This window comes from Vipera ursinii, assembly GCF_947247035.1.
Source record: "Vipera ursinii genome assembly, chromosome: Z".
NCBI lineage: Eukaryota > Metazoa > Chordata > Lepidosauria > Squamata > Viperidae > Vipera > Vipera ursinii.
Window position 1 is genome coordinate 16,183,691 of NC_139517.1, and position 60,168 is coordinate 16,243,858.

A 60,168-nucleotide genomic window follows, 5' to 3' on the forward strand; every position below is an offset into this window, starting at 1 on the left:
ATCTATGGGGCTAGGGAATTATGAAAGTCTAGCAAACCCCTAAGTAGCCTGATACCAAGGGTGAAATGTGCTGAAGGCTTTTTCTGCTCTGGCAATTATTAACAGGGATTGAATATAAAGTAGCTGGTAACTGAGGAACAATGGTGGAGGCAAGCAGAAATCAGCAAGAGGGACAAAATAGTGTTACTGGGAAGGCATTATCTCACCTATTACAACACTGGTAAAGTACAGGAGGTTCTCGACTTACGACCACAACTGAGTCCAAAATTTCCATTGCTAAGCAGGACAGCTGAGTGAGTTTTGACCCATTTTATGATCTTTCCTGCCACAGTTGTTAAGTGAATCACTGCAGGTGTTAAGTTAGTAACACGGTTGTTAAGAGAATCAGGCTTTCCCCACTGACTTTGCTTGTCAGAAGGTCACAAAAGGGGATCACATGGCCCCGGGACATGGCAACCGTCATAAACACACGCCAGTTACCAAACATCTGAATTTTGATCATGTGACCAGAGGGATGCTGCAGCAGTCGTGTGAAAAATGGTCATCAGTCACTTTTTTCAGTGCTGTTGTAACTTTGAATGGTCACTAAATGAATGATTGTAAATCGAGTATTACCTGTAGTTTTATCCTTACCTGCCCGTTGATGTCTTATGCCTTTTCTTCAAAGCTCAACCTATCTGAGAAGTGAAACTGGTCCAACATACAGAACAGTTTTCAAAGCTTTCTGTTTGGGTATTTTAATTTTGGAAATCCTCCTTAAGATGGAAAACGTATAGTCGTATGAGAGGAAAAAAATCAATCCAAAAGCAAATTAGCTTGAGAACTAAGTTTTCTTGCATTTCCAATGAATTTTATTTTAGAATCCCAAGGCCAAGCTGGGCATCTCTTTCACTTTTTTTAGTGTTCCCAAACCGAATATCTAGTTCTCTGTGGTCCTACATGGGTCTTTGTAGTGTTTGGCCACCAACTTGCTCCAAAATCTTTCACAATCATTTAATGACCCGTACTTTGCAGTGTTGGAGCACTCTTGCAAGATGGTTGATGGATTCACGTATCATGTTAAACCATTGTTTAATGAAAATTAAGTGCACCACAACTGGCTAGGTTCATACAATATGCTGCCACAAACGATAGTTTACAGAACCAGAATGGTTGGGTGTAACACATTAAAACAAATCACCTTCTGGATTGGCTGGTATGTTTACTCAATCTACTATTACAGAAATTTAAGTTCCAATTGCCCTCCCAGGTTTAAATATCATCCAGGACACTGGTGGGTTTCAGCCGGTTCTCACCACTTCGGCAGAACCGGTAGCTAAATTTTTGTTGCCCTGGCCCCGAATGGACTTCTGGAAGCACCATCCACACATAGAACCAGTTGTTCACATATTTGAATCCCACAACTGATCCAGGGGAAAATATGTGTTGACTTTTGAAAGAAGACTGATAGTTAAATTGGTTTTATTTTTATTTTTCTAGTCTATACTTCCCACTGAACTCTGCAAACTAAACCACAGTTCATGAGGATTTGTGTGTGTGTGTGTGTGTGCGCACGCACGCACGCACGCATGTGATGGAAATAAACTTTACCAATGCTTGTTTAAAACAATTCTAGCTCAGATCTGCATTATTTAACTATCACCCTTGTGTCTGGGTTTGCAATCCCAGATTGCACACATTTGAATGTCCCCCTTCTTCATTTGCTTGAGCAAAAGACAGTCAAACCTTTCTCTTCAGTGATTGTGAGCAGAAGGCACAACTGTTGTTCCTGTGCTTTTAACAGCCTTTTAATATCTAAGGAATTGTCATGGCTATATAAAGCAAAAAATCACCTGCCCTTGCACACAACCTTAATTGTGAAGAAGGTGACAATTCTTAATAAGATGCTAATGAGAAGTAACACCCATTTTCAAAAATCCCTGAGACTGCACTTTAAATATATCCTATATGGAAAGGAAGGGTGTGGGGTTAAGAAAGAAAATAGGTTTTGTTCATTAAGCATATCTTTTCTTGCATTTAATTTAGAAGAATCCAGCTGGAATATACCCAACTTTGAATGATTTTACTAAGCTAAGCTGGGTCAGACCTAATCGGGTCTGGCTGGGAAAATTTCATTACTGTAAATATTAGGACTAAAGGGCTGAAAAATACACAGGAAGAAGGTCAGTTCCATATTGGTGCCTAAATTGACTGTAAAATAACAAGCTCAAACAACAAAAATATGTTTTAATATACAAGAGGAAAGTTGCTTTACCATCCATGGCCACCAGATGGAGAACTATATTCTGAAACTGACAGTTTTATATTAATTTGCAAGAAAAAAATATCCCACACATTTATGTTCTGTACCTATTTGTTAGTTACTTCTGTCCTTTAGCCTATTTCTTTTTCTCAGAGATTCCATTACTGTGGAATCCAGTGGGCAGTAATGTATTCTGGAGTATTTCTTCATATTTTGCACCTTTATAAAGATTTTAAAACTTAAGTCACTTTGGGGATAAATAAACCAAGCAATGAAACATAATCCAAGTTATTATGTATAGTATATTCCAAACAGAGAAAATACAACTATTATTAAACTTTTGCTCAGTAATAATATTGATGGAGTGCTATTTTATACAGTTGTGAAACTAGCGAAGCTGAATGTGAGTTCCATTGCTTACTTTGTGTAGCCCCACAAATAAACAATAGAACCATATCAATTGGACTACCATTATATAGCACATTCAAATCTATACTAAGTAGTTGAAAGGTATTTTCTGTGATGGTGGAAAATGGCATTCACATATAGTATGATTTTATATATATAAAATCTGAATACATGATTAAGCTTGTACTTCCCTAAAATAAGACATGCTGGCTTAAATATTTCTGGATCTTTCTCAGATGCATTAAATCTCTGTAGAAAATCAATAATTATGTAATTATAACATGTAATTACACACACACACACACACATATACATGTAACTGTGATTATGGAAAACAGCTTGAGCATATCTGAAGACAAATGAACGCGTAGATTTCATACAGTGTTAGAAAGTTAAATGAGGCATAAATACCTGCATTTTAGAAATATTTGCATTTTAGAAATTAACCATTGGATGGACAGAGAGAGAGAAAACGTGTGAAAGTATGCATGTAGAAGTTTATAAGTACAGACTGGCAATATAATTCAGTGCTTAGAATGTGGCATTCAAGATATGAGAAAGCTGAGTAGATAAATGTCATAGCTGCCTTGAACCATTTATCTGTGAAGCCTCAGTTTTGTATCTGTAAAATAGCTTGAAAAAGGCTAAGGGTCTTCAGTAGATTTTTCAGAATAAATAATTAGATCCCCCTGGTAAGATCCTTTTATTCAAGGCAGTTTGCTTTGTGTCTTTGCATCCTGATGCAGGAAAAGTTTTTTTAAAAGTATCTAATATCTCAAGTCTTCAATACAAATATTGTTTTTATGTATTTATTATATATTTATTATTTTATTTCCACCTGAGTGAAAGAAAAGAAACAGATAATTAAACACATGTCCTTAATTTATCTTCTGGCAGAAGGGCTCACAATTATTTCTGCTCCTATGTCCAACTTAATGAAGGGTGGGATTGCTGGGGTTTTTATTATCATTTTATTGGGGGTTTTATTAATGTATTTATTGTTTTTATGGGCATGTATTTAATTACTTTTTAATTTTTGTAACTTATGTTTTATTCTTGCCCTGTACACCGCCCTGAGTCCTTCGGGAGAAGGGCGGTATAGAAATATTAATAAATTAAATTAAATTAAATTAAACTTGAGCTACAAAGCTGATAAGGCAAATCAGTGGAGGGTAGTCATATTTTAAACCAGGTATGTCCAACCTGCAGCCCATAAGCTACATCCGGCCGTGGACAGCTAGCAATGCAGCCTCCCAAGTTAATAAAAACATGCCAAAAAATAAAGGAAGTTTGTTATTTATATACATTCAGCATACTATATATTTTATATGCGGCCCAAGATAATTTCTCTTCACTCAGTGAGGCCCAGGCAAGCCAAAAGGTTGGACAACCGTGTTTTAAGCAATCCGGAAGCTTTTATAGTGTCACAGCTGATGCCAGGTGTGCCACTCCATCAATGCACCTTAAAAATATTTTGGGCTGACTGTGGCTCACTTAGGCTAACAGCCAAGTTAGGATTGGTCAGAGCAGAGCCAAGAAGGCTAGATGCTGAAGGAATAATCAACCTTACATTCTGCTTTAAGCCATGCTTTGTTCAATTCATGGTCTCTTGAATAAAAAACCCAGAGTTGGCTGGCCTCACTAAGCTCACTATGTGGCTGGGTTCATTTGGATACAGTAGTGGAAACCCAGCTCCTGTGTTCCTAATCCAGTACTTTGTGTTAAAAATTAGCAATTGTAGACCCCGGGGGAGAGATATGAAGGAACTCACCTTCTACGTGCTTGGAGCCTTCTGAGATCTGGCAAGAAAGAAGCAGGAGAAACAGCAGAGAGGCAAACCCAGACATGATACAAGATACAAGAAGCTTCTTGGGAATCCTCAGTGTGGGGGCAGGAGGTGGGGGGCTGCTTTCCGAGGGTGGGACACAGTGATCAGGTCAGTCCTGTGTAAGGAAGGGCTGACAGGAAAGGGGTGAAGACCCAAGATTCTCCGGTGCTCTAGGGGCTGATCCGAGATTCTCTTCTGAAGGGTGAGGAGCAGGAGTCAGCCTTACAGGTTGGGACAACTGTATAAGATCCAGCAGGGATTCTCCCGTGGGATTATATATATCCATTTCTTCAGCCCTGCGGCCAAAGTTATTCATTAATAAGGCCCAAAGAGCGCCCTGCCAAAGGGCAGGCTGGCTTCCACATTTGTCACCAGGAACTCTGAACTCAAAAACAGGGATCAGGAGATGGGGATGGATCCAGGAGTCCAACTTCTCCATTCATCAGATTCACCCCACCACCACCACCACCTGCCACATCATTCATCCAGGAAGAGGCCCGGGGAGCAAATTCAGAACTTCCTGACCCACAACACCCCATTTCCTTGCTCAGTCTGTCCTAATTCTGCTTCTTCTGCAACCCCATCTTCTTCTTCTTCTTCTCAACCACGTTGCTTTAGACCAGGGGTCTTCAAACTTGGCCCTTTGATGACTTCCCACAAGTCATCAGAGGGCCAAGTTTGAAGATTCCTGCTTTAGACCCACCTATTGACTTGTCTTACAACGTGCCTTGAAGAGATGGGCTTTGCTTTGGGTGGGTGGCTGGGTTAGGTAGGTGGGATCACTGAACAGGAGAAGGCTGGGAACCTGGATTCTCTAAGGAGATATGGTGCAATTAAAAAGGAATTTAGAAAGAGGGGTGTGTGTGTGTTGTGTGTGTTGTGTGTGTGTCCTGCTGGCTCCTTGGAGAAAGGCAACCGTTATGCTTTCTCTTTAAACTCTTAACTCCTCCTTCCCAGCCTCAGGCCCCCCCTTCCCCCCCCCCCCAAACCTCCCTGAGCAAGAGAGGCAGATCAGTCACAACCTGTTTCTCTCGCGCGCCTTCCTCTGCTGCTCCGTATCTTCCTCCGTTTTCTCCTCTCCCTTCTTCTCTTTTCCTTCCCTTTGCTCCGTTCCCCACTTCCTTGCTCTTCTATCCAAACTGCTCTCTTCCTCTCCCATCCCTCCCTCGGCATCGCTGGATTTTTCCCTCCATCCTTTCTGCTAGCCCCTTTCTTTGCAAACTCTCTTCTCTCTCTCTCTCTCTCGACCAAGCATCCCTTCATCTTCCGTCCGTCCTCTTTCCCTGCCCTTCATCGACCCCCATCTCCCGCTCCCATTTCCCTCCTCTCTTTCCCCGGCAGCCCTTCGTCTTTGTGGGTCAGGGCACCGGGGCTTCCCCCAGGGGGCAGCATGGCGCTCCTGAGCTCCCCCACCGAGACCGAGTGCTTAACCAAGCCGCTTTTCTGCCGCAAGGGGGCGCTCCGTCAGAAGGTCATCCACGAGGTGAAGAGCCACAAGTTTACCGCCCGCTTCTTCAAACAGCCCACTTTCTGCAGCCATTGCACAGACTTCATCTGGTGAGAGAAACCTCAGCCCCTAACTAACCCCTCCTTCCCCATTTGCCTTGACCCCCCCCCTCTGGACCCTTTCCTGCTACCCAGCTCAGATGTTACCACCCTGTGATGGTTTGGGGCGTTATTGCTTTGCCCCAAAGCTGTATTTTTAAAAATTCCGTCCAGGTGCTGGAAAAATGCAGAACTGAGCAATAGATGCAGAATTTAGTAGGCTGTTATTATTTATAGATTTATTTTTAGTGGCATAGATGTGCCTTCCTGTGCAGATCATCAGTTTCAGTTAAAAGCCTGAAGATGCAAGAAAATGCAGAATTTGGTCAGGTCACAGATTTTACTGCTCTTTGCTGGAGAATTTCTAAAATGTCAGCCCAGAAGGATTTTCTTTTCTGTCCATGTTGAATTAACCAGTGGTTTCTATGAGTGCTTCCAATTACACAGGTCCTAGCACTCTTAGCCAAAATATGTTGAATGGTGATACCACCTTGCCATCTTTACAAGATTTTCTGTAGGGATAATGGATAATATAGAAAAACATGAGAGACTGACACGAGGAAAAAAGCCTCCTTATCTGCGTTGTAAAATTCTATAAGTAAGGCAAGATGTTTACACTTAAGGTACACTTTGCTGATAAAGGAACTTTCTGTGTTAATGTGTTGCCTTTAATGATCTTGTCAAGCCCCAACGAATGGCTTCATGCATGTATGAACCCTTCCTTCCTTCCTTCCTTCCTTCCTCTATGTTTTTCTGTAGCTCCATAGATTTTTGAGGTGCAACCTGATAGTTTAAAATCTATAACTCTGCTGCTCTAATTCTACCACTTTGCCTCTTCAGGCTTCTGTTCTTCAAACATAATTCCGTATTTCTATTACAGTCCACATTTGTTCTTCAAACATAATTCCATATTTCCATTTCTGTCCCAATCCACAATTCTGCTTCATTGACTCAATAATCCTATTTAACTGTTCTTTATTCTGATAGTCCTCTAAACCTTGTGACACATTTGGCCCTCTTTCTCTCCTATAAGCAATCCGGCCTGGTCTGATGGGTTTGGGGTTGGGTTTTTAATATGGCTTTAACTATTGTATATATCGGGCATAAATTATTTAATTGTTTTTTAACTTTTGTACTTTGTTTTTTAATATTTATTGCCCTGTACACCGCCCTGAGTCCATCGGGAGAAGGGCGGTATAAAAAATTAATAAATATAATAAATATAAATATAATTTGTGGTCCTATGTAATTGTAGTTGATCCCATCCATAAATTCATCTTAAGGAATGAGTTAGGTATGTCCTCGGCTTCAGTCAGAGTTCTGCTTTCTGGAAATTCTGTAACAGACCTGGAAAGTATACCATGCTATGTTATCATAGACAAGTTAATTTGTTTAAGAGGCTTGGCTCTGGATACTTCATCTTATTGAAGTTCTAGATATTTCTGGTTATTTTTTTGTGCTCAGAATGCTATCTTCCATTTTATCCCTCCATTTTATCCCACGGTATGTGTGTGTGTGTGTGTGTGTGTGTGTGTGTGTGTGTACACACACACACACACACACACACACACACAGAGCATATTTCTAGAGCTAAAAAGAACACAAGTAAGGCCATGAGACTGATATGTTTCTAACTTGTCATCTGATGAGCTACAGATGCATTAACTGCTTTCATGGAGAAGATCAAACGGGATCTCAAGAGGCTTTTTGAGAGTGTGGGCACCTTACCATTGAAAAAAAAATCATGTACAATGAACCTCCTATGTTGTCAGGACCCACCCCAAACCACGTCTTAGGAAGCCAAATCTTAGTCCAAAAGGAATCTTTACTATGACATGCTTGGTTGTAGGAATACAAGACAGGACTTAATATTGTTCTACAAACTAAACCCTTAGTTCCCGGTTCAACCCCCCCTTAACCCCATTTGGTCAGTCCCCCATCATTTGCCTTGTATCATCTCTCTCGTGGGAAAAAGGAACTTAGGATCTTTTATGTTTATTGCTCTCTTCCGTGACACAAGCCAGATGCTCCTACCCTAACCCCCCCTTTTGTTCCCCCAGTTCAAAAGGCTTCTCTTTTTCTTGAAATGCCTAATACAGTCTCAATACACATTCGTTCCCTCCTCCTCGGGAGATGGCAGAATCCATGGAATAATGTTTTAAACATACATTTATGAATATGATATAAATGGATTCTGACATATGTATTAAATAGGGAGGTAGAAGATGGGTCCTTCCTTTCTGATGATCTGTATATATTCCATTCCTACATGGCAATTCCAGCATTCAAAGTGGGTGTGGCAGATAAAATAAGAAGATTGCAGTATTCGAAGAACAGTGTGGCCTGATTATACCTCACTCCATGGGGTATCCCTTGTACAGTGTATCTGCACTGGGAAATTAATTCTAGCAAGTAGCATGTCCTTGAATTCTCTCTCTCCCCCCCCCCCCCCACAGCCAACCCCCAGTCTCCAGCAAATAGTGACAACCTTCACAAATGTTTTATTTCCTCGGCTGATAATGGATGAGATCTTGAAATGTAGGAACAGCCAATAGGTGGGTGCCATTGTCCATTGTCGGTAAGGTTGGCAGGATAAATCAGAAAGACTGAATTGGTACCCTCAAGAGAAGGAGCACGGGAGTGGGATTCTCACTTAAATGTCAGAAATTATTATCTAATTGATAAACCTCCCCATCCTCTCTTTCATCACGTTTCAAAGCAAGGAACATCCTTAGTATGATCATCACTTCTCTAGCTCTATTAACTTCAGCAATCCAAAGACCTTTTCTTAAATGATATAGCTTGTTTTGTTTGATGCCTCTTGAGAGCCCGAACTATCTCCGGATCATTGGTTTGGTACCACCTCCCGTTGTTTCTTCCAGTCAGAACTCTAGAAGGCGCATTTAGTACCCGTCTCCCATTGGGACAAGTAAACCAGGATAGACCAAAATGATTTGGGGCAAAATTAGTTGCTATTCCTTTTTCAAAGGCTCCCTTTGCCATCCCATTCTGCAACAAGCTTTCTCAAGATTTGCAAAAGTCACGATCTGTATAACTGTTGTTTGTTAAATAAACTACATTGGGTAGCCAGTGAATTTGGTGTAGAGGTTGTGTAGTTTGGTGTAGAGGTTGTGGCCTAGAAACCAAGGAGACATTGAGTTCTAATCCCTCTTTAGGCATGAAAACTGGCTGGGTGAATTTGGACCAATCATCAGAAGATGGTGAATTATAGTCACCCCCTCTTAGAAATCAAAGCCAGCTTGTTGACTTTGGGCCAGTCTCTCTCTCTCTATATATATCTCTATCTCTATATCTATATCTATATATATGTTGTTGTTGTTGTTAGTTGCGAAGTCGTGTCCGACCCATCGCGACCCCATGGACAACGTTCCTCCAGGCCTTCTTGTCCTCTACCATCTTCTGGAGTCCATTTAAGCTCAAGCCTACTGCTTCAGTGACTCCATCCAGCCACCTCATTCTCTGTCGTCCCCTTCTTCTATTGCCCTCAATCTTTCCCAGCGTTAGGCTCTTCTCCAGTGAGTCCTTCCTTCTCATTAGGTGGCCAAAGTCTTTGAGTTTTAGCTTCAGGATCTGGCCTTCTAAAGAGTAGTCAGGGTTGATCTCCTCTAGGACTGACCGGTTTGATCGCCTTGCAGTCCAAGGGACTCGCAGGAGTCTTCTCCAGCACCATAGCTCAAAGGCTTCAATTCTTTGGCACTCAGCCTTTCTTATGGTCCAGCTTTCACTGCTTTCATATGTGTGTGTGTGTGTGTGTGTGTGTGTGTGTGTGTGTGTGTGTATGTATGTATGTATTGCCCATATTTGCTGCCTTGAGTTATTTGTAAAAGTAATGAAGACAAGATAAAAAATTAAAATAAATTAATTAAAATAGAAAAAAGCACAGCAAGACTATGTAAACTAGGCTACCTTACCCTTGCTCAGTTTTTGGTAGAAAGCTGAAAATGTTTGGCTCTGCTGATGACTCGCTCTTATTTCACAGATACCCAGGGCTTTTTTTCTCATAGAACACCCAGAACGGAGTTCCGGCATGTTTTTTGGATGGAACCTTGTAGGGTAGGCAAGGCAGGTTGTATGACATGTGTGAGTTCCGGCACCTTTTTCTTTTACAAAAAAAGCACTGCAGATACCTATAATCATTTTTTTTATTTAAATGAAAGCAGTATTGGAGGCTAAGAATGTCAGTGGAGAGGGTGTATGTGTGAGGGAGTGAGAGAAGTATAGTGTGTGTGTGAGAAAAAGGAGAGAGAGAGAATATAAATATATACATCTTAACTCTTTTCATTGTAGAAGTTTTTTTTTCCCCCGCAGCTAATTTCTCCAGCAATATTTCTCATTTTGTGGGGATGCAAAAAATAGAGGCCTTGTCCACTCTATTGGCTGAAGTCATTTTAGGGCTGAAATGCAATCTTTTTCTCTCCCTTCCCCCATTAAAGCTACTACTGTACCCATATTGTTGCTTGACCCAGAGAGCAAACTTACCAGTTCATCATATGAGTGCTTACACATTTTATCTTGCAAAGCCAGAAGCAGCTATGTCCATAGATTGCATCTGTTTTTGTTTCCCCAACCTAGATCTAAATCTCTCCTTTTGCCTATCAGTTGCCGCAATTTACTCAAACTTGTGAACACAGATCCTATCCTACTGTAGATCTTTGACATCCTGTCCTGAGCAGACTTCATACGGCATCTCTTTTCTGTTTCTCTAATGCCAGTGTTTCCCAGCCGTGGCAACTTGAAGATGTGTGGACTTCATCTCCCAGAATTCCCCAGCCAGCCATGTTGTTGAAGTTCACACATCTTCAAGTTGCCACGGTTGGAAAACACTGGCATTAGAGAAACAGAAAAGAGATGCCGTATGAAGTCTGCTCAGGACAGGATGTCAAAGATGTTCTGAGGTTCTGCTTTCTAGCCGAATGACATCTGAACAGGGTCAGTGCAGAGTATATTTTATGATGGCTACTTCTGGGATTCTTTATGTGGCTGGTTCCACAGCTCAGCAAGTGACAATGAAGCAATAATAAAGAGGACTGGCCCGATGTGGTGGGGAAAAGTTTGGTGGTTCAGGCAAAAGCTTTGAGAGAAAGACAGCTGCATGGCAGGAAGCAGCATCGAGTTAGTGTCAGGCCCTTGTTAAACTGGGAAGATCTCAAGTGGCAATCACCTGACTCCAGGACTGTCAACCATCATCAATCCATGCTGATTGCCAAATACCTTAATTTTAATCAGGATCGTGGGGATTAATTCGTGACTCCTTGTAGACAGCATAGAAACAAGTCTTTTTAGTGATCAGCTCTGCCAAACTGCCAACATTTTCATTCCAGTTGAAGAGGGACCACTAGGATTTGTGGGACCACTTAAACACCAGTTCTTACCCTCCTATACAGCCATTCCTTAACTTATGATCACAGTTGGTACCTAGAACTTCCATTGCTAAGCTAGGCAGTCATTTAGGTGAGTCATGCCCAATTTTACGACCTTCTTGCTGGGTTTATTAAGCAAATCACCATAGTTATTAAGCGAATCATGCATTCATCAGGGGTATCAAACTCAATTTCGTTCAGGGCCGCATCAGCATTGCGGTTGCCTTCAGGGGGCCAGGTGGGTATGGCCAGGGTGGGCGTGGCCTACTGGGTGGGCGTGGCTGGAGTGCGTATGGCCTATTGGGTGGGCATGGTCAGCTCTACATCGTTCGCATCAAGGGTGCCTATGGGTGCCTGGGCAGAAATGGGACAGATCTGAGGGTCTCTGGCAGAAGGAGATGGGATTGGGGCAAGTGCCAAGGCATGGTCCACTGGAGAAGCCTCACTGTTCCTCTCAGGCCATGAGGGGGGGGGGCTGGACGGTGGCACGGAGGTCAAATCCCCAGCCAAGCCCTCAAGCACCCGCTGCACTAAGCCCAGCCCCACTTTCCCAAGGGGGCACCCAGCTGCGCTTACCTCCTCCTCAAGGCTGCTGCTGCTGTGCTTGCTCTCCTTAGCCAGGTTGCCCATGATGGGTACGAGGGCAAAGTCAAGAGGGAGACCCACTCCCTCTCCATGTGAGGAGACCTGGCTTTGTATCCAAAGCTTCCTTAGCAATAGGATGGGAGACCCTGCAGGATAGGCCAGGAGGAGGGGGCAAGGGGATGGTGAAAGGGCAGCAGAGAAGGACTAAGGCAGGACTTCCCTCAGTCCTTCCCTCTCCTTCCTTCCTTCCTTCCTGCCTAAGAGTGGTGGGAAAATATTTGAGATGAGGGAGGAAGAAAAACAGGCAAGAAACACAGCTGGGGAAGTGTCATCCTTTGCGAGGAATGAAGAAATGCACCATCGCCTGGAAGTGGCCAGCACATGGCCCTCACCTACTTCACATATCTGGCTTGGTGGGCTCTCGGGGAGGGGATGCCATGAGCAGCATGAGAGTCGATGTTACCTGCACAATTCTGCCTAGCCCCCAGCCTCCCCAGTTTGGGCAGGCAGCGGAGTGCTCTCCTCACAGTGCTGAGAGGCTGAGCCAGGTGGCATGAATCTGAAGAGAAGCACAACGCTGCCCAGCCCCTAGCCTGCCCGAAGTAGGCAGAGCCATGTGCTGGCCACTTCCACGCAATGGTGCATTTCTTCATTCCTCACAAAGGGTGATACCTCCCCAGCGTGCGCCCAGGGGGCGGGGCCAATGCAGCACGGGCTGGTTCCTCGCTGTTTCCAGACAGCTTTGTGGAGCTAAGACTGAATGCATTTCAGCATAGATGGCCACCACGAAATTGTACATTGGCTCCCGGTCGGCCTGGGCCAGGGCCAAGGCAGCAGGGGCTGTTCCCTCACTGTTTCCAGGATGGGTTCGCGGGCCACATGAAACTACTTTGCGGGCCTTGTGTTTGACATGTCTGCATTAAGTGAATCAGGCTTCCACCATTGACTTTGCTTGTTAGAAGCCAACTGGGAAGATCTCAAATGGCAATCACGTGACTCCGGGGCTGTCAACTGTCATCAATCTACGCTGATAGTCAAATATATTAATTTTAATCATAAGGTCATGGGGATGCTGCAAGGATTGTAATTGCAAAGGCTGGTTGTATGTCTCTCTTTTTCAGTGCTGTCATAACTTCAAACAATTGCTAAATGAATGGTTGTAAGTTGAGGTCTACCCGTAACCCAAATTTGGTGCTCAAATGGATCTGTAGTACATATATAAATCCTTTATAGCTTGAAACTCAGGTAAATATAATGAAAAGGGAGGGGATTCTGAAAACCTGAAACAGGGAAGCAAGCAAGGATGACTCAATACCGTAGTCTGCAGCAAAGAAGATATGAAATGTCAGGTTGCAGTCTTCCATACTTTCAGGAAAAGTTGGCGGAGTAGATTTGGAGGAAAATAGCACAGCAGTGAACTTCAAAAGAATGGATTTATAAAGGCATGAGAAAACAAAAATATTTCAGTTGGCAGCACCTGCACGTAGGGAAAAACCTGGCCATCGTCTTCCCAAAAAGTGGAAGTCTAAGTGGAAATTTACCACTGCTTGTACTTATTTAAGGCATGTATAGTTTGCTCTTTTGCTGGTGAGACGATTAATAGAAACAGGATAGTTCCTGCCCTTGTCTTGACAAGCCCCGAAAGACATAGCAGAAATGGAAAAGGTGATGGGGAATGAAAAAGGGCCCGAAAATCCACTTTTTAATTGCATCAGTTGCTAATAATGACTACTTGTAATATTGGGAGAAGTTATTAGTGTTCATCTCACAAACAGCTATAATGGAAACCAGCAAAATTGCTGGTTTCTTTGCTGCTTGGTGACAGAGGGAGACGAATCAGAGCTCAGCGAAAGTGCTTGGCTTCTGAGCAGGGCTGTCGGTCTCTCTGCCTCCCTCTGTGCAGCCTTGCAACATATTCTCGCATAGTTAACCAGCCTAAAAGATGAAATACGCATGAGGGAATTCGGTTATTGACTTTAAAGTGTAGCTGGAAGGGCCTCTAGTTTAGAAGTGTATTTTAACACGCAAGCACTGCCTTCAGACTCTGTTAAAATTGTCACGGTTGGCAGCCAAATAAATAGGTATCTGTGCATGCTCATCCATCTATTTAAATATATCTCCCTCCAACTTTTCTTTTTCTTCTTACAAGCTGCTAGAAAAAAATAATAAACCACAGGCTATTCTTCTAGCTTTAACAGCAGCTTTATCTTCAGATTAAAGCTGGTGAAAAAAACACTAAAGGTGGAGAGATAAATTATCACCTTGCTTTAAAGTAAGTTCTGCGTAAATAAAACAGGAGCAATGCAAACTACAAACCACACGGGTGCATGCAGGCATGCAGGATGTGCCAGTTTATTTTGGCATCACCTTTTAAAAGCATGCAGGCCCAAGCAAAAAAATAAGCCTCTAAGTGAGTCAAACATCTGGCTGTTATACTGATTAGCATGACAAAAAAAAGCTGCTCCACCTACTCACACATACAGCCCGAATGCTTATGTCTTGCTATTCTAAAAAAGCAAAGATTTGTACAATCTGGAAAAAAAAGCCAGAGAAAAGAAAAACGTTGCCTTTTCTTTAGTATCTCTTTAGGTTACTGAACAGGTAATGTAAAAGGAAGCTTGAAGGAAGACCTAGTTAAGTTTTAAAATTGTGTATCCCTCCCCTCAGTAAGCTATAGGCAGCTCCTGAAATCACATCCATGTAGCAGACTCTTCCTTATGTAAACCAAACCAAACCATCTTTTTGATTAAATAATTGTTCTGTGTCCTTTATCTTTAAAGAACAGAATATATACTGAGTCCCTATATACAGCTCCACAGGGGCAGTTTCATTCTAAAATGCAGCTGCTAAGGAGAGAATGGGAAATGGGAAATGTTCACTCCACTTGAAATGTGGAGTGTATTTCACATTTACTCCACATTTGCAAAAACCCACATCTTGCAACCCCAGGCAGAATAGGAGATATTATAAAAGCTGTGGATGTTTTTTTTAATCGATTGCAATACTGTAGTGCTGCAACTACAGATTCCTGTTGTTGTTTGCTTTTAAATCAGATTTGCAGTTTGCAAATGTACAGAAGCCTTCATTTTTTTAAAAAAGCAATTAATACCAAAATAAATGTATAAGTAACACTTCTCTATTCAATAATCTCTTAAAGGAAGCAGTGTACATAACTATCCCATCATTCTCTTAGGGATTTGCCCATTTATCAATTTGACATCCTGGTTTAACCACATTGTTGAACAAATTGTGGCTTAATTCACTTATGCTTAGACATACACCATGGATTAGAAACTGCAATAGCATCTTTTCACATTGTGTTAATCCCAAACCAAATAATTTCATTATAGCTCAACTCAATATGTGAACTAGCTGTTACTTTCCATTGTTTGGCGGACACCTCCATCTATATGAAACTAGCCTTGGGATAGCTGTTAAAGAGATCAGACCCATTCCTGGATTTTTTTTTTCCTGCCAGTCAAATGTCATTTTTCACTCCATTCTTATTCCTCTAACTCTCATGCCTGAAACCAATAAGTTCAATGTATAATTGCTTAGTTTTGCAACGCTTTAGAAAATTCCCTGGTTTGATTTTCTCTGCTTATAAAAGTAGTGTATCTGGCATACATGAAGGCTGTGACTGGGTGGAAGAACTTTCATAACATCAGCCAGAGAGAAAATAGATCTTTGAGTGGGAAAACATTGTTAGGAGGGCTGGGTGAAGTGGAGTGCACTGTCTGCAATATGTTTTTAGTGACTAATAAACCAGTGGATCATAACCCAATAATAATGTTTTTTAAATGTATTACAGCCACCCACCCCAATGGGCAGCTTACAAATACAGTACAATAAAATATTTTCAGTGTTTTTTAAACTTGGCAACTTCAAGAGGTATAGACTTCAACTCCAAGAATTCTGGGAGTTGGAAGTCCACATCTGAAAGTTGAAAAAATATTGGAACATGCAACCTTAGAGACACCACAGACAAAAATAATCAAACACCAACAAACCAACCAAGCCAAGGGCCCTACATATATTCAGCCTTAGGCCTGAGACCAAAGTCGGATCTTAAATGCTTTTTGGAAATCTAAGATTGCTGTCTGTATCAGGGTAGGGCATCTTGTCCCCAACATCATCTGTGACAGAGATTTCTTAGGAAAGAAAGGAGGTTTAGTGTAGAGTTTGCTGTGGAATTCTTTATTATTGTAAAATGTGTGGTGGAATAGTAGTAGCAATAATTTTCATATAATTTGTGCTAAGACAATGTTTCTCAACCTGAACAACATTAAGATGCATGGATTTCAACTTCCCAGAATTCCCATGCTGCCTGGGGAATTCTGGGAGTTGAAGCCCACACATCTTAACATTGCCAAGGTTGAGAAACACTGCCCTAGTCCAGTGGTAGGCAAAACCTTGGCTGTTTTATGACTTGTGGACTTCAACTCCCAGAATTCCTGAGCCAGCCATGCTGAGGAGAAATGGAGAGATTTCCAAGCTGAGCCATGCTGGTTCAGGAATTCTGGGAGTTGAAGTCCACGAGTCATAAAAGAGCCAAGGTTGCCTACCCATGCCCTAGGGTATCACGCCATTCTAAACTATAAAAACATACATGATAAGATAGAAAAATGTGGGTTAGATAGCATCACCACCAGATGGATTCGTAGCTGGCTGACAGGCCGTACTCAGCGTGTGGTCCTCAGTGGAACTGCATCTACATGGAAGGAAGTGTGTAGTGGGGTGCCCCAGGGCTCTGTTCTCGGCCCAGTGCTCTTCAATATTTTCATTAACGATTTGGATGAGGGAATAGATGGGGAACTCATCAAATTTGCAGACGACACCAAGCTGGCAGGAATAGCCAATACTCCAGAAGATAGGCTTAAAGTACAGGAGGATCTGGATAGACTCGAACACTGGGTGCTATCTAACAAAATGAAATTCAATGGTGAAAAAAGTAAGGTTCTACATTTAGGCAGGAAAAATCAAATGCACAGGTATAGTATAGGTGGTACTACCTTGCTCAATAGTAGTAACTGTGAGAGGAATCTCGGAGTCCTAGTAGACAATCACTTCAGTATGAGCCAGCAGTGTGCTGCAGCTACCAAAAAAGCCAACACAGTGCTAGGCTGCATTAACAGACGGATAGAATCAAGATCAAGTGAAGTACTAATACCACTTTACAATGCTTTGGTAAGGCCACACCTGGAATACTGCATCCAGTTTTGGTCACCACGATGTAAAAAAGATGTCGAGACTCCAGAAAGGGTACAGAGAACAAAGATGATTGGGGGACTGGAGGCTAAAACATATAGGGAACGGTTGCTGGAATTGGGTATGTGTAGTTTAACGAAGAGAAGGGTGAGGGGTGACATGATAGCAGTGTTCCAGTATCTCAGGGGCTGCCACAAAGAAGAGGGAGTCAAGTTATTCTCCAAAGCTCCTGAAAGCAGGATAAGAAGCAATGGATGGAAACTAGTCAAGGAGAGAAGCAACCTAGAACTAAGGAGAAACTTCCTGACAGTTAGAACAATTAACCAGTGGAACAACCTGCCTCCAGAAGTGGTGAATGCTCCAACACTGGAAGTTTTCAAGAAGAGACTGGACAGCCATTTGCCTGAAATGGTATAGGGTTTCCTGCCTGAGCAGGGGGTTGGACTAGATGTCCTCCAAGGTCCCTTCCAACTTATTATTATTATTATTACCCTGAAAATTTTAGGAAGATTGGTAACAGGAATGGAAAAGTCAAATGTTTTTTCCACTAATTTTTCCTTCCTTAAGAGAAAATGGGTTTTAAATTTGTCTCCTTCAAAATATTTGTCAAATATGCAGAAATTAGCCTTTTTTAATTGCTCTGTTCCATTTTCTGAAGGTCACCGGACAGAACCTGTGGGGTTTCTGGAGATGGACTGTCTGTCCCCGATCAAGTATTTAGAGACATGTTGATCTGATCTGGAAGTAGTATGTACTTTCCAGCAGAAAGTGATAAGAAATGATATAGTAAGAGCAGTGACTCATTCAGAGACACATGAGCAAACTCCTGTAGCATAAGGGCAGTTTTAGCCAATGGGAAGGCTATAATTATTTAATTGATTTACCTCACGGCATAGCAGTTACGGGTTTAAAACCTTGCTAGTGATGATTTAATAGGGTTCCAAGGAGATGGTACTTATTTTGATTCATAGTATAATCCATTTTATGTCTTCCCAGAAGTAATTCTCATTTAATTCAATGGAACTTTCTTCCAGGAAAATTCATATAGGATTGCACTTTTAATTAAAAGGAGGGCCAGCTACCTTTCTGTCATAGAAATCTTATCCCCCACGTCTGCATCCTTATTTATTTATGCTGTTTTCCCAATCTCAGTCCAGAAAGAGGCTAAGCAATTTATAGGTAATGAAAAACATAATAAAACAACAGGAGCAAACACTAATAAGTTATGGTAATAATATAGCCATGGTTTATAATCCCATTAATGTATTAGCTCATACAGACCACCAGTAGCTCCGTACCTCAATCCCAAAAGCCTCCAAACAAATTGGTTTTTATTAGCTTCTGGAAGGCCTTGAAAAATTAGATTATTCTCAGGAGGCTAGCTACATTTATAGGTTGCTCCTACAGATAAGCTCCTCTCCCACTGCACCTCCTGGTAGGTGTGAATCTTTATGCTGTTGTTCCTTCATAAAAGAATTCTATGCCTTAAATCAGTCTTTGCCAAAGTTGGCCACTTTCAGATGCATGAATGTCAATTCCCAGAATTCCCCACCCAGCATAGCTTTTTCAGGGAGGAGAAGACATGCTGGCCACTGAAGCTGCATTATAAAGAGTGAATCCAGGAATTTACTGGCTAACACAGGGGTAGGCAACCTTGGCTCTTCTATGACTCGTGGACTTCAACTCCAGGAATTCTGGGAATTAAAGTCCACGAGTCATAAAAGAGCCAAGGTTGCCTACCCCGGGCTAACCGATAGCTGGCTGGGGAATTCTGGGAGCTGAAGTCCACACATCTGAAAGTTGCCAACTTTGGAAAACACTGTCTTAAATCATAAAAAGGCAGACTTTTCAGGACAAATTGGAAAGCCGGAATTCCTGGATTCACTCTCTATAATGTGGCCAGCATCTCCCCTCCTCCCTGAGAAAGCCGGTGGGAGGCAGTGCACAGCATTAGCAGCTTAGCTGCTGGGGAGGGAGCTTCCCCAGAGCAAATGAGCTGGGTTAAATCTGCAAGTCAGAGGCTTCCCAATCCTGCTTTAATGTTTGCAGACATATAAGAACTAAACGTTAAGGTGAGGTGATGAACAAAATGGTCTTGTTGAACAATGACAGTGTCACCCCGCTTCTGAAGGTCTCCATCAAGAGATATCAGGATAAGCACTTATATTATACAGAAAACTGTGTCTTTCTTTCAGAGAGTAAGAGGCTGTTTAGAAAATTTATGATGCTCTGGGAAAATGTAGTGTTACATGGGTATATGGTAAGAATTCATACATGTTTATCGCTCTGGTGAACCAGGCAAGGGGGCCATGTTACACACAGGGGAAGAAGCTGGGAGAACTTGCTTTGTGGGCTCAAGACAAACAGCCCATAAGGATGTTGTTCTTGCAGCCTTGCTAAGAATCCAAGACCCTGTCATCTAAATTCTTTCCAAAGTGTTTTAAATATTTTATTATTTCTAAGCTTGAGTTTCACCTCCTCCGATAGCCCAGATGTTGTCCCTCTAAAGGACATACCATTTAGAGATGCACCACAAGGTACTATGTGAGGTTCTTTATGTGTGGTAATTAAATGCTTGCAACCTCATTCTTCTAGCCAATACTGTTTGTCTGGTTTTCTTGGTGGAATTATTTCTGTCATAACCTGTTTGGCTCGCTTATTCCTTCTGTGCATTTCTAAATATAAATCCAAGTGCTGAAATTTAAGATGGGAGAAGCAAGTAAGTACTGTATATTGATAAGTCCATAGAGACAGAGATAGATAGATGGATTTCTCCTTGTGTATTGACATAAGTTTTGCCAATTTATCACCCACCATCTGCCTCTTTTAGGTATTAATTGATCTCACTGGCAAAATATTTTTAAAAACCTGAATTCTAGTTGTCAGAGATGGTGACAGGGAGATGAATTTGACTAGCTGATTTCTTATGTAGCTCGGGATGCTGGAATCTTTGCTGCACGTAGCTTTAAGTTCCAGTTAAACTGATTTATTCCTCATGCCCATACACAACAATCTATTCAATTGACAGCACTAAATTAGTGCTAGATAAGTTAATGGAATTCAAGAGGGGCTGAACTTGGATCACTTGTGGGAACATAATGACTCTAGGCTGATTCTTGTCTTGACTCTTCTCCCAGGCTGTGCATCTCCTTCTTCTGCTGTAGGAAAAGCTATGTTAGATCACACCAAAAATCTATGGATCCAGCATTCAGTTCCCACAGTGGTCAGTGGGTGTGTCTGGGAAATCCACAAGCAGAGTGTGAAGTGAGTGGCTCATCTATCTTCCTGCTGGCGGCCTTCAGCTCCTGTCTTTTAAGAACCATGCCCCATTGACCACGGTGGGATGTCTAGCCAAGCATTCATAGCTGCAACATTAACCACAAAGTATTAAAGCTTTTGCTCAATTGAGGGCATGGAACCCTAGGCAGGTTTTATTACAGGTGAACAAGCATTGTCTTATATGGATAAAAGGTACATAAATCTTGATCTTTTTTCTCAGAGATTTTGGCATTTCTGAAATCCATCTAGCAGTCTTCCCAAATGGTCCTCTTTAGAGGTATTGCACTCCTGCTTGCGCAGGGGGTTGGACTAGAAGACCTCCAAGGTCCCTTCCAACTCTGACATTCTATGTTCTATGATTTTTCTGATCATCCAGTATAGGAAATAGCCGTTGTTGGGAATGCAGGGAGCTAATGTCCAATACTTCTGGAGGGTAAGATTGGAGAAAGATGCCATATATTTTTCAGGCATTCTAACCCCTGAGCATTAATATTTTCTCCAGAGTCTAGCAAACTCTTTTCGATCTTTCTTCTCTTCTACAGCATAGATGTGCATTTGTTAAGGTCACATTTAAGACATTTGCTAGCTCTGTGCTCTGTAAGCAGGCATCCTACGCTTTGTAAAAACTAACCGTTTCTATTCCTTTTTTTTTTTCTTTCTTTCTTTCCTGCAGGGGGATTGGAAAGCAGGGACTTCAGTGCTTAGGTAAGACTTTTCTTTTGACAATGCTCTTGGCATGGTGCTCTTTTTCCCATTAGACCACCACATGGTGTGGAAGCACAATCAGGCTTATGGAGCACAGCAGCGGGGTTATTGGAGGGGAAGGAGAGGATGTGGGCGCTGCAGCCACACCCCTTTCTCCTTGAGTCCCAAAAGCATAGGGGCCCGGAGAGCATTTGGCGTGCTGCTGTTGACAAGGAGGAATGTGCTCCGCACATGCTCAGAGGCTCTCCTGGTCAGCTTGGTTGGCTCACAGCTTGCTCTTGATTAAAAGAGGGTTTGTAAGCACGAATTGTAATTTTTGTAAATGACAGTCTTGCGTCGGGGGTTTGCATCTTAACAGATAATGAATTCCCGGGGGGAAAAGGCTGAATAGGTTCTCTTGTTTGAGTGCAAAAGGCGACCACAAGCTGTGAGAAGGATAAGAGACAATGCTCTGGGTTAATTCTTGGTTTTTGGACTTAGCCACATGCTGGCTGGGGAATTCTGGGAGTTGAAGTTCAGACATCTTACAAATAGCCAAACTTGAGAAACGCTGGTGCATGTATCAAGCTAAGATCTTGTTCAGAGATAGCTGGGACTCAGTAGTGCTAGATTCTGAGGGCAAGTGAGAAGAGCAAAGGGTGTGGGGGCAGGGGCAGGCTGCCTCTAATTTCCCTAATTCCCATTTTAATCAAGCAATTTTTGCACACACAGAGAGTCCCCGATCCAGTTTTATTGTTTCTCTGAACTACATTCCTTTGGGTTATTTTAGGACTGTGAAATGTCTCTTTCATTCTTGTATATTTTATATACACATCTATCTCCTGCACTGCCTTCATGCCTCACTTTACCTTCATTTTTCACTTGTCCTGTTGGCTTGTGGTCCCTATGTATTCATGTACATTTGGTCATGTATTCCTGTTTACATTTTGTTATTTATTTACTGATTTGTATTTCATATTTCTAAACCGGCCATCTCCCTGATAGAGAGATATTTGTTCATTTACTGTTCATTTACTTTTTCACTTTTGCATTTAATTTGTTTCATTTATTTCATTCACTCTTTGTTCATTTACAGGGGCCGTTTTACCCCACCAAGACTAGCAATTAATATACCCTGCCCAATGAATGCCGATAGGAGACAATGGGAGTAATTCTTCAGTGTAGCTAGAGAATTTAATAAAGTTTGATCTTTTGCATATATCAGTTCCTGCCCTTCCAGCAATCTGCCTTTAATATATTTCATGTAATCCCTTTTCCCTCCAAAAGGCCATTGATAGTAGAATAAATTGTTCAGCTGTGATATACAGTTTTTCATGCCTTATTTTCACACTGTGTATAAGGTAACCATCCAGATGCAGTGTGGGTGAATATGTCAATATGTGAATTGGCCTTGCGTGGTGTGTCACTAGCTACCTTGTACCTACATTCCCTTGGCCAATATGTGTGACTACTTCTCCTACTGTACTTCGGTGTGACGCCAACACACTGTTTTCTACTTGGCACCTTTATGTTTTCCTGTTCTCGGCTGCCACTGGCTCTTTGCTACTACAGAAATAAATCTCAACAGTTAGAGGAGCCAGAGGCTGAATAGTCTGGCTATCCAACAGGGAGATGCAGCCCTATAACTAGCTATGTGGTTTAGTTGGGCATAGATTTGGGTACATGCTTGAACATTTGAAACTGGAAAAGTTAGACTCATTTGACTAGTGCTAGAGTAGAAGAAAGGGACGCGGTGGCTCAGTGGGTTAGGACGCTCAGCTTGTCGATCAGAAGGTCGGCAGTTTGGTGGGTCGAATCCCGAGTGCCATGTAACAGAGTGAGCACCTGTTACTTGTCCCAGCTTCTGCCAACCTAGCAGTTCGAAAGCACGTAAAAATGCAAGTAGAAAAATAGGGACCACTACGGTGGGAAGGTAACAGCGTTCTGTGCACCTTTGGTGTCTAGTCATGCCGGCCACATGACAATGGAGCACTGGCTCTTCGGCTTTGAAATGGAGATGAGCACCGGCCCCTAGAGTTGGAAACGACTAGCATGCATGTGCGGGGGAACCTTTACCTTTTACCCTAGAGTAGAAGAATAAGAATAGCATGAGAAGTGAAATTTGATTGGAAGGAAAAGATCCCAGAATAGGGCTAATAACTTTAATAGCTATCGGAAGACAAGCCCCATATGGATAGAGGTGCCAGCCAAACAAGTAATGCTTAGATTCACAAATTGAATTGAGTCGAGCTATAATGTAGTTATTTGGTTTGGTATTAATGCAATGTGAAAAGCTGCTATTGTAGTTTCTAACCTGTGATTTATGTGTTGTATGTGAATCAAATTATGATAGCTTGTTCAACAGTGTAGTTGAACTTGGGTTTAGCACAATGTGTGAACCCAGCAGTGAAATACTTTGATAATACTGTTCCTAGCAAGGTAGCTATTTTTCAAAATTAGGAAATTGCGGATGGTCAATTTCATGTAAACATTAAGCAAACATTATTTCTTGTTCATAAAGCTGGTAAGAACTGTGATACAGTGGGGCCTTAGCGGGTGAGCAGATCTCCTTCACTGAAGGTGTTTAAGGAAAGGCTAAATAGTGCTGTGAGCACAGGTTGTCCTCGACTTACAACAATTCATTTAGTGACCATTTGAAGTTACAATGGCACTAAAAAAACTGATTTATGACTGTTTTTCACACTTACAACCGTTGCAGCATCTCCATGGTCACGTGATAAAAATTCAGATGCATGGCAATTGACTCATTTATGATGGTTGCGGTGTCTCAGGGTTATATGGTCCCTTTTGACAAGCCACGTTAATGGAGAGGCCAGATTCATTTAACAGCTGTGTTACTAACTTAACAACTGCAGTGATTCACTTAACAACTATGGCAAGAAAGGTCATAAAATGGGGCAAAATTCATTTAACAGTACTTTCGCTTAGCAATTGAAATCTTGTGCTCAGTTGTGGTCATAAGTTGAGGACTACCTGTATAGGATTCTTCAATTGAGCCGGACTAGATGACCTCAAAGCCCCGATTTTATGATAGTATGTTATTTTATGTACACCATTTCCCAAGTAGAAAATGCATAACGTATGAAAGGGTCCTAATTTTTAGAATCCCTACAGATTAAAGTGAATCAAATGTAGTTTCTACCAACACGTTGTATTTTTCTTTTACAGTAATCTACATGCAATTTTTCCCCTAATTCCTTGTGGAGGACCAGAGGAAGAGAGTCCCTTTCATTATTATCTTTTCAGAGATTTTCCTGCTGAGCTGTTTTTCTTCCCACACTGGGGGTTGGGATAGAAACCTATATATTTTCTCCCATAGCAGACAGGGCGAAGCTATTTAAGAAGTATCTCCCTGCACTGGTTTCTCATGAAAAATTATAGCTTCCCATCTGCATTTCATGAAAGGAAGGCGGGGGGAATGAGGGATGAGTTGGGAATTACAGGCACCTCGGAGACACGCAGCTAAGGTTTCTTGGTAGCTAAGGCAGAAATCCACTGAAATTGGTTTTATTATATATTTTGACTGGGAACGGTGAGAATGTTAAAGGAAGGTTCCCTCTTCGTCCACAGATGTTGCAATTGATTTGTGAAATACTGTATGCTGACCCCTCTGCTCTCAACATTGCTAACATCTCCACTTTTCTATATCTAAGGTATACAAAGCAGCTCTGTTTTGTACGTTCAGCATCTTGCATGCAAACCAGTGCAAAAAATCCTCACAAATATTTTTGTATGCTGTCTGTCTCACTATATGTCTCCGGGCGAGGGGCGTGCTTATTTTCTCAGGCATGGCATCTTCTGCCTATTTCCTTCTTTGCCCATTGCCCTCATGGTGAACATTTTCACTGAGATTTTGTCTTCTGCAGTTCCACCTGAGGATTTAGAAAATCTCCACCCGTCAAAACCACATATCTTACTAATGGAGATATTAATGGTCATCTGGCTCTTGGCATGTTCCTCAGGTTTGGTTCCCCTCCCTCTCAAAAGGCACTGACTGGGTTGTGTGTGCACCATCTCCTTCTTTCCCTGCCCTGAACTGGGATGACGTTCTAGAAATCACTTCCTAAATCTGACTGTTGCTAAGAAACCACCCTAGGGCTGTCAGGGAGATCGCTAGGCGACACCCTCTCCTCACTTGCCAATTACATCACACCTGCCAATCAACTGTGCCCCCCCCTCTCATTCCAAATGTGCTTGGCTCAACCCTGCCATCAGCAACTTGAGCACCCAAACGCTTTCCCGCCCCCATTTTGTCTTCCAACTTCCTGGGGAAGATCCACCGTAGATCCTCCCTCCCAGCTCTTCTAGACCACCACATTCCCTCCCTCCCACATGACTTGCATATTATGCTTACCTTACATAGGCTGGAGATAGGGGATTCACATATAGAGGGGCTTCGGGCAAGGATCTCTGTTACTATGGCAACCCAGGGATGTTTATAGAAACGGCTCAGCCAAAGATAGGGATCGGGGGATAAAGGGGATAGCTGGTGAGGGGATCCTGATGCTGGCTTGCTTCTGAGGTATTCTCCATAGCTTCATACACATGAAAGAGCCGTGAGGGTCAAACTTTACTTGCTCTTTAGAAACCCTCAGCCTTACAATAATGAGACATTACCTGCTCATGGTCCTGAGTCAAGTCTCTGATGAGTTGGTTTAGCTATAAAATGCACTTGTTTGGTGTGTGTGTGTGTGTGTGTGTGTGTGTGTAAGTTAGCGAGAACAACAGAGGAACACTGATATGGTGAATTATATAATTTACTACAATTATATCAATAAAGGAGAACATTTGTAGCTCAGGGTTGAAATGTGTGTGTGGGGGGGTCCCTTGGTGTTTCTGAGCTTGGTTGTTTTCTTGCAGACGTTCCATTACCCAAACATCATCTTCAGTTACATCATCAGTACTAATCATCTATTGCTAATCACATCATCACTAGCATTGATGATATTACTGAGTTTGGGTAATGTAACATCTGCAAGAAAACAACCAAGCTCAGAAAGCACCAAGGACCCCTCCTTACAGTTATATGTTCACACTGCAGAGCAACTCTTGGGCAGCTTACAATTAAAATCATGAATATAAAAATATTAAAAATAAGTCACCTCAGCTCAAAGAGATGGACCGGTTGTAAAGTTGGAGTGAGAGGTCCATAGCTAAAGATTCCTGCTGTTTTTCAGTTAAAGCTTTTAATCTGCAGCTGCTTTGCTTCATTTCTGGAACTTTTAGACCAGGTCTGGAGCAAATTGTCTTTTTTGTAACTTGTAGTCCTCCCCACCTTTTTTTCTTTTAATATACCACACAAAATCTGTTAAGGAGGGAGGTTTAGGTAACTGCAAAGTGTCTTGATTAGACAGCGAGGAACTCTCCATCTGGAACCACCCTTTTGCAAACATCTTCTCTCCTCCTGCTTCCAGTTTGGTCCAATCTCTTCCCCCGCTGAGCTGGATACTCAGAGATTGTCCCTGCTTGTTGCCATAGAGACCCTCTTCCAAATCTCAGGCCTAAAGCTGCAGAAAGAAGAGGTGGGGAGGGGGGGATTGTAGGTGAGAAGAAAGTCACTCTCGCCCCACACCTGCCCTCCTGGATTAGCATCTTGGCTTTCTCTCAACAAGTTCCAGTGGCTTGCATTAAAGCAGGAGACTCGATCAATACTGTAAAATATTTGCTGACTTTGCAGACAAAGAACTGCAGGTGTCATTTTAAAATGTCATGTCTTGCATGTTGGCTCAGAATTCATGCTTTCTGAGCAATTTGGTATGTTTTTCAGAATGTCTTTAGGCCAAAAGAGTGCCTCAGATGCAGCCTTGTATTCTTACACACACACACACACACACACACACACACACACAAACCATAGACCAATCTATCTCGTGAATATAGTACAGTAAACTACAATTGGGACCAGAATTTCCATTGCCAAACAAGGTGGTTACTAAGTGAATCTTGTTTGATTTTGCAATCTTTTTTTTTGGTTGTTAAATGAATCACTGCAGCTGTTAAGTGAATCTGGCTTTCCTCACTGACTTGGCTTGTCAGACGCTGGTTGTGAAGGTCGCAAATGGTGATCGCATGACCCTGGGATGCTGCAATTGTCATAAATACAAGCTGGTTGCCAAGAGTCTGTTCATGTGATTATGTGACTGTGGGGATGCTGCAATGGTTATAAGTGTGAGGACTGGTCGTAAATTACTTTTTTCAATGCTGTTTGAACTTTGAAGGATCACTAAATGAATGGTTGTAAGTCAAGGACTATGAATTATGCCTCAATTTTTTTTTATGTCTGGCACTTCATTGCTTAGGTTTTGAAAGTATTGTCCCCCGTTTCCCCCCCTCCCCTTTACTGTTTCAGTAAAAAGAGTGAAAAAAGAACATGTAACATGGAAAGAGCATATATTATGGACAACAAGATTATAAGGTGAAGAGAGCAGGGCGTATTTTTATTGCAAATATTTACAGTTCTATCATTTCAGTTTTGTATAGCGGAAGAGATTGGAGACCCAATGCCTTCAAAGCAGATAGTAATGAATTAAGATAACACAATTTCACATGTTCCTTTTCTCTATTGTCAGTTTTTGTAATCTTACCTTAGCATTCTTCTAACAAACAGTGTTTTTAACTCTTAAATTCTTAACAATATACGGTATTTTTTCTGGACTTCCATGTTCTTTCCCATTGTTCCTTTCTTTCACCGATTCCTTTGCCGAATTGCTTTTTCCCCACATCACACCTATATTTTTCATTAAACTTTTTCCTGCTGTGTCCCCTTTCTCAGTGTGCAGCTTTGTCGTACACAGAAGATGTCATGAATTTGTCACTTTTGAATGTCCAGGAGCTGGGAAAGGGCCCCAGACCGATGTAAGTCTCTTTTTCATTACAGAATTCTGTGTCTTTTGAGAGATAAGTGAGATTGTGGTGAGAAAAAATATATATATTTTGGGGACAGTTGGAAACTTGGACAGTGGGCCTGTTCCCTCCATTCCAGGTGAACGTCCTGGTTTCCTTGCTATTTATACTGCTGACAGAGGGAATGGATACTTTCAGCAGCTGGCACGGTCCTATTTCTGCTGTCCTTGGCCTGAAATATTAAGGAATAAACTAGAAAAGATGGAAAGATTTGCCTCTTCTCTTTCAGAAGCACAAAATTTGCCAACTTTTTTTTTCTTGCATAAAATTTGGGGGTATATTCAGCCGTTCTGGATGCAAAAGCAGATTTATGCCATACAGATGCAAACATATTTCCTTGTGTACACCATTTGTTCTGCTGTGGAGAAAATACACGAGCATGCACACACACACACACACACACACACACACACACACACACACACACACACAGAGAGAGAGAGAGAGAGAGAGAGAGAGAGAGAGAGAGAGAGGGAGGGAGGCTGGATAGTGTAATTGTTAGAGCGCAGCCTTTGAAGCTGTCTGCCACGAACCATTTCGTGATCTTTTCTGTATTCATATTATTGTTAGATTGTTTTTATCCTGCTTTTATTACTTTTTTCTAAGTAATTCAAGACAGCGAACATATCTAATACTTCCTCCTCCTGCTTTGTCCACAACAACCCTGTGAGGTGGGCTGGGCTGAGAGAGAAGGACTGGCCAAAAGTCCACCAGCTGGCTTTCATGGCTAAGGCAGACCTAGAACTAACTGTATCCTGGTTTGTAGGCCAACATGTTAACCACTATACCAAATTGGCTTTTTCTATATGGTGAGAAAAGGGAATATAGGCTTTTTAGAGATGATGGTGGGAATTCAGATAAACAAAAGTGTTGTTTTCTGGCTGTCACACAATAATGGATGTGTGCCTTCACTAATTACATGTGTTTATACATTTTCTCTTTTGCAGGATCCCCGGAATAAGCATAAATTCAAAATCCATAGCTACAGCAGTCCCACTTTTTGTGATCATTGTGGCTCGCTCCTGTACGGACTAGTGCACCAGGGGATGAAATGCACCTGTGAGTAAGCATTAATTGTTCTCTAGAGTCGTGTGAATTGTTATAAGAAAAAGAATTAAAATGCTGTTACCTAAATAGTAGAAATGATTGTCACAAAAAGCTTCTTTCAACTAAGGGCTGCTGTGGCATGGAAAAAGTCCTCAATTCTAACATTATATCCCACCTTAAAACACAAGGCAGGCAGATAAATCATATTTTTATTATTAATAGTATGGTTGGTTGCACATTCAGTCAAATGGTTAGATTGGATTTTGTATTTTTATTCCTCTATCGAGTCCTTCCCATGGACCTAAGATAGGCAAATATTGTTCAATGGTGTTAAAGTTATTGTCACAGGTTCCAGGTAAAGCTGCCTAAGAACTGCTCCAGATCTTTTGAGATTGCACCCAAGGTGCCTATGACTATGGCCACTGTCTTTGCTTTCTTTTGCCACAGTTGTCTATTTATGTTTGCAGGTCTTTGTATTTTGTGATCCCCCACCCCATTTCTTTCTCTTCTCTTATGTTGTCTCCATTGCTACTGCAATATCTACTATCCAAACTTTTTTCTTTTTTATTGACAGTTGTTAAGTCTGGCTTGTTATGCGGCATATGATAGTCTGTTTGAATTTTAAATTCCCAGGGCACCTTAGCTTCTCCATTTACTATTACATTTGTTTTATTTTGTGGCCCCACCAATTCTTGCTTGCAGGCAAATGGTATTTTTTGCAGATATTCCAATGCACCACTGTTGCTACTTGGTCAGGCTGTTGTTGCTAGTCAATCTGTGCGATCTTCTTGCAACAGCGAACCAGGTAATTCACTGTTTCTTCAGCTTCCTTGAAGAGGTGGCACTTGCTATCTGTTGCTGTCTTCTCAACAATGGCTTTGTTCTTAAGGCTTGGTTTTGGGTAGCCACAGGGCTTTTTTTCTCATAGAACGTTCAGAACGGAGTTCCGGCACCTTTTTTGGATGGAACCTTGTAAGGTAGGCAAGGCGGGTTATATGACATGTGTGAGTTCCGGCACCTTTTTCTTTTACAAAAAAAGCACTGTGTAGCCATAAGTAGCCACTGTGTTTCTTTCTTTCTTTTTGTTTTTATTGATCATCAAGACTTGTTATCTGCTTTGCCTACTATTATTTTTTAATGTACTAGCCATGTAAGCCTTTGCTGTGCCATGCCTCTTTTCTATTCTTCTATATTTCTTATAGGTCAATTTGATCTGTCTGGTATTTAGTAAGCCTTTGTGGTATACTAGCTTTTTCACTGTCCTTCAGATATTCTTCCAATATTAGTAGTAGTTTGTGTGTGTATTTGCATAACAACATACACAGTATAATTTAAAGGTGAGAGTCTGCATTCGTCTAAAATACTCTACATCGCATGTGCTAAAAAAACTGGTTGCTTTCAATAATCAAGTTTAGTTCAAGTTTAGTTCAGTGGCTACTTTATTTTTTTTTTAAAAAAAGTTAATTCCAACCCTTATTCTTTCATTCTTCTACACTTGATACACACTTTAAAAAGTGATAAAGAAGTATCGTTTTCTTCCTACTGTTCCCTTTGGGGCAGCAAAATGAGTTTGTAAAATAGAATATTGCACTACAGATAGGCAAGAGATACAACTTTGGTGCGCTGCCTCACAGGAGAAAGATTCTAGTTCTTCTCACATATTGAGTCTATCTGCTTATTGGAAACTTTTTTTTTACATGAACAGAGCTTCTCAGGTTTACTGGAAATATTAAAATGTGACCCTCCATCTACGACTTTAATAGTAGCAGTCTGTTGCAAATCTTACTATCGTAGGTTTTTGAAAGTATAGATGAAGATTAAGCGACTTTAAAATTGTAAGCCTTGTTGGAGTTCAGTGATAGCCAAATAACCATTAGTTGGGCAGATGACAATATATCTGGCGTACGCAGAAAATCAGATGCAATTTTGCAACTTCATTAGAACAAGGCAGCTCTATCAATTCTGGGTGTATAGAAGTAGATTCCTCTGAAATTTACACCCCCGGGGATGTAGAAAAATGAAAATACATACAAAAAGAGATTTTCTGTAACCCACTGCAGTCAGTATCTATAACTGAGAAGTCACTGCATCAAATATGGGTACCTGAATGTAAGTATGTTAAGGGCCAATAATTAGTTTCTTTAATGGAAGATGTGGCCAATATTATGGTTTTGCTTTCTCCCAAAGATTCAGAGTGGATCTCTGCAATCAGTTATAGAACAGATGGTGAACAGCCTTCAGCTAATTTGATGAATCTGACCTATGCTTTTTCTGAGATAGGCTTGCAAACACAGCCAAATGGCTTCTCCATTTCAAGCGTAATATCAGAAAGATGTTTGCATGTAGCAAAGAAGACTGTTATCTCATTAGAAGCATCTTAGTTAATAAATGATACAGACTTGCAGTGATTAATCTTTTTGTAAAAAACAAAGTATATGTCGCTTGTTACATTATGCAGCCATAAACTGCAAGATGGCACTCTCCTAAACGAGACTCCCTCTTCTATAAATGAATAAAAAAGAAATCTCTCTTTTTTAAAGATACCCCTTTCATATAGGACATTTGTAACTTCCTGTAGTAAAATATTTAACTTAACAGAAAAAAATGTGATTTCACTAATTGAAGGCATATCTTAAAATTAGAAATAGGGATGTGCATGAAGCAGAAATCTGTTTTCATTTGAACTTGGAACAAACAGACCCAGATCCTACTGAATGTTTTGTTCTGATGTGTCAACCTTTTGAAATAGGCAGGGCCAAGAAACACAGAAATTCCAATAATGCTGCTTTATTGTAGTAGAATATATTAACAGAGACGTGGTGGCTCAGTGGGTTAGGACGCTGAGCTTGGTGGGTTAGGACGCTGAGCTTGTTGATCAAATGGTCAGCAGTTTGGCGGGTCGAATCCCGAGTGCCGCGTAACAGAGTGAGCGCCTGTTACTCATCCCAGCTTCTGCCAACCTAGCAGTTTGAAAGCACGTAAAAAATGCAAGTAGAAAAATAGGGACCACTACAGTGGGAAGGTAACAGCGTTCCGTGCACCTTTGGTGTCTAGTCATGCCGGCCACATGACCACGGAGACGTCCTCGGACAAGCGCTGGCTCTTCGGCTTTGAAACAGAGATGAGCACCGCCCCCTAGAGTTGGAAACGACCAGCACGCATGTGCAGGGGGGGGAACCTTTACCTTTACCTTATATTAACAGAATCTTGAAATCCTATCCTAGTGTTTCTCAAACTCAGCAATTCTAAGATGGGTGGACTTCGTCTTCCAGGATTCCCCAGCCAGTACGGCTAGAGAATTCTGGGTGTTGAAGCCCACCCATCTAAAAGTCTCTAGGGTTGAAAAATACTAAACACTGCCCTATTCAAGTTTCTCTCTATCCTTTATTATACTAATAAAATTAAAGTAGGGTTGTTTCTTAGTTTCTTTCTTACGCTTTCTTCAAACTCTGGACAATGTAAATGCTTCTCCAAGCGTCTCCTGGACAGTTGTATTTTACCAAGTTAATACAATTCCTTTATACAATCTTGGAACAAACTCTTAGAACACACACATTTTACATCAAGCTTACAACATTCAGAAGATTGAATTGATGGGATGTGAGGTTGCATCCTGTGACCAGAACTCTAGGAATTCTGAAATATTGTTGAATTTTTGAAACAGGTAAATTTTGTTCTGATTGCTGTTTTGTTCTGACCTCAGAAGGCAAATGCAAAGCTCAGAAGACTCAAACTAACCATATTTAAGTTCAAAGGTTTTGAAAATGAAAATAACCAAGATTTATTTATTTAATATTTAGAAAAATCTTTCAGTGTCAGCAATAAATTGAACTTGTGTCAGAGTAGGGAAATCTATTCTCTTTATTCCCATTTGCTTTCAGCTGATTTGCCAACCTTTGCTGCCCCCTGCAGGCTGTGAGATGAATGTGCACAAACGCTGTGTCCATTGTGTTCCCAGTTTGTGTGGCGTTGACCATACAGAGCGCCGTGGACGCCTCCAACTTCACATTGAGACATTTGGCAGCGATGAGATCCGGGTGACTGGTAAGGAAATGGTGTCATTGAGGTGTAATAGAATTGGACACATGAGTTTACTCACTTATTAATATCTTATTAGACGCGGTGGCTCAGTGGGTTAGGACGCTGAGCTTGTCGATCAGAAGATCGGCAGTTTGGCAGGTCAAATCCCGAGTGCCGCGTAGCAGCATGAGCGCCTGTTACCCGTCCCAGCTTCTGCCAACCTAGCAGTTCGAAAGCACGTAAAAATGCAAGTAGAAAAATAGGGACCACTCCGGTGGGAAGGTAACAGCGTTCCGTGCACCTTTGGCGTCTAGTCATGCCGGCCACATGACCACGGAGACGTCCTCGGACAAGCACTGGCTCTTCGGCTTTGAAACGGAGATGAGCACCGGCCCCTAGAGTTGGAAACGACTAGCACGCATGTGCGGGGGAACCTTTACCTTTACCTTTTATTAGATGTCCTGTTCTCTACATTTCAGTGTTGAAGCTTATATTGGTGGCATCATCAGGAACTAAGCCTTTTATGGGGTTAGTCTTCCAAAAAGAATGTACTTTGCTCTTCTGTCTTTTATATGGTGGGTTACATTGATTCAGTTTACCCAGATTTTTGATGAGCTCAAAGAATTCTGACATTCCTTTAACGCTGCTATTAATTGCCTCTTATAATTAAAAGTCACATAGAAAGTGATAGGATACGAGGACCTGAAACTTTATAAAAAGAAAGCAAGCTGAAGAAACTGGGACTCCTATTTTGTTTATGAATCAAAACCTCTTCACTCTTCACTTAAGGCAGGGGTAGGCAACCTCGGCTCTTTTATGACTCATGGACTTAACTCCCAGAATTCCTGAGCCAGCTGTGCTGGCTCAGGAATTCTGGGAGTTGAAGTCCATGAGAGCCGAGGTTGCCTACCCCTGACTTAAGGAATTAGGAGCTTTTGAAAACAGGTAGAAATAAGAAAGCCCTCAGGGTCAAGCTAGCTTAGAAAAGATGGGAGAAGGCACGGAAGTGAGAATGCAGTACTGTTCGCCTAACATCATTTCTCTTTTTCAAGTAACAACCGTTTGCAAATTTGGCAGTCCTCAGGAAAACTTCAGGATTTTGCTAAGTATCCAAGGCAAACAAACATTGTTTCTGGGCAATAAGTTTCCATTATTTCCCCATCTTTGGATATGCAGAGATAGCTTCTGAACTTGCAGTTTCTACATAGGTTATTAATTCTTTCTTTGTCTCAAGATCACTTAGTTTATTAATATTCCATGCTTGTGACTATAACACCTCAAAGAAACTTGATTGATATTTTGAAAAGTCTACTTGGGAGTAACATAGATTTTGGGGGGGTTGATGAAATTGATTGGGTAGACAGAAGTATTTTCAGGAAGGAGCCCTAAACATTTCAAATTTATTTATTTTATTTCTTTATTCCACTTCTGTAGCTGCCCAATCCAATCATGTGATCAACTACCTTCGACTAAGTATTGTACTTAAAAACTGGTCTTGATTCTTTAATGCCACAAATTAAAAGGCCTCATTTTAAAGCATTGATGAATAATATGCCTTCAGCCAGCGCAAGCTTTAGTCCACGAGCAGACTAACTAATCCTTCTTTCAAACATTTCTGTGATAAAAATTTCAGAATATAGGGAACAAAATGAGCTGTAGCAGACATCCACAAATCTGCCTTTTCCCTCCACTTGTTTCAGAGAGGCCTTCAGTGAATTGTATAAATGCAAGCATGTTTGCTCCCTTTTGCATTTTTAAAACATCTAGTTGGTTCTTTCGCAGTTCATTTAGGATCCAAGATTCAGCTTTTTTATTTGGTTCTGCTGTTCGATGTAAAATCCCCGTGCACCTTCTTGTGCGTATTTGCATACTCATTTCTGCAGTTCCTTCTCTCTCTCTCTCTCTCTCTCTCTCTCTCTCTCTCTCTCTCTCTCTCTCTCTCTCTCTCTCTCTCTCTCTCTCTCTCTCTCTCTCTCCCTCTCTCTCTCTCTCTCTCTCTCTCTCTCTCTCTCTCTTTAGTTTAGTTAACGCTGGGCTGAAGCTGGACCGGGAAGTTGCAAAAAAACCCTTCTCATTCGAAGAGGGATTAACTTATTGTCATGAAAAATAGATGAAAACAATGAATAATAAAAAAATATATTAAAGAGTAATGAAAAACAGAGGCAGCCCAGGTGATGGGACTGGAGGTTGGAAGGCTCTTCGAAAGAGAAGAGGACTGTAGCACCGACAAGAAGACAGCCGCGGTTTTGATGGGCCGGGGTGAAGAATAGGCCTGATTGGGGTGGTGAAGGCTGGGCACCACCTGGTTTCTATTCCTAGCCCCAAAGCTTGACATTCCCCTCCTCTGCTTTTCACACCTTCCCCTGCACACTTTATCACTGTCTTTCTCCCGCATTCTGGAACACCAGCACGTAGGTGGTGACGAGAAAGCCACTGCTGCATTCTCCTTGACAGAAGGGGATTTCCTCACCCACCCTACCATCCCCTTCACCCCCATGCGCGCACGCACGCATGCACACACACTCACACACGCAAGTTTGCTGCTGCAGCAGTTTCCCCTTAGCCCACAGCAGGTGGCCCAGGACAGATGCCAGAAGTTCCTCCTCCCTCAGCCCACCAGCAAACACAGGAGGTCTGCCTTCCTGCCCACTCACCCTTCCCTCTGGTACAAGGAGGCAGTTGGAAGCTAATAATCTTTTTTAGAAGCCGATTATCACCGTTTCTATTTCCCTCCCTCCTTTCCCTACCAGTTGGAGAAGCGCTGAACTTGATCCCGATGGATCCCAACGGTCTCTCTGATCCTTACGTGAAACTCAAGCTGATTCCTGATCCAAAGAATCTCACAAAGCAAAAGACCAGAACCGTCAGGTCCACTCTTAATCCTATCTGGAATGAAACCTTTGTTTTGTAAGTACAGGCGGGAGAGGCCTCGGGCCTTATTTATCCATCTTAGAAATTGTGGGAGGAGGTGTTTCATGGTGCTGACCAGCCCCCGTGGCTGTGCGCTCCTCTTTGAGCCCCAAGCAAGATGGCAGAATCAGGTCTTGAGACATTTCTGAGAGACCAGGTTTTCCAGAGGCCTGGCTCACCTTTGGGGGAAGAATGTTCTAAAGCAGGGCTTTCAACCAGTGGTACGGGTACCACCTGTGGAACATTGGCACCTGGCAGGTGGTACACGACCATTCTAGAAAAGTGGTAGCAGGGGAGAGGAATGAGCTGAACCAGTGGCAGCACCGCACAAGCCTGAGTGAGAGACGGCTGGAGCTGCAGGGCTGTCAGGGCTCAGCGGAAGCACCAGGATCAGCGCCAGGCTCCAGATGGAGCTCGGCGCTGATCCTGGCGCTTCTGCTGAGCCCAGAAGAAGCGCCGATCGGCTGGAATGTTGCAGCATCTCCAGGGTCTTGTGATTTACATTTAGATGCTTGGCAACTGATTCATATTTATGACGGTCACAGTGTCCCAGGGTCATGTGAAGTGACCAAAACCTGCTGCAACCACCCACCAGAGGGAGGGGGGGAGAATAAAAAACAAACACCACCCCACCCCACCCCCGCTGCCAATCCTCAACAGAAATGCTCACAACAATGAAAACCTCAGACAGGAGGAAGAGCGACGCCGGGCGGGCAGGCAGGTGTCTTGCTCGACTGTGTCTTGGGGGGCACCTTTTTCAGTGCCATTGTAACTTTTAACAGTCACTAAGTGTCGAGAACTACCTGTACTTCATCACTTTCCCCCCCTCCCTTTTTTTTTGGTCATCAAGTTTTTGACACCTTGCTAGGTGACTGGTGATACTCAGATATTGCCATATCCTAAAAGTGGTACAGTGGGTGAAAAGATTGAAAAGCCCTGCTTTAGCGGGACCAAGTGGGACAGGCTGATATAATGGGGCAAAGATGGTTCTATAGGTAACCTGGCCCTATGCCATGCGGGGCTTCAAAGATCATAGGCAACACTTGAATTGGACCCGGAAGCAAATCAGCACCAAAAGTGCACCTTGCCCAGCAGAGGGGTTTCAGGCATCGTTCTTTGGGCTCCCAAGGTTGATCGCGCAGTCTCCTTCCATACCAGCTGAAGCTTCCGGATGCTGTTCAAGGGTAGAACTCATTGCAGTAATCCCAATGGGAGATGACCAGGGCACGAGTGACCGAGTGGAGAGCCTTCCTATCCAGGAAAGAGTACGCAACGTGAAGTAATAAGGAAATTTGTTCGCTTCAGGTTTTTTTAACCTCCTTCTTTCCCCTTGTCACTCAACAGCACCCTGCAGCCAGGTGACATGGATCGGCGCCTCTCCATCGAGGTCTGGGACTGGGACCGGACAACCCGCAATGACTTCATGGGCGCCATGTCCTTTGGAGTCTCTGAGCTGTTCAAGGGCCCCTTGGAAGGCTGGTAAGGGGAAATCATCTGGGTAGGAAAAAAATGGAAGAGAACAATGGAGCAACTCAGTGGGCCACCAGTGCTCATATTCTCTCTCTTTCTCCGTCTTGGCGTCTTTTTGGATTTTATCTGTTTGCTTGGTTGGCACCATCCTCTTTCTCTTCCTCTGTCTCTCGCTCTCCTCTCCTTTAATTTAACCCTGCAAATACCTCCCATTTTTGGCTTCCATCCATTCATTCTCTTCCCCTCTCCCTGTTTCCTTCCATTTTCTTCCCCATCACCCCTCTTGCTCATTCGCTCCCTCTTTTGTCCACTTCCGCCCTGCCCAATGTCCCTGTCTGCGTTGCTGTCCCAGGTACAAATTGCTCAATCAGGAGGAGGGCGAATATTATAGTGTCCCTGTGGCGGATGCAGAAAACTGTGGGCTGCTGCAGAAATTTGAGGTAACCATGTGGCTCCATGACAATGTTTGGATTGGTACCCCATACGCTGTACACTGAGCCGTACGCTGAGCTCTGCCACACAACACCAGCAAAACTGCCCTTTCTTATCCTCTGGGACAGTTTTACCCAGGGCAGTTTGCAAGAAGCTCACTGAAAGATGGGGTGGGATGGGTGACCAGCGAGAGCTCTTCCAGTCAGTAAACAAAAATTAGAAGCAACCCCTCTGCGGTGCAAGGCTCTAAAAAAGAAACTGTTTTTTTTTCCAATAGAGCCACTTGCAATGTTCTTCGTATTTCACTGCTATCCCATAGATGAGGTGCGTGACTCAGTGGCTTAATGATGCTGGAGATGGTCTTTGCTTCAGCGGTTTGAGTCCTAGCACTGCATGGTGGGGGCGAGCTCCTGTCACCTGGCTCACCTCCTGCCCACCTGGCAGTTCGAAAGCGTGTTATACGCGAGTAGATAAATAGGTACCACTTCGGTGGGGAGACGAGCCGGTGCTTCATGCAGAGGGTTAGAATCCTGCTGGGAACGGACCTTCCCAATTGCCACACCCATTTGCAAGCCCAGCGAGAGCTTTGGAGGAGGGAAAGGGCCCTGGATGCTGCCACGGGAAAGCCTCTCGTCTTTCTTCCTGGTGTGGAACTAGCTCGCCCCCTGTGGTGCACTTTGGAAAGTGGGTGACCACGAACCAAACAGAGTTAGAAGTCTTAGGTAGCCAAACTGCTACTCAGCTTTAGCAGTGTAGTCTCCTGGCTAATTTACATTGCCATATGCTAAGCAAACAAACCCATAGTTGTTATCTTTTAAAGGCAGTTTGGGCTCTGTGTGATACACTCACTGTGTTGTATGTAGCCTTCACAGTTTTAGGATCTACTGTGACAAACACCGATCAGCTTTAATGTGAGGCAAAATGATAGATCAGGGGTCTTCAAACTTGGCCCTTTTATGACTTGTGGACTTCAACTCCCAGAATTCCTCAGCCAGCTTTGCTGGCTGAGGAATTCTGGGAGTTGAAGTCCACAAGTCATAAAAGGGCCAAGTTTGAAGACCCCTGTGATAGATGGTCCAGAGAGGGTTTTAGCAACCCTCTCTAGCTATTTTTTTTTCCTGGGAGAACACAGAGCTGTGTGTTTTATCCTGACCCGAGTCTGCTGAAATGGCATTCATTATCTCATCGTTAGCACTGAAACAAGTCTCAACTCTCTTCTCTGGATGGAGAGAATCATCTTTGTCCTTTGCCTTAGACAACGAAATTTCTTGAGATGTCCTATAAGTGGCTGTTGGGTGGTCCGGTTTAAGAATGGGCACAAATTACATTTTTAACGAAGAGGCAGGATAGAACAGAGGTTATTCAGGCAGCTACTTACATCTTGATGCTTTGTTTTCCAGGCTTGCAACTTCCCTCTGGAACTCTATGAGGTATAAAATTTTATTCTGTTTCTTTTATTTTGAGAAGCGGGGGGGGGGGGGGGGGGAGGATGGATGCTTTTGCTGCCATAAAAGCATCCACCAAAGCTCACCGTAGGCTTAGTGAAAGGGGGAAAATGCAGGACACAAGAACAGAGGAAGAGCCCACTTGATCCCTTGAATCTACTGATGTTCATCCAATCCTTTTGTTTTTAGGACCAATTATGTTGGGGTTTTTTTTGGCTACTTGCAGTAAATTGCCCATCTCTGATCCCTTCTGGTAACTGTTGCTATGCTCCCTCTGAACTTGGAAACATGTCCTTAGCTAATGTGCTTAACAGCCACAGATGTGTCTCTCCTTGGAAGCATCGTTGGCTGAATGTCAGTATTTCATTCTGGGGAAAAAGCGTTTCCTTAGACCCATCCATCAACTGGAGGAGGAAAATGGAGGTGGTAAATACTTTTGCAGCTAAAGTATGAGAGAAGGAAAGATAACACCAGTGTCACTGAGATGAATCCACTCGTTTGTGGCCTTCCCAGAAAGCAGTTCAGATAGTCCTCAAGTTATGACCAAAGTTGAGCCCCCCAAATTTCTGTTGCTAAGCAAGGCAGTTGTTAAGTGGGTTTTGCCCCATTTTACAACTTTGTGTCATGGTTAAGTGAATCATGCAGTTGTTCAGCAAATCTGGCTTCCCACCATTGACTTTGCTTGTCGGACGCCAGCAGGGAAAATTACAAATCTGATCACATGACCCGGGGTGACACTGCAACCGTCATAAATACAAGCCAGTTGCCAAGCGTCTAAATTTTGATAACATGACCATGGGGATGCTGCAATGGTCATACAGTAAGTCACTTTTTTTTAGTGCTTTTTAACTTCAGATGGAAGTAAAGGAACGGTTATAAGTTGAGGATTACCTGCACCTTGAATATCAGTCTTCTAGCTTGGAGATGACTGGGTGTTACCACTGGGATTTTCTGCCTAAAAAAACTGGGTCTGGAGTCATGGCAAATTTCTCAGTTCACTGTGGATCTGCCCTGATTCTGTAATGATTTCACAGATCCTCGGGAAGAAATTTGATTTGCAACTGCATGTGTATCAACAGGCTTCGTCTCAATCCCGCCAAGACTGAGTGGCTGTGCATATCGGCATCTCGGGTTAACCAAGTTATTCCATCCTTAATGATGGGGGGGTGAGGTGTTACCCCCCGTCGATAGGGCTCGCAACTTGGGCGTCCTCCTGGATTCACGGCTCAATTTTGAAGACCATATAGGAGCCGTGACCAGGGGGGCTTTTGCTCAGGTTCGCCTGGTGCGCCAGTTGCGTCCCTATCTGGACCGAGACGCCCTACGCACAGTTACTCACGCGCTTGTGACCTCCCGTTTGGACTACTGTAACGCTCTCTACATGGGGCTGCCCTTGAAGACCACTCGGAGGCTTCAACTGGTGCAGAATGCGGCCGCGCGAGTTGTAATGGGGGTTTCCCGATACTCCCATGTAACACCTCTACTCCGCGAGCTGCATTGGCTTCCGGTTGCCCTCCGGGTGAAATTCAAGGTGCTGGTTATCACCTATAAAGCCCTACATGGCCTGGGTCCGGGATATCTGAGGGAACACCTGCTGCCGGCATCAAACGCCCTTCGCCCAGTGCGCTCCCACAGGGAGGGTCTGCTCAGGGTCCCGCTGGTAAGAGATTGCCGGCGGGTGACACCCAGGGATAGGGCCTTCTCAGTGGGAGCGCCTGCCCTCTGGAACCAGCTGCCGGTGGAGCTGAGAACTGCCCCCGACCTCCGATCATTCCGCCGGGGCCTGAAGACCTGGCTCTTCGAGCTCTCGGGCCCAGGCTGAGGAGAAATTTTTAATTGGGGGTTCTTTTTAATTGAGTACAGGGTCAATTTAATATTTTTTAATTTGGTTTATAACTTTTGTATGTTGGATTTTTAATTCCCTGTAAACCGCCCTGAGTCCTCAGGGAATAGGGCGGTATATAAATGTAACTAAATAAATACCGTAAATAAAATCACTCCATTGTTCATGGAGATTCTCAGTCATCCAGGTGTTGGTTGTCCCGAAGGTGCGTTTTCACGAGGCAACTGGGCTTCCTTGTTTTTCTTTGAAGACGTTTTGCTTTTCATCCAAGAAGCTTCTTCAGCTCTGACTGGATGGTGGGAAGGATTTATACTCCTTGCAGACAGCTGGTCCTTTGCCTTCTGGAGAGTTATTGAGGTCACTTGGAGCTGAAGAAACGTCTTCTCATCCAGTCGGAGCTGAAGAAGCTTCTTGGATGAGAAGCGAAACACCTTCAAAGAAAAACAAAGAAAGTCCAGTTGCCTCTTGAAAAAGCACCTTTGGGACACTCCATTGTTCATTCTCACACCCTCCCTAATATCCTAAGACTTTTACCGTTATGTACTAAATGTACCTTGTACCAGCTTCCATTTCAAAGGTATGAAGAAGCAGCTGAAACACCGCCCCCCTCCCCAAGGCACCCTCTTCAAAATGGCAGAGATTGCTGATGTTTGCACGTAACTCCAGCTGGGATGCCCTTAATTCTGAGATTGCAGGATGTTCACGCCCGTGTTTCTTCCTTTCGCTTTGCAGAAGGTTCGCCACGGCCCTATCCCATCTCCATCTCCGAGCCCCACCGACTCCAAGCGGGGTGGATTCTTTGGCATCAACCGCTTCCACATCTCGGACTTCAACTTCCTCATGGTTCTGGGCAAAGGAAGCTTTGGCAAGGTGGGTCTTCCACTAGGCCAGGGGTAGGCAACCTCGGCTCTTTTATGATTCATGGACTTCAACTCTATGCTGACTCAGGAATTCTGGGAGTTGAAGTCCATGAGTCATAAAAGAGCCGAGGTTGCCTACCCCTGCACTAGGCAGTGGCTCAGAGGTGCACAGAGAGGGAGGCACAAGGATCCAAGCACTGGCAGTGCCCAAATTGTGGGCCCTTGCCCAGGCTAGAATTCCCGTAAGTTAGGTGGGAACAAGACCCAAGGCTCTGGGGTTCTTTCCCCACAGGTGATGCTGGCTGAGCGCCGGGGGACAGAAGAGCTGTATGCCATCAAGATCCTAAAGAAAGATGTGATAATCCAAGATGATGATGTAGAATGTACTATGGTGGAAAAGCGAGTCTTAGCCATGGGGGAACGTCCACATTTCCTAACTCAGCTACACTCTACCTTTCAAACAGCGGTAATTCTTCTCTTGTCCAGAGTTATTTCATTAAACAGATATTAGCCCTTTAATTAAATAGATCGGGAGTGTCCGACCTTGGCCACTTTTAAGACCTGTGGACTTCATATTCCAGAATTCTCCAGACAGGTATGCTGGTTGGGGAGTTCTGGGAGTTAAAAGATCATACGTCCTGAAAGTTGCCAAAGATAGACACCTCTTATAAAAATAACACTACTTTTTAGTTAAGGTAAAGGTAAAGGTTCCCCCGCACATGCGTGTTAGTCATTTCCGACTCTAGGGGCCGGTGCTCATCTCCGTTCCAAAGCCGAAGAGCCAGCACTTGTCCGAGGACGTCCCCGTGGTCATGTGGCCGGCATGACTAGATGCCAAAGGGGCACACGGAACGCTGTTAACCTTCCCACCGGAGTGGTCCCTATTTTTCTACTTGCATTTTTACATGCTTTTGAACTGCTACGTTGGCAGAAGCTGGGACGAGTAACTGGCGCTCACTCTGTTACGCAGCACTCAGGATTCGACCCGACAAACTGCCGACCATCTGATCAACAAGCTCAGCGGCCTAACCCACTGAGCCACCACGTCCCTTACTTTTTAGTTAATGAGGGCTTATTTACATAACCAAAGTATGTTTTATTTGGTGAACTGATGAAAGGATGCTAGAGCTTTTAGTCCTGTTAAATAAAAGGATGGTTAGGGAAATGAGAAAACAAAGTATTGGGGAATTCTGGGAGTTGAAGTCCACACATATTAAAATGGCTGGGGTTGAGAAACACTAATTTAGGGAATACTTTAATTATTTAGTTTGTTCATCTGGGGACATATTCTGCTTTTTTTTCCTTTAAGGACCGACTATATTTCGTTATGGAGTATGTCAATGGAGGAGATCTAATGTATCACATCCAGAAGGTTGGGAAATTCAAGGAACCCCATGCTATGTACGTGAGTCTCCTTGGGAACGTGGCTGGGATTGCTTCACACTAATTGTATGTCAACCATCATGCAGTCCAAAGAAAAGTTACTCTAAAAACTTAAATTAGATTTAAAAAACATGATTAGTTCCAGAGGACAGTAAGGCTGGTTATTTGGTCATCTAGTATAATATCTTAGTCTAGTCCAGCCCTGCACTATCACCCAACAGCAGCATTGTTCCTTGTTTTACTTCTCAGGTTATAAGAAGTCCTCGACTTAGGACTGCAATAGATTCTACAATTATGGTCATAATTCGTGACACTTACTAAGCAGGTCATCATCTCACTGTGCCCAATTTTATGATCTTTTTAATGGCAGTTGTTAAGCGAACCCATTGTTACGGGGCACTTTCCCCCCCAGAAACCGGAAGTAACACTGGTTGAAACGTTTAGTTTGATTTTGAGAATCACGGGCAAGGATTGTGTCCCAGCAGCCAAGTCAGAAAGGTGGTAGACAACTAATCTGCATATACTAGAGGTGGGGAATGGAATTCTGGGAGTTGAAGTCCACAAGTCATAAAAGGGCTGTTGTTCCCCACCCCTGGCATATACAATGGAATTAGGTGGGAAAGCAATAATTTATGGGATTGTGAGGTAATATGATTGCATGATTTCAGATGAGGTGGAGCATCACTTTATATATATATATAGGTGCTCATCTCCGTTTCAAAACCGAAGAACCAGCGTTTGTCCGAGGATGTCTCCGTGGTCATGTGGCCGGCATGACTAGATGCCAAAGGCGCACGGAACGCCGTTACCTTCCCACTGTAGTGGTCCCTATTTTTCTACTTGCATTTTTACGTGCTTTCGAACTGCTAGGTTGGCAGAAGCTGGGACGAGTAACAGGTGCTCACTCTGCTACGCGGCACTCGGGATTCAACCCACCAAACTGCCGACCTGATCAACACCGCCCTGAGTCCTTCGGGAAAAGGGCGGTATATAAATCGAATAAAATAAATTAAATTAAATAAATAAATAAATATGAACATTCCTTGCAAAAAAATGCAGTTTGTACAGTGGTTAAGGCACCAGACTAGAAACCAGGACTCAAAAACGGACTTGAAGGCACTCATAAAGAAATAATTCTCAGCAAGTGGTTTCTGTCCTCTGGCAGAAAGAAGGAGGCATCTGCTCTTGCTCTGCCCCCCGGCAGATGTTTTCCCACCTGGCAGGGCAGCCAGGGCCAGACCTTCATCACTGGGTTAAAAAAACATGCTCTGGAAAAGCTGCTCTGAACATCCCAACACGGACTGCCCTGATTCAGGAATAGGCTTGGCAATAACCATCCCAACACAGCATGGGAAAATGCCGTAAGCACTCTGAAGATGCTAGCCACGAGCTATTTGCCGTCATCTTTCTAGTCACCATCTTTCCCTCTATTCTCCTACAGGTTTTATGCAGCTGAAATTGCAATTGGCCTGTTCTTTTTGCATAACAAGGGAATTATTTACAGGTGAGTCTCTGTTTGCTGTCCATTCGCCGTGCCCACCCAAGGCAGAGGAGGAGATGGAGGGATCTTGATTACAGCACTTTGGGGCTAACTACAAAATCCCAACATTTTTGTAAGAATTGAGAAGATACAGCTCCACTCGTTTCCTTCTCTCCCATGATCTCTCCAGACTTCTTTTTTTTTCTTCCCAATATCAAAATCTGAATACAGGTAGTAGCAATAGCACTTAGACTTATATACCGCTTCCCAGTGCTTTACAGCTCTCTCTCAGCAGTTTACAGAATCAGCCTATTGCTCCCCAACAATCTGCGTCCTCCTCATTTTACCCACCTTGGAAAGATGGAAGGCTGAGTCATTCTTGAGCCCGTCAGGATCAAACTCCTGGCAGTGGGCAGAGTCAGCTTAATTCTCAACTTATGACCATAATTGACCCCGGAATTATGGTCGTGAGTCATGGCGGTCATCAAGTGGGTCACCACGCGACAGTGTTGATTTTACAACGCTTTTGCAGCGGTGGTTAATTGAACGCCATGATTGTTAAGCGAACGTGACAGTGGTTAATCCAGTTTTCCCAATGGGTGTTGTTGTTTTTTTGTTGGAAATGGGCAAAAAAATGCTGAAAATTACAGTCATGTGACCATGAGAGGGTGCAAATGGCTGTCAAGCTGATTTCCAAGTGCCCAAATGCGATCACATGACTGTGGGGGGGGAGGGCTCAGAACTCTGGAACTGGGTTGTAAGTAGATCTGGGAGGTCCATCATAACTTTGAACAGTCACTAACTGACTGGTCATTAAGTGAGGTCTTCCGGTAGCTAGAGATTCTGCGGTCGTTGTATAATTGGAGCCCTCTCTTGGACAGACTCTGTTCCAATTTTTCATATTATTGTCTCTAGGGATTTGAAACTGGACAATGTCATGTTGGATGCTGATGGCCACATTAAGATCACAGATTTTGGGATGTGTAAAGAAAATATTTTCCCTGGCATCACCACCCGGACCTTTTGCGGAACACCTGACTATATTGCTCCAGAGGTACAGATCTCCACAACTGGCTGCTAGTACTTAAAAACATAATTTACTCAGGTCCCATCTACTTTAATTTGCTATTTCCAGTTTGTTTCTGGGCAGGATGTAAGGCGAGACTCAAAACCCACAATGGCTTTATAGCCAAGACACTTAAGGAAACATCTTCAATTGCAAGTGCCTCATTCTTTTGGCTGCAGCTGGTTAGCATTTTAACTTGAGTCTTTTCTGCAATTCCTATGTTTAGGGATAATCTCCTAAGTGCAGAGAATTTTCATCTTAAATTTCTTTCTGTGGTCAAGCTAATTGATGGTTTTAGCTGGTTGGATAATTTGGCTTGTATTTTTTTTTTAATTTAAAAAGTTTTACAATACATTTTGACTTTAATCCCCCCCTCCCCCACCCCTATCCAACCCTCCCTATCCCTCTCCCCCATTCCCTCCTCCCCCCCCCCCGACTTCCCAGAGCTAAATACAGGGTATAAAATCGAAAAACAAAGGTAAACACCCCTATGTTATCAACAATAAACTATAAATTCTATCTCCCTCTAGCTCACATAAAATGAATACAAAGAATATTAATATTACAAATAAAGTAAAAAAGAAAAAAAGGAAAACAGAAAAAGAACTTTACTCAGAATAAATTTTCTTAATCCCAGTCCTTATTCATATTAATTTCAAAAAAAAAAGAAAAGAAAAAAAAAACTTTCACCTGCTATTTGCATTCTCCCACCTTTCTCTAATTTCCAAACAAATTCTCTGTTACGCGCCAAAAGCGCCTATCTCTGTTAACCTAATAATCTCCAACCAAACTAAACTATAATCAAAAATAGTTCTTGCATGTATCACGCCAAATGTCTCGCAGTTCCTAATCATCCTTGAGTTCAAATAAAAAGAGTATAAAAAGAAGGTTTAGGCAGTCTCTAAGACAACTTATTGTTAATTAGGAGCTTGCGTACCCATTCTTAGTTCAACACATACTTTAAGTCCATAACCCTAATATACTTTTCTAGCAAGCAAATAACATCAATCTTAAATTGTGTAAAATATAAAAAAAACTTTCTTTCTCCTCTATAATAATTTTACTCCATTGACATTCTAATTTAAAAATTTAATCAGCAATCTTAACGCCCCAAAACTTTTGGAGCACATCTGTCATGACCCCCAAAACTTCTTTAGACCGCTCCCCTCCCCCATCTTCACTATAAGCACGCTTTGGAGATTCCATAACTTTCTGCTGGTCTTGCTCTTGCTCTTGTCTCGCTCTTCTTAGGGCGGCACGCGTCTTCTTCTGGCCTCCTGCAGCATCCGATGAGACTGTGACTTGATCCCCTCCAACACCATTGTCCTCTGTCTGTCTATCTGCAACATCTTGAAGCTTTCCCACTCCGTATCCTTTTGCAGCTTCCAAAAATGATAGGGGGGTTGTTTTTAACACATTACTATAAAAATCACGTGCCTGAGCCACAGTAACCAAACGATATCTTTTACCTTCGTGTGTCGCCACCAATCCAACTGGAATCTCCCATCTAAACTTAATATCACGTTTCTTAAGTTCCTGTACTAGAAATGCAAAATCTTTCCTTCTCCTTAGGATCTTCGGAGGGATCTCTTTTAAAACCAAAACTTCTTGCTCAGCCACTATCAATTTAGTATCATAAGCAGCTTGAATGACTTCATCTCTAATTACTCTCTTTGTAAAGTAGACCACCACATCTCTGGGTAACTTCCTCTGTCTTGCAATCCATGAATTTACACGAAAAACTTTGTCCATATTTCCCTCAATTTCAGATGCTGGCTGGCCCAGTACCCCTTCCAGAGCCTCAGAGATCAGCTGCTTTAAATCTTCTTTACCATTCTCCTTTAAACCCCTGATTCTAATAGCATACTGCATCTGATGATACTGAACAAGGCTCAATTCTCCGTCCATTTTATCCCTTATATTTTCATTTTCTAATACCTTTGCTTCTAATATAGAGTTCTTTTGACTGAGATCCTCCACTTTTACATCCAGCTGTTGCACACATTCAGCTACGGATTCAACCATAGACAAGATGTCCACCCTCATTGCTCTCAACTTCTCTTCCATCTTCTCCAATTTCTCCATTTTCTCCTCCATTTTCTCCTCCAGCTTTTTCAACTTTTCATCCATCATATCAGACATCAATTGTGCATGCTTTCCAAGAGCATCTTGTAAATCCTTAAGCGTCAATACCGGGGGAGATGCGGGAGGAAGCAAAGCTTGCAATGAGGTCTCTTGCACCAGGGAAGACCCCGCATTCCGAAGAGCTTTAGAAGTTTTAGCCGCCATCTTCCCCCACTTTCACTTATTGCGCACTTTCACTTTAAAGCTATAAAATCCATTGAGCTAGAGAGTAAAAATAAAGAGTCCACTTCACCTTGACCTCCTGTACCGCTCTGCCTGCATCTTGATAATCAAAAGTATTTCCTTTTGGCAGGGGTGGTTGCTAACACCTGGCTCTGCTCCAAAAATCCCAGAGCAGAGGCGCTGCGCAGCTCGGAGCAACCCAGGCTTCGGGGGGGCTCATCCTTCAGCCGCCCAAGCTCTCAGCTCAGGCGGCCCCGGAGAGCTCAACCCCTACCTGGGGCCTCACCCCCTCCTCTTCTCCCGAGGAGGGGGCTTCAAATCCATCTAAACAGCTGATCGGCACTGTTTACGATGGAAAAACACAGCTGCGGAGCGGGCAGCCCGAAAACGGCTGTCTTCGGCGTCGCGTCGCCACAGGAAGTCGGCTTGTATTTTTTTTTTAAAAAAACTGCTTTTAAAGGTTTAATTCTTTTTGATTGTTTTATTTACTATTGGATTTTTAAATAAATCATCTCTCTACAGAGATTCAGGGGACTAATCTTAAATTCCTTTCAGTGGTCAGGCTTTTAGGTCATAAGTTTAAATGTCTTAACGCCATGGTGGTTCCACAGGTGGCACGCAGAGCCCTCTCTGTGGGCACATGTGCCGTCACCCCAGTCCTGGGCCTTCAGTTGGGTTTTATAAAACCTTTTCGCTTTAGGCCTCCGCCGCCATGTGCAAAAAAAAAAAAAAAAAGGTTCAATCAATCCAGTTTCAACTTCTGGCAGGAAAAAAAAAGATCTCGCAAAGTTGGAATTGATTGATTGAACTTTTTAGTCCCACCCAATCTGCCGTTACCACCGCAGCCAGGTGCCCCCCAAGGGACACGCCCACCCAACTGGCCACACCCACCCAATGGGCCACACCCAGCCAGCACCCCACGATACATAAGTGGGTTTTGGGTTGCAGTTTGGGCACTTGGTCTCTAAAAGGTTCGCCATCACTGTCTTAACGGTTTAGCCGGTTGGCTAGTTTTAATTGCTTTTATTTGTTTTTAAATCTGTAATAGTTTGGTGTTATTGTATTATTTTACAAAATGCCCTGGTCCTAGAAATAAAGTGATAAGTGGCATCCAAATGCAATTGACCAAACAATAAATAACCTGGATCCCTTTCTGGACTCTATAAATATTAAAGTCTGCTGCTCTTTAAAATTTCAGGGTTTCAGATTCCCACAGCCTAGGCTTACATAGTACATTCACACTCAATATATCCATTGTAGTTAGTGTGTTTTTGCATCTGAAATCTGGTTTTACAATTAAACATGTGAATTATTTAAATACAGGGACTCAACCTTCCTTTATCCCCTCTTAGGCACTATGTTCTGCCTAGGCTATTTCACTTTTAAGTTCTGAAATTCTCCTTTGTGTCTAGTTTGGCGCTCAGAATATTTTGGATGGAGTGGGCAGTGAGTGAATGAAAACTCTGTTCTTTTATTGAATTTCAATCTTAATTGGTTGAAAAGTCCAGGATCCTAACTGTGTTATGACCATGGTTTTTAGGTTGAATCACAGCAATGCTTTTTACTTCAAGCCATCCTTGAAAAATAAAACACAGTGTGAGGAGTAGAATAGCAGGTTTTTATTGGGGTCAAACTGCATGGAATGTATCTGCCCCATTTAAAAATTACTGTTTTATTTATCAGTTCAAAATGCAACCATCCGTCCCTGAATGTTCTACAATCTAAGTATTTCATAAGCCACCTTCTTTTGTAATAACAGTACACAGCAGTACATATTTTATTCATTAGTGGAAACTTTGCTCCAGAATTTCCTACTTCTGACTTACAACCTCAGTTGGGATCGGAATTTCTGCCATAAGTCATTGTGGTTGTAAGTTGAATCAGACTTGATTTGTATAGTGTCATTAAGCAAATCATGGTCAGTAAGCAAATCACACAGTCATTAAGCAAATCCAGCTTTCCCAATGGGTGTTTTTGTTGGAAACTGGCAAAATAAAGGTCACAAATTGCAATCAGGTGACTGCAGGATGCCTCAACCAATCGTAAATCCAAGCTGGCTGCCAAGTGCCTGAATTGCGATGATACGACCGTGGGGGTAGTAGGACAGTCATAAGTTTGAGTACAGGTCACAAGTCATTTTTTCCAAGGCCATCATAATTTTAAACAGTCGTTAAACAGCTGTAAGTTGAGGACTACCTGTACTGGCTTGCTTGCTTTGTTCATTAAAAGGTAAAGGTAAAGGTTCCCCCGCACATGCGTGCTAGTCGTTTCCGACTCTAGGGGCCGGTGCTCATCTCCGTTTCAAAGCCGAAGAGCCAGCGTTTGTCCGAGGACGTCTCCGTGGTCATGTGGCCGGCATGACTAGACGCCAAAGGCACACGGAGCGCTGTTACCTTCCCACCGTAAGGGTCCCTATTTTTCTACTTGCATTTTTACGTGCTTTCGAACTGCTAGGTTGGCAGAAGCTGGGACGAGTAACAGGCGCTCACTCTGTTACACGGCACTCGGGATTCGACCCGCCAAACTGCCGACCTTCTGATCGACAAGCTCAGCGTCCTAACCCACTGAGCCACCGTGTCCCTCTTTGTTCATTACTTTATATTAAATACGATTCCTACTTTGCAAACTTGGACAAGATACTATTATTTCAGTTAAGTATTTGGTCTCAGTAGAGATCCATGAATTTTTCTCTTGGATTTCTTGGCTTTATTATTTATATTTGGCTTGGTTGTAGATGAATGTATCTTTAATTTTTTTAGCTGCTTGGTTGAAGCTGCCTCTGATCAAAATGTGAAATGAGATATACCTTAAAGGGCTCAAATTCTTGCTTTTCCCTCTCTTAAGATTATAGCCTATCAGCCCTATGGGAAGTCTGTGGACTGGTGGTCATTTGGTGTTCTTCTATACGAAATGTTAGCTGGACAGGTACGTTATATGCAAGGATTCTGGTAGGTGTATGCAAGGATTCCTTACCATTGACTCCACTTCAAATATGCGTTTACATTACCGAGAGAAAAGATTGAGAGCCACGAAGCCATGAGATCAGGAAGCAAAGGCTATTAGGGATTAAACTCAGCCATTACTATCTCCTGGGTGGGGGAATGTGTGCTCCAGAGAATTTTCGTCATTTCCTAGTGGGAAACAAATTAATTTTGAAAGATACAGATAAGGGACTGATCTCTTAAGTAGCTAGGTGTAGGGAATTTGTTGCTCATTGAGTCTCTGACAGTAAGCTAGCCTTTGTTACTGGATTTTAAGGAGCACCAGTCTCATATGAGAAGCTAGGAGTAACCTGGGGAAGAAGATGCTTAGTGGTTCTTAGCCAGGGCTTTTTTTGTCATAGAATGCTCAGAACGGAGTTCCGGCACCTTTTTTGGATGGAACCTTGTAGGGTAGGCAAGGCGGGTTATATGACATGTGTGAGTTCCGGCACCTTTTTCTTTTACAAAAAAAGCACTGTTCTTAGCCCAGTGAAAACCTTCAGAATTGAGACTGAGAAAAAGAGGTTGCGTTAAAGCTGAAAGTCACGTTTCCACTGAGTTTAGTGTTAGATGGACAATTCTTCATTAATTAATGTCATTTACACAGTTGCCCATCTCACCCAAGTGACTTTGGACCAGCTGACGAAATTATAACTGAGAAGCCCTCCAAACATAACCACCCCCCTCAGGGTCCAAGGAGAAATGATTAGCCATAGCAGCAGAGCCCATCCCCACCCTGACCCAGGGGTGTCAATCTGCTGGCCCACGGGCCGGATGTCTCATGCCGAAACCACACCCACTCCGTTGCCGGCAGTGGAAGAAAAAAAAAAGTCGCGATATGTCACGACACGTCACGTGATGTTGCGAGTTTGACACCCCTGGCCTGGGGGAACAGCCAGTGCAGCCCTCCTAATTTCTGGGCCGATGCTGTTCTAACAAGAAGACATTGTTTAATAAAAGATACCTGGAGCTTTCGTGTGATTTCAGAAATGTAAAGTAGAAATGGGGTAAGATTCTTTCCGTTTTTCCAGAGGCCTTCATACATTTTGTTCGTCACGCACGGAAGAGGACTACTTTGGTCCTCTGGATCAATCCAAGTGCGATTCTGCAACCTTCTTTTGCCCAAAACTTGGAAAGGTGGCTCAAAAGATGCAAGAAGTGTTGTTTATCAGTGTTACATGAAGTAGTTTTGTACATTACCGAGACTTCCAAGTTAGGAAAATGTATTTAACGGACCAAACATTGCACACACATGCTATGCTTTCTAGGGCGGGGGTGGAGGAAGTGGAAGAATTTATTGTTTATTTTTAAACTCGGTAACAGGATCTATGATAAGGCAACTAAAATGACAAATAGGATTATTGAAATTATATACTTAACTGCTGTTAATTAAAATAATGAGAGTTGTCTTAATCTAATGTTTTGCAAAGAAAGATACTTTGGGGAAAGGGGAAATCAAATGGAATTAACATAATGGAATATAGATCATAGAAATTAATTGTTAAGGATTGTCTTATAAATGTTATCCAGACAACATTCTGTTTATAAATTATGGTGTTATGTTAAAAACTTCAAATAAAATATTTTTTTTTTAAAAAAGAATTTATTGTTTATTTTCCCTGTATTTTCTTGGTCTGCAGCCACCATTTGATGGAGAGGATGAGGATGAGCTCTTCCAATCGATTATGGAACACACAGTATCCTATCCTAAATCTCTTTCACGAGAGGGTGTCTCCATCTGCAAAGGAGTGAGTCTTGATTCAGAACCTAGGCACACCTAGGTGGAAGGGGCTCTTTATCATATTTCCTCAGACAACGTGAAAGATTGTACCTTGTCATCCTTCCCAGGTAGTCCAGAAAAGAAACACGACCAGTTCAGCTAATTCTACTGCATTGTAACGGAATCTCACAAGTTTGAAAGTACAAATCTCCTACTGTCTCTTTTACCATCTGATTAAGTTAGGGAAGTTCTTTTCTGGGTCCCCTTCCTCTTCCTGTTATGCAGCTGCAGGCTACCTCCCCTCTTATCTGATAGTTCCCTAGGCAGCTTCTCCTCCGGCTCCTCTGTCACAAGGTCATTCCCACATATCATTACATATCTAGTGCTACAAGAAGCATTTCTAAGATGTACGGTTTTGCAGGGAAGGGTCAGTTGATAACAGGATTCCCCATTGTTTTTTGAGATGTATTGAACTTCAGTTCGAATAACTCTCAGCATCATGTCCAACACATCTGGGCTACGTTGAGGAATGCTGAACTGATGAACTGCCTTCTGAAGAAATCCGGCCTTTGACATTTATATGGATTTGTTCCCTGCTTGGTTTCAAAACTAGAAAGCAATCTCAGCTTATAGGGGAAAAATCACTAGGTTTGGAAACAATTAAGTATTTATTTCTTCTCTTTTCCCCCGTGGGTGTGCCTCTGCTTCCATGGGCAGATGTGGGAAACCCCCCCCCTTTTTTTTTTTTGCTTATTTCAGTGTCTCCTTCTGTTTTGCCAAGTGTCGGGGCAAGTATCAGATGCCCAGGCAATTGGTACTTTTGGATCCAGAGACAATAAGCACACCAGTGAATGAAGGGATTTTTAAAAAGCTTTATTATTAGCCCAAGCAAACAGATTTAAAAGCATAACATAAAAAAGCATAGATACCAAGCAAGCTGATACCCAAATCTCTTATAAGCTGCCAGGGACTCCCGAATAAATGACAGCAGAGATGTCCTTCTTGTTAGTTGCGAAGACGTGTCCGACCCATTGCGACCCCATGGACAACATTCCTCCAGGAGGTCGTTTTTGTACTGTCCACGGGGTTTTCATGGCAAAGATACTGGAGTGGGTTGCCATTTCCTTCTCCAGTGGATCATGTTTTGTCAGAACTCTCTGCTATGAGCTGTCCGTCTTGGGTGGCCCTGCACGGCATAGCTCATAGCTTCATTGTATTACGCAAGCCCCTTTGCCCCGACAAGGCAGTAATCCACGAAGGGGAGAGATGTCCTAAGGGTGGCCAATTCCCACAGTATGCAATGCTAAGGTCTGTGCCAAAGCTCCCAACAAAAGAACAATAACCCCAAAGGTTTTTTTGGGGGGGGGGGTTTACACCAAAACCTGGTCCCATGACTTCATGGCCCTGCTAGAGTGATGAAGGACCTGACCTTGACTGTGTGGTCCATCACTCTGGGATGGGAATTAAAAGTCAAAGAGGCTTTCACTGTAAAGAAAGCTTTGCAGCTTGGTGAAGATTCTCCCTTCCTTTTCTTTTTGTTCAGTAGCAAGAGTAAAAAAACCCAAAAAAAAACAGGTTACGAAAAGTAGATTTTTCGTAATATGAAGGATAAATCAAAATATGTCACTAAGCTCCTTGAAATAACAGTGGTCTTCTGCATTGCCATTATATCTTCCAATCTGGTACTTTAGTTAACATAAAAATGCAGTGTTAGCAAAGTTCTCTCTGTCCCCTAGTTCTTGACCAAACATCCGCTGAAGCGCCTGGGTTCAGGACCAGAAGGGGAACGGGATATTCGGGAGCATGGATTTTTCCGCTGGATGGACTGGGAGAAACTGGAACAGTTGGAAATTGCTCCACCTTTCATACCCAGGCCTGTGAGTAGCTGTTGGTTGCCAAATGACAGGCTCACCAATTATTCCTCAAACAGAGTTTACATTATTTTGCTCTCAGCAATGTTTTCAAGAATAGAAAAATATGAGAGGAATCACAAAAGGATGGTTATGCAGGTAGTCCTCAACTTACGACCACAGAATTTCCATTGCTAAGCAAGGCAGGTGTCAAGTGAAGTTGTACTTTGATTTTATGGCCTTTTTTTGCCACCATTGCTATGTGAATCACTGCAGTTAGTAAGTGAATCCCGAGGTCATTAAACAAATCCAGCTTTCCTCATTGACTCTGCTTGTTGGAAGCTGGCTGGGAAGGTTGCAAATTGCAAATCGTATTTGCCAAATATAAATACAGGTGCCAGGTGCCAAATGCTCAGATTTTGATCACATAACCATGTGGAGGCTGCAGTGGTTGTAAGTACGAGGACTGGCTGTAAGTCACTTTTTTCAGTGCCGTTGTAACTTTGAACAACTGCTAAACAAATGGCTGTAAGATGAGGACTATATGAGTTCATGTGGTTCTGGGCAAAGAACTCTTTGCAGAATCTTGTTTGTTTTTTTCCTTCCTCAGAATCCAAGTGTAAAATTCAGAATGTGTGTTCACCATTCATTTCATAAATATCATTTAGGTCAGGGATCCTCAACCTTGGCAACTATAAGACTGGTGGACTTCAACTGCCAGAATTCCTCAGCCAGCAGAGCTTAAAGTTGCCAAGGTTGAGGACCCCTGATTTAGGTAGTTTAAGCGATAGCTAGTAAATGAGGAAAGAAATGTTTGTACCAAACAGGCTGAAGAATAACTTTCTCCTCAGCGTCTTCCCTCAATATCTCTTCTGTCTTTTTCTTTTTCTTACATCTGCTCTAGTGTGGCCGGAGTGGCGAAAACTTTGACAAGTTCTTTACCCGGGCACCCCCAGCGCTGACACCCCCAGACCAGATGGTCCTGGCAAGCCTCGATCAGAGTGATTTCCAAGGATTTACTTACATCAACCCTGACTTCGTGCATCCATCCACGTTGCGGCGGGGAAGCCTCTCCCCAACCAGCATGCCTCTTTCCCCAACCGGCATGCCTCTCTCCCCAGCAGGAATTATCCCTTCTCCTACTTCCCTAGTGTGAGAATGATCCGCAGTCACCCAACATCCCCACGTTAAACCTTGGCTGTTGGACTCTGTTCCTAAGAGCACGAGTCCCAAGCTGAAACCCAATCCTAACACTGATCTCCAGAAATATTTTGTTAATTGCATTCTCTGGTGTGCTGCTTCCCTCCTTCCTTCCTTCCCTTAGGTGCAATCGAACTGTTGAGGTTGGGAATGAGAAAGCGCGTGCACACACACACACACACACACACACACGCACGGACACAAATTCTCATACCAGAGTTCCCCAACCTTTCCGGCTTTGTGGACCGGCAGGAGGGGGGGGGGAAAGAAGGGATGGTTCTGTATGAGTGGGGGGCACGCACTCACCCGCTGCTCGCGCAAGTGGGGATGCAGGCATGGTCACTTGCCACTTCTGCAGCCTGGTTCCAAATGGCTCAAGGCCCGGTGGTGGGCCACAGCCCAGGGGTTGGGGATCTCTGACTCAGATGCATACACACGAACACACACACACACACACACACACACAACACACAACACAGTATATATTTAGGTAAATGAATATAGATATACAGCTATATCAAGGGAAAGAAAGTTTTAGAGCCTGGATAAGAGAGAAATTCTTATTACAATTAACTTTTGGCCGGTCCTGAAATTTGATCAAGGTTGTCCTCTCACTTATCAGACTACTGATGCAAGGAATTTTATAAAAATCGTTTCTGCCTTGTAATCTTTCCACGGCAGTTCAGCTTCTCTGTGTCTTTTCTGATGGTCCTTCAAATGATGTATGTAGGAGACCATGATTTGACTGAATATAGCGAATGAAAGAGTAGAAGACTGGTTCTAGTAATGTCTTTCTAATTTCCCCCAGGTAGTTAGGGTACCAGATGACTCATCTGGTTAGAAATGGTTAAACCATTTACCAATTACCCAGCTAATTTTATGCCATGCGTACTTTTTGTAAAAACAAGTGGCCAAAGGGTAACGGCTGTATTTTGTGAGAGGGGTATTGTGAAATTTAACTTGAAGCTATTCAAACTATACCTTCTGCTCTTATTTCAGGACTGTAGAATGGTTGCCAAGCTTTAGAAAATATCCTGATCAATAATGCAAACAAAATGACAGCTATATAGTAAAACGTAGTTGTGTAGTGAAAACAGATCTAAATATGAAGCACACATTGAATCACTTAACTGCCCGAGATTTGGGCTCTAGAACGGGAATACTGTAGCATGCATTTATTAAATTAGAGAAATCCACATTTAACAGAACCACCGTAAACCTGGATATGTAATTAATGGAGAAAGAGCAATCTCAGAATGCTACATTTATATAGAAAGTGTTGAGGGAAGAGAACTTACTCTTTAGTTGCTACTATTGTAGTATGTAGAGGAGCTATTTCTTCACAGGCTTAAAACACTGAGTTTCCTGCAGTTTTCCTTCAGATGTGTCAAAACTGTAGTTCCAGAAATCCCAATTTCAGCACATTTGCAGGATGCCAAGTTGGAAAACCCCATTTCAGAGGATATCTAGTTTACATTAAGTGATTCTGAGTTACTCCCTTGAAATACTTTTTTTTTTAAAATTGGGAAGCTATCAGGGAAGAATGACTGCCTTCTCTCTCCATTAATTAGTGGTTCAAATAAATTCTGATATTCATTTCAGTTCATATCCATTTGCAAATTATAATCTTCTGCTTCACCTCCACGGTGCTTTTCCTAGTCTTATCTGCGACAGTGGAATATTATAATACTTGATGTATTTGTCTTCTTAAAACCTTGATTCCTTGCACCTCACACATTGTTTAGTAGACTTTCCTTCCCAAAATCTTGTGAAAACCTCATCAGTTCTCCTCCTCCCTCCTAGCCATCGCATCAGTCTTTCTCAACCTTGGCAGCACTAAGATATGAGGACTTCAATTCCTAGAATTGCCCAGCCAGCGTGGCAGGCTAGGGTATTCTGGAAGTTGAAGTCCATACTTCTTAAAGTTGCCGAAGTTGAGAAATGATGCATCACACAACCTCCTGGCCTTTTGAGTCTTAATTTCCCCAACATTAACACCTTCCTCTAACATGGCTTCCCCTCGCCAACTCAACAGTTGTAAATAAAACCTTGAAAGAGAGCAATGACGGTGGCATATTTGGTATTAGACTTCGGGCAAAAGATGTGTCTTCTTCCACAGAACAGCATGTTGAGATAAAAACTTTGTCTTCTCTTTCATGCATTAACTATTATAAAAATGGATTTATTTATACGTACATAACAGATATGTGTACCTTCCATGTTTTCCATCTTTCTAAAGGGACATCCATCTCTTCCAAGCTACACCTGACTTGTCTTTTTAACAGCTTTAAAACTGAGGCATGGTAAACTGAGATCTTACTCTCTATTCTGAGAGCATCACTAATGACCGGAATGTAAATATCCCCTCATGATTCTTCCCAGTTCCTTTTTTTTGGTGCAGGGGAAAAAACAATGACAACCCCCCCCCCCACATCTTGGTATTTATTTAGCTGATGATAGAACTCCACTGGAAAGTTAAAATTTTCCTGCCGTAGCCTGTGTCAGCTACTGAATTGTCGTGAGATGGCGCATTGAAAGTGCAATGTTTATTCACACTCTTGAAGTGTTTACTCATGTGAATTTGTGCTTCAGATGAATGAGAACTGAATTTAGTTGGCAGGTGGGGCGAGGTAAAAGGGTGACTTATTCTGCTGACAGCAGGACATATTTAGGAAAGACAAAAGATTGACACGTTAATCTCTCGTGCCCAAGAGGCAGTTTCTTGCTGTTTTTTCTCTACATTGGTTGAAACTCTTATGACTTTGTAGCAACCTTCTCCATACTGGTCTACAATTTTGTGTCCATCTCTTCTTCCTCAGTGCCGGTTGAGGAAAAATGTTGTAGACCAATAACAACTGAAGCTGGGTAGGCTTTCATTTTTTCTCCCTCTGGCAGACAGGGCATTTTTAAAATGTATAGAAATCCAATATATTGAGCTAGTGAGTGGAGGGGTAGGGAGAATTCCCAAGCTTTATATAACGTATCAGTCCTAGAATTGCAAAGCAAGATAGATATAGATGGAGAGGCCAAAATAAAGAGCTGCCAGAGGCATTGATGCCTATTTACATCTTAGGCCGATAATGTTACAGGAAAGCAGAGCGTTTTGCACAAGTCTCTAACGTAGCCCCTAGGGAGACCAGAAGGTTGTAGAATCCAGAGTTCTGAGTTTTATGAGCAGTGAAAAAAGGTCTATGGAGCTGAGGCGCAAAACATACCGTAGTAGCCTCTTTATGACCTGTGGACTTCAATTGGTTGGCTCAGTTGCTGGCTCAGGGATTCTGGGAGTTGAAGTCCACGGGTCATAAGGGGGCCATAGTTCCTCAGCCCTGCTCTTGAGGGTGCCAATTTGTTCTTTCCCAAATATTTCTATAGTTCTTTCCTTCGACCCTAACAATGCATAAGTCTTCCATCAGTTTCCTGCCTCATTTTTTCCCCTCTGCTAATTACCCTGCTTCTCCCCCCGCCCCCCACTACCACCAATTTGGGGATAATCAGACACCCACGACTCCTACCTTCTCTTTGGCTTGTGATTCTCTGTAGCCAGTATCATAATCGAATGGACTCACCTATGCATTTCAACATAAAAGATATTTATCCAATCCTCAGCTTGTGTTTGTTTTTCTGTCAATAGCTCGGGTACAGATTTTGGGTGGTGGCTGATAATGGGATTCCTGACATGCATTTTGAAATATGTTTCCTAGATGGGGGGAAAAAAAACCCCTTAAAATCCAGAGAACATTACTTTTAAGCAATGGCTTCCATCGGATAATTTTAGACTGTAGACCTAAAAGGTCTTGCAGGAATTCTGCTCTTTGGATGGCAACAGCAATTTTTCTTGGCTGCTAATACTTGCAGTAGAACATTAAGCATAGAGACGGCCAGTGTTTTTTTTTTGTAAAAGAAAAAGGTGCCGGAACTCACACGTCATACAACCTGCCTTGCCTACCCTACAAGGTTCCATCCAAAAAAGCTGCCGGAACTCCGTTCTGAGCGTTCTATGAGAAAAAAAGCCCTGGAGACGGCACTTCTACAAGCTGCCTCTGCACCGTTCCCAAATCGGAGCTCCACCT

The 60,168-nt window shown here is 42.8% G+C and overlaps 1 protein-coding gene across 1 annotated transcript; it reads left to right on the forward strand.

Annotated features, from left to right (window-relative positions):
* Positions 1-5,868: 5,868 nt before the first annotated feature.
* Positions 5,869-56,054, forward strand: PRKCG (protein kinase C gamma; the record flags this gene model as incomplete). The annotated part of the gene is made up of 18 exons (XM_083376730.1): positions 5,869-6,035; positions 21,150-21,181; positions 27,954-28,036; positions 29,032-29,143; positions 33,044-33,175; positions 35,902-36,058; positions 37,406-37,540; positions 37,884-37,971; positions 39,364-39,393; positions 41,984-42,121; positions 42,404-42,577; positions 43,421-43,512; positions 44,936-44,998; positions 45,890-46,028; positions 51,192-51,272; positions 52,969-53,076; positions 54,785-54,925; positions 55,803-56,054. The coding sequence occupies 18 exons, from the start codon at positions 5,869-5,871 to the stop codon at positions 56,052-56,054; spliced, it is 2,124 nt and encodes a 707-aa protein (XP_083232856.1).
* Positions 56,055-60,168: the final 4,114 nt, after the last annotated feature.